Genomic DNA, 60,948 nt, shown 5'->3' on the forward strand with positions numbered 1-60,948 from the left:
TTTCTTCCCCGGTTTTTACAAATTATGGTTGGACATTCAGACCTTCTTTTAGCCGAAAACCTCTGCTCCCTCTTTTGATCATACATTGTCGGGCATTCGCACCTTTTCTTACCCGCTATTTACAAAAAATGGTCGGCCATTCACACCTTCTTGTAGCCGAACACATTCGCTCCCGCTAGTGATTGTGTACAGTCAGGTATTTTAACCAACTACGGTCGGACATTCACTCCTTCTTATGGCGGAACACCTCCGCTCCCTCTTTTGATGGTGTATGTTCGGGCATTCGAACCTTTTCTTACCCGCTTTTTACAAACTATGCTCGGACATTCAAACCTTCTTGTAGCCTAACACATCCAGTCCTGCTTTTGATGATGTATGGTTGGGCATTCGCACCTTTTTTTTTACCCATTTTTGAGGAATTATGGGTGGACATTCACACCTTCTTGCAGCTGAACACCTCCTCTCCCACCTATGATCATGTGCGGTTGGATATTCGAAAATTTTCTTTCATGTTTTCTAGCAATTATTGATGGACATTCAGACCTTCTTGCAGCTGAACCCCTCTGCTCCCGCTTTTGATGGTGTATAGTCGGGCTTTCGAGCCTTTTCTTCCCCGGTTTTTACAAATTATGGTTGGACATTCAGACCTTCTTTTAGCCGAAAACCTCCGCTCCCTCTTTTGATCATACATTGTCGGGCATTCGCACCTTTTCTTACCCGCTATTTACAAAAAATGGTCGGCCATTCACACCTTCTTGTAGCCGAACACATTCGCTCCCGCTATTGATTGTGTACAGTCGGGTATTTTAACCAACTACGGTCGGACATTCACACCTTCTTATGGCGGAACACCTCCGCTCCCTCTTTTGATGGTGTATGTTCGGGCATTCGAAACTTTTCTTACCCGCTTTTTCCAAACTATGCTCGGACATTCAAACCTTCTTGTAGCCTAACACATCCAGTCCTGCTTTTGATGATGTATGGTTGGGCATTCGCACCTTTTTTTTTACCCATTTTTGAGGAATTATGGGTGGACATTCACACCTTCTTGCAGCTGAACACCTCCGCTCCCGCTTTTGATGGTGTATAGTTGGGCTTCCGAGCCTTTTCTTCCCCGGTTTTTACAAATTATGGTTGGACATTTAGACCTTCTTGCAGCCGAAAACCTCCGTTCCCTCTTTTGATCATACATTGTCGGGCATTCGCACCTTTTCTTACCCGCTTTTTACCAATTATGGTCGGATATTCACACCTTCTTACAGCGAAAAACCTCCGCTCCCTTTTTTGATCATTTATGGTCTGGCAATACTACCTTTTCGTACCCGTTTTTGACTAATTATGGCTGGACATTCACAGCTTCTTGCAGCCGAACACCTCTTCTCCCGCTTTTGATGATGAATGGTCCGGCATTCTTACCTTTTCTAACACATTTTTCAGCAATTATTGTCGGTCATTCACACCTTTCTCATCAGCTTTTTGCAAATTATGATCTGACATTCACACCTACTTGCAGCCGAACAACTCGGCTTCCACTTTTGATGGTGTATATTTTGGCATTCGAACCTTTTCTTACCCGCTTTTTACCAACTATGGTCGGACATTCACACCTTCTTACAGCGGAACACCTCCGCTCCCTCTTTTGATGGTGTATGTTCTGGCATTCGAACCTTTTCTTACCCACTTTTTACAAACTATGCTCGGACATTCACACCTTCTTACAGCGAAACACCTCCGCTCCCTCTTTTGATTGTGTATGTACGGGCATTCGAACCTTTTCTTACCCGCCTTTTACAAACTATGGTCGGACATTCAAACGTTCTTGTGGCCGAACACATCCACTTCTGCTTTTCATGATGTATAGTTGGGCATTCACACCTTTTCTTACCCATTTTTCAGTAATTATTGGTGGACTTTCACACCTTCTTGTAGCCGAACAACTCCGCTTCCGCTATTGATTGTGTACAGTCGGGTTTTTTAACCTTTTCTTACCCGCTTTTTACCAACTATGGTCGGACATTCGCAGCATCTTACAGCGGAACACCTCCGCTCCCACTTTTGATGGTGTATGTTCGGGCATTCGAACTTTTTCTTACCCACTTTTTACAAACTATGGTCGGACATTCAAACCTTCTTGTAGCAGAACACATCCACTTCTTCTTTTGATGATGTATGGTTGGGCATTCGCACCTTTTCTTACCCATTTTTCAGGAATTATGGGTGGACATTCACACCTACTTGCAGTCGAACAGCTCTGCTCCCACTTTTGATTATGTTTGGTTGGATATTCGAACCTTTTCTTAACTGCTTTTTACAAACTTTGGTCGGACGTTCACAACTTCTTACAGCCGAACACCTCCGCTTCCGCTTTTGATGGTATATATTCGGGCATTCGAACCTTTTCTTACCCGCTTTTTACCAACTATGTTAGGACATTCACACCGTCTTTCAGCGGAACACCTCCGCTCCCTCTTTTGATGGTGTATGTTCAGGCATTCGCACCTTTTCTTACCCGCTTTTTTACAAACTATGCTCGGACATTCAAACCTTCTTGTAGCCAAACACATCCACTCTTGCTTTTGTTGATGTATGGTTGGGCATTCGAACCTACTTGTTGCCCGCTTTTCATTAATTATGGGTGGACATTCACACCTTGTCGCAGCCAAACACCTCTGCTCCCTGTTTTGATCATGTATGGTTGGACATTCGCACCTTTTCTCACCCGCTTTTTGCAAACTATGGTCGGCCATTCACAGCTTCCTCTCCACCATACTTGTATGGTGGGATATTCACACCCACTTGCATCCGAAGACCTCCGCCCCCACTTTTGTTGATATTTAGTCGGTCATTCACCCCTTACCCGTTTTCTTGCCGCCAAACACCTCTGATCTCGCTTTTGATTATGTAAGATTGGGCATTCAGACCTTGCTTTTCCTGCTTTTCACCAACTATATATATAACATTCACACCTTCTTGCAGTCGAACACTTCCGCTCCACCTTTTAGGTATCTATCACACCTTTTTTTTTCACCGCATTTTATAGATTATGGTTGGAAATTCTCGACCACTCATCCGAAGATCTCTCCTCCCGCTTTTGTTAATATATTTGAACTTTAGTCAGACATTCACACCTACTTGCAGCCGAACACCACCTCTCTAGCTTTTGATGATGTATGGTCCAGCATTCTTACCGTTTCTAACACATTTTTCAGCAATTATGGTAGGACATTCACACCTTCTTGCAGCTGAACACCTCCTCTCCCACTTATGATCATGTGTGGATTGATTTTCGAAAATTTTCTTTCATGTTTTTTAGCAATTAAAAATGGACATTTAGACCTTCTTGCAGCTGAACACCTCCGCTCCCGATTTTGATCATACATTGTCAGGCATTCGCACCTTGTCTTACCCGCTTTTTACAAAATTTAGTCGAACATTCACACCTTTTTGCAGCCGAACACAGTTTTTTGCAGCCGAATTTGGGCATTCGAACCTTTTCATACCCACTTTTTACCAACTATGGTCGGACATTCACACCGTCTTACAGCGAAACACCTCCGCTCCCTCTTTTGATGGTGTATGTTCGGGCATTCGAACCTTTTCTTACCCGCTTTTTACAAACTATGCTCGGACATTCAAACCTTCTTGTAGCCGAACACATCCACTCCTGCTTTTGATGATGTATGGTTGGGCATTCGAACCTACTTGTTGCCCGCTTTTCATTAATTATGGGTGGACATTCACACCTTGTCGCAGCCAAACACACTCCGCTCCCTGTTTTGATCATGTATGGTTGGACATTCGCACCTTTTCTCACCCGCTTTTTGCAAACTATGGTCGGCCATTCACAGCTTCCTCTCCACCATTCTTGTATGGTGGGATATTCACACCCACTTGCATCCGAAGACCTCCGCCCCCACTTTTGTTGATATTTAGCCGATCATTCGCACCTTACACGCTTTTGGCAAACTATGGCCTTCTTGCAGCCAAAAACCTCTGATCTCGCTTTTGATGATGTAAGGTTGGGCATTCAGACCTTGCTTCACCTGCTTTTCACCAAATATAGTCGGACATTCACACCTTCTTGCAGCCGAACACTTCCGCTCCACCTTTTAGTGTTCTATCACACCTTTTTTTTCACCGTATTTTATACATTATGGTCGGAAATTTTCAACCACTCTCATCCGAAGACCTCTCCTCCCGCTTTCTTCAATATATTTGAACTTTAGTCGGACATTCAAACCTTCTTGCAGCTGAACCACCTCCGCTCCCTGTTTTGATCATATATGGTCTGGCAATACTAACTTTTCTTACCCGTTTGTGAGTAATTATGGCTGGACATTCACACCTACTTGCAGCCAAACACAACCTCTCTCGCTTTTGATGATGTATGGACCGGCATTTTTACCTTTTCTAACACATTTTTCAGCAATTATGGTCCGAGATTCACAGCTACTCACAGCCGAACAACTCCGCTCCCGCATTTGATGATGTATAGTCGGGCATTCTCACCCTTTCTCATCAGCTTTTTGCAAATTATGATATGACATTCACACCTACTTGCAGTCGAAAAGCTCTGCTCCCGCTTTTGATTATGTTTGGTTGGATATTCGAACCTTTTCTTAACTGCTTTTTACATATTTTGGTTGGACGTTCACACCTTCTTGTAGCCGAACACTTCCACTCCTGCTTTTGATGATGTATGGTTGGGCATTCACACCTTTTTTTTGCCCATTTTTCAGGAATTATGGGTGGACATTCACACCTTGCAGCTGAACACCTCCTATCCCACTTATGATCATGTGCGGTTTGATTTTCGAAAAGTTTCTTTCATGTTTTCTAGCAATTATTGATGGACATGTAGACCTTCTTGCAGCTGAACACCTCCGCTCCCGCTTTTGATCATACATTGTCAGGCATTCGCACCTTGTCTTACCCACTTTTTACAAACTTTAGTCGAACAGTCACACCTACTTGCAGCCGAACACAACCTCTCTCGCTTTTGATGATGTATGGACCGGCATTCTTACCTTTTCTAACACATTTTTCAGCAATTATGGTCGGAGATTCACACCTACTCACAGCCGAACAACTCCGCTCCCGCATTTGATGGTGTATAGTCGGGCATTCTCACCCTTTCTCATCAGCTTTTTGCAAATTATGATCTGACATTCACACCTACTTGCAGTCGAACAGCTCTGCTCCCGCTTTTGATTATGTTTGGTTGGATATTCGAACCTTTTCTTAACTGCTTTTTACAAACTTTGGTTGGACGTTCACACCTTCTTGTAGCCGAACACATGCACTCCTGCTTTTGATGATGTATGGTTGGGCATTCGCACCTTTTTTTTACCCATTTTTCAGGTATTATGGGTGGACATTCACACCTTCTTGCAGCTGAACACCTCCTCTCCCACTTATGATCATGTGTGGTTTGATTTTCGAAAATTTTCTTTCATGTTTTCTAGCAATTATTGATGGACATTTAGACCTTCTTGCAGCTGAACACCACCTCTCCCGATTTTGATGATGTATGGACCGGCATTTTTACCTTTTCTAACACATTTTTCAGCAATTATGGTTGGAGATTCACACCTACTCACAGCCGAATAACTCCGCTACCGCATTTGATGGTGTATAGTCGGGCATTCTCACCCTTTCTCATCAGCTTTTTGCAAATTATGATCTGACATTCACACCTACTTCCAGTCGAACAGCTCTGCTCCCGCTTTTGATTATGTTTGGTTAGATATTCGAACCTTTTCTTAACTGCTTTTTACAAACTTTGGTCGGACGTTCACAATATCTTGCAGCCGAACACCTCCGCTTCCGCTTTTGATGGTGTATATTCGGGCATACAAACCTTTTCTTACCCGCTTTTTACAAACCAAGGTCGGACTTTCACACCTTCTTGTAGCCGAACACATCCGCTCCCGCTATTGATTGTGTACAGTCGGGTATTTTAACCTTTTCTTACCCGCTTTTTACAAACTATGGTCGGACATTCACACCTTCGTACAGCGGAACACCTCCGCTCCCTCTTTTGAAGGTGTATGTTCGAGTATTCAAACCTTTTCTTACCCGCTTTTTCCAAACTATGGTCGGCTATTCACAGCTTCCTCTCCACCATACTTGTATGGTTGGATATTCACACCTACTTGCATCCGAAGACCTCTGCCCCAAATTTTGTTGATATTTAGTCGGACATTCGCACCTTACCCGCTTTTGGCAAACTATGGCCTTCTTGCAGCCAAACACCTCTGATCTCGCTTTTGATGATGTAAGGTTGGGCATTCAGACCTTGCTTCACCTGCTTTTCACCAAATATAGTCGGACATTCACACCTTCTTGCAGCCGAACACTTCCGCTCCACCTTTTAGTGTTCTATCACACCTTTTTTTCACCGCATTTTATACATTATGGTCGGAAATTTTCAACCACTCTCATCCGAAGACCTCTCCTCCCGCTTTCTTTAATATATTTGAACTTTAGTCGGACATTCAAACCTTCTTGCAGCTGAACCACCTCCGCTCCCTGTTTTGATCATATATGGTCTAGCAATACTACCTTTTCTTACCCGTTTGTGAGTAATTATGGCTGGACATTCACACCTACTTGCAGCCGAACACAACCTCTCTCGCTTTTGATGATGTATGGACCGGCATTTTTACCTTTTCTAACACATTTTTCAGCAATTATGGTCCGAGATTCACAGCTACTCACAGCCGAACAACTCCGCTCCCGCATTTGATGATGTATATTCGGGCATTCTCACCCTTTCTCATCAGCTTTTTGCAAATTATGATCTGACATTCACACCTACTTGCAGTCGAAAAGCTCTGCTCCCGCTTTTGATTATGTTTGGTTGGATATTCGAACCTTTTCTTAACTGCTTTTTACATATTTTGGTTGGACGTTCACACCTTCTTGTAGCCGAACACTTCCACTCCTGCTTTTGATGATGTATGGTTGGGCATTCACACCTTTTTTTTGCCCATTTTTCAGGAATTATGGGTGGACATTCACACCTTGCAGCTGAACACCTCCTATCCCACTTATGATCATGTGCGGTTTGATTTTCGAAAAGTTTCTTTCATGTTTTCTAGCAATTATTGATGGACATGTAGACCTTCTTGCAGCTGAACACCTCCGCTCCCGCTTTTGATCATACATTGTCAGGCATTCGCACCTTGTCTTACCCACTTTTTACAAACTTTAGTCGAACAGTCACACCTACTTGCAGCCGAACACAACCTCTCTCGCTTTTGATGATGTATGGACCGGCATTCTTACCTTTTCTAACACATTTTTCAGCAATTATGGTCGGAGATTCACACCTACTCACAGCCGAACAACTCCGCTCCCGCATTTGATGGTGTATAGTCGGGCATTCTCACCCTTTCTCATCAGCTTTTTGCAAATTATGATCTGACATTCACACCTACTTGCAGTCGAACAGCTCTGCTCCCGCTTTTGATTATGTTTGGTTGGATATTCGAACCTTTTCTTAACTGCTTTTTACAAACTTTGGTTGGACGTTCACACCTTCTTGTAGCCGAACACATGCACTCCTCCTTTTGATGATGTATGGTTGGGCATTCGCACCTTTTTTTTACCCATTTTTCAGGTATTATGGTCGGACATTCACACCTTCTTGCAGCTGAACACCTCCTCTCCCACTTATGATCATGTGTGGTTTGATTTTCGAAAATTTTCTTTCATGTTTTCTAGCAATTATTGATGGACATTTAGACCTTCTTGCAGCTGAACACCACCTCTCCCGATTTTGATGATGTATGGACTGGCATTTTTACCTTTTCTAACACATTTTTCAGCAATTATGGTTGGAGATTCACACCTACTCACAGCCGAATAACTCCGCTACCGCATTTGATGGTGTATAGTCGGGCATTCTCACCCTTTCTCATCAGCTTTTTGCAAATTATGATCTGACATTCACACCTACTTCCAGTCGAACAGCTCTGCTCCCGCTTTTGATTATGTTTGGTTAGATATTCGAACCTTTTCTTAACTGCTTTTTACAAACTTTGGTCGGACGTTCACAATATCTTGCAGCCGAACACCTCCGCTTCCGCTTTTGATGGTGTATATTCGGGCATACGAACCTTTTCTTACCCGCTTTTTACAAACCAAGGTCGGACTTTCACACCTTCTTGTAGCCGAACACATCCGCTCCCGCTATTGATTGTGTACAGTCGGGTATTTTAACCTTTTCTTACCCGCTTTTTACAAACTATGGTCGGACATTCACACCTTCGTACAGCGGAACACCTCCGCTCCCTCTTTTGAAGGTGTATGTTCGAGTATTCAAACCTTTTCTTACCCGCTTTTTCCAAACTATGGTCGGCTATTCACAGCTTCCTCTCCACCATACTTGTATGGTTGGATATTCACACCTACTTGCATCCGAAGACCTCTGCCCCAAATTTTGTTGATATTTAGTCGGACATTCGCACCTTACCCGCTTTTGGCAAACTATGGCCTTCTTGCAGCCAAACACCTCTGATCTCGCTTTTGATGATGTAAGGTTGGGCATTCAGACCTTGCTTCACCTGCTTTTCACCAAATATAGTCGGACATTCACACCTTCTTGCAGCCGAACACTTCCGCTCCACCTTTTAGTGTTCTATCACACCTTTTTTTCACCGCATTTTATACATTATGGTCGGAAATTTTCAACCACTCTCATCCGAAGACCTCTCCTCCCGCTTTCTTTAATATATTTGAACTTTAGTCGGACATTCAAACCTTCTTGCAGCTGAACCACCTCCGCTCCCTGTTTTGATCATATATGGTCTGGCAATACTACCTTTTCTTACCCGTTTGTGAGTAATTATGGCTGGACATTCACACCTACTTGCAGCCGAACACAACCTCTCTCGCTTTTGATGATGTATGGACCGGCATTTTTACCTTTTCTAACACATTTTTCAGCAATTATGGTCCGAGATTCACAGCTACTCACAGCCGAACAACTCCGCTCCCGCATTTGATGATGTATAGTCGGGCATTCTCACCCTTTCTCATCAGCTTTTTGCAAATTATGATCTGACATTCACACCTACTTGCAGTCGAAAAGCTCTGCTCCCGCTTTTGATTATGTTTGGTTGGATATTCGAACCTTTTCTTAACTGCTTTTTACATATTTTGGTTGGACGTTCACACCTTCTTGTAGCCGAACACTTCCACTCCTGCTTTTGATGATGTATGGTTGGGCATTCACACCTTTTTTTTGCCCATTTTTCAGGAATTATGGGTGGACATTCACACCTTGCAGCTGAACACCTCCTATCCCACTTATGATCATGTGCGGTTTGATTTTCGAAAAGTTTCTTTCATGTTTTCTAGCAATTATTGATGGACATGTAGACCTTCTTGCAGCTGAACACCTCCGCTCCCGCTTTTGATCATACATTGTCAGGCATTCGCACCTTGTCTTACCCACTTTTTACAAACTTTAGTCGAACAGTCACACCTACTTGCAGCCGAACACAACCTCTCTCACTTTGATGATGTATGGACCGGCATTCTTACCTTTTCTAACACATTTTTCAGCAATTATGGTCGGAGATTCACACCTACTCACAGCCGAACAACTCCGCTCCCGCATTTGATGGTGTATAGTCGGGCATTCTCACCCTTTCTCATCAGCTTTTTGCAAATTATGATCTGACATTCACACCTACTTGCAGTCGAACAGCTCTGCTCCCGCTTTTGATTATGTTTGGTTGGATATTCGAACCTTTTCTTAACTGCTTTTTACCAACTATGGTTGGACATTCACACCTTCTTACAGCAGAACACCTCCGCTCCCTGTTTTGATTATGTATGGTTTGACATTCGCACCTTCTCTCACCCGCCTTTTACTATGGTCGGCCATTCACAGCTTCCTCTCCACCATACTTGTATGGTGGGATATTCACACCCACTTGCATCCGAAGACCTCCGCCCCCACTTTTGTTGATATTTAGTCGGTCATTCGCACCTTACCCGCTTTTGGCAAACTATGGCCTTCTTGCAGCCAAACACCTCTGATCTTGCTTTTGATGATGTAAGGTTGGGCATTCAGACCTTGCTTCACCTGCTTTTCACCAAATATAGTCGGACATTCACACCTTCTTGCAGCCGAACACTTCCGCTTTTAGTGTTCTATGAGGCATTCACATATTTTTTTTCATCGTATTTTATAGATTATGGTTGGAAATTCTCACCCACTCTCATCCGAAGACCTCTCCTCCCGCTTTTGTTAATATATAGTCGGGCATTCGAACTTTTTCTTACCCGCTTTTTACAAATTATGGTCGAACATTCACACCTACTTGCAGCTGAATACTTCCGCTCCACCTTTTAGGTATGTTTGGTTGGCATTTGCACCTCTTTTTATACTGATTGCTGAAGATTAAGTTGTTCTTTCTCAAACTACAAATTCTTTTTTAATTGTTGAAACTTGATTTGAAGTGGATAAATAAGGAGGACAAACAGTTTTAAGTCAGGCTGATAGAAGGTATTAATTTTATAGCAAAATCTGTACTTCGTCATATGTCGAGAGATGCTTATTGCTGAAGAAGTTCTTTCTCATTCTACAAAGTACAACGTTGTTTATCGTTGAAACTTATAGGAGAATCCGAATTCGTGCATAACTCATAAAATAGAGCTTATTTTCGGATTCCTGAAGAATGATTCGGGTTCTTTCTCATAATACAAAGTTTGTTGTTTATTGTTGAAACTTCATCAGAAGTGAAGAAATAAATGAATGCCTATCAACAAATTGACCTTCTGTTGACCTTCGGGGAGGTGAGTATCTTCACTAGACTCACCTGTCTGCTCTTCCTCCTCATTTAGCGTAGCTCCACCCTCTGCCTGTGAATTCTCACAGACTTCAACACTGAGTGGTGAGGCCTCTACAGGCCCCTCCCCTTTTTGCTCCTCACTTCCAATCCAAGCTTTTGGCGGGAAGTTTGAATTTATTGGGTCAACCTCTTCACTTTGTTCACCAACTGCCACCTTTGGTCCTTCTCTTTGTTGGCTTGACTGTGGCTTTACCGTCTTTAATTTGTTGGCAAAAGATTTAGGGCAATCTCTGAAGAGGTGATGTAATACTCCACAGAGATTACATTTCCTGCCATTTGGACACTCTCCAAAAGTTTGCCCAATTTCTCTGCTCTTCCCACATAACACCTTGGTACAAGCCTCAACCAGGTGCCCATGCTCACCACACTTGCGGCAGAACTTGGGCTGCCCCTGGTAGTGGATGTAACCTCGGTTTTCAAGGTGGCCAGAGTGTCGCCCACCCGCTGCACTGAGCACTCTTCAGCCCTTTTAAATGGTATAACTTTGCACTCCCGCACGCTCCAGCAAGCACCATTCAAGCAACAACTTTGCACTCCAGCTTCGAACATCGGCACAGTCGCAACAAGTAAGGCGACTCTACTCAGAGAAGTCACTCTGCACAGTAAGAAGATTTCTTTTGCACAGACAGAAAGGGCTTCACCCGCAAAGGTAAAGCCTGCCAAAAATAGAAACAACTCATTAGTGCTGCTCTCCACAGAAATCTTTAGTAAAAGGCGAAAGACTTGTACGTTATGAAGAGAAACCAGAGTACGATTATCCGTCACTGCGGGAGCAGGGCATCAGGCTTGTTGGCATAGCCACCTTCCCCATGGTGAGCTTTGCTTGGTTGAGCCGCTTGCTCCCCCCCCCTTGCTCCTCGGCTGACCAAGTAGGAACAATCGGGCCCTATTCGATGGCTGCCTTGTCTTTTACTCTGTGCAAAAGACAAGGCAGCAACAAAAACACCACGAGAATCCCGTATTGAGGCTTTGTTCTGACCGCTCATTCGGTGTCGCGTTTCTTTCAAGCAATTCTCCCGGTTAGCCCACACTCGGCTCGCTCCCATAGCCGTGTTAAAGTCTACTTCGCATTCACTCTCTTTTCTCAGCAGACTCTTGGGATTTTATCTATAAAATTAATTCCTTCACTCAAACTATGTGAAAACTGCTTTGTCCTTAATATTTACCAAGATTTAAACAAAAAAAACAACGTTGTACTTTGCAGTAAAAGAAAGAGCAAATCTAAAGTTTCAGGAATCCGAGAATAAGCTTACTTTCATGAGTGCTTCACGATTTCGGATTTTGCTATAAAATGAATTCCTTCACTCAAAGTAAATTAAAACTGCTAAACCGCTAATCTGTTATATGTAAGGCAGATGTCAAATTCACCGAAATAGGATCAAAGGGTATTCGGCCAATCGAGCTGTAGCAGCTTCGGTAAAAGAGTATAAGTTGAAGAGTTTGTGAATAAAGGTGTGCGCACACATAGTGTGCTGTACGAAAATAGGCAGGGAGCAATGCCGGCTGGGGTATATGTTCTTGTATGTTGTCTGACTGTTTGATTTGAATGTGTTGTGTAAGTGTCCTGTTGAATGTTACATGTTTGGGCTTTGACACGCTTCACTGTGGTTGTTAACTGTGTGGTGTGTCCTGAAATGTTATATGTTTGGGCTGTGTGACATGCTTAATGCTTGTCAGTAGCTACCCACTTATTCATATATAGCAACTGACAACATAAGAAGTCCGGACATACTTTGATAGTAGTTGTAGAAGTATCCTTATTGATAATAGATCACTAATTCATAGTGATAGAACAGTAGATGAACAGGTGCTTGCACATGTCTCACGAAAATAAAATGTGTGTATCATTGCTGACGGCAGAGCAATACTGCCAAACTTATGAGCTCTTGTGGCAAACTTGATTCAGTGTCTTGACGTGTATACGCTGTTTCGCTGACTTGATTGTCACAAGAAACAAAGTGTGTTTGATAAGATCCGACCATTTTATTACGGGAGGATCAGTATGTATGGATTCTGATGTGACTGATAAACCCAGTCGTATCTTAAGCATAATCTAATACGTGAGACAACGCCCTGGCACACGATAAAAAAAAAAAAAGAGAGAGAGCGGTTTTGTGTCCCCACAGTCCATAATGTAGAAAAGAGAGAAAAAAGCCTTTCTGATTTGGTGTGTGTGCTCATAGTGCAGAGTGTAGAGAAAAGAAAGCCGTTTTGGTGTCACGGGTGTTGTGACTTACACACACACATTTCTAAATTGAGAAAGGAAATTATTTTAGAGGAAGCACTAGAGTTTAGATCCCACATTTGTTGATAGGCATTCATTTATTTCTTCACTTCTGATGAAGTTTCAACAATAAACAACAAACTTTGTATTATGAGAAAGAACCAGACTCATTCTTCAGGAATCCGAAAATAAGCTCTATTTTATGAGTTATGCACGAATTCGGATTCTCCTATAAAACGAATTCATTAACTCAAACCAAGTTAAGACTGCTTTGTCCTTCATATTTATTCATGTCTAATCAAGTTTCAACGATAAACAACGTTGTACTTTGTAGAATGAGAAAGAACTTCTTCAGCAATAAGCATCTCTCGACATATGACGAAATACAGATTTTGCTATAAAATTAATTCCTTCTATCAGCCTGACATAAAACTGTTTGTCCTCCTTATTTATCCACTTCAAATCAAGTTTCAACAATTAAAAAAAATTTGTAGTTTGAGAAAGAACAACTTAATCTTCAGCAATCAGTATAAAAAGAGGTGCAAATGCCAACCAAACATACCTAAAAGGTGGAGCGGAAGTATTCAGCTGCAAGTAGGTGTGAATGTTCGACCATAATTTGTAAAAAGCGGGTAAGAAAAGGTTCGAATGCCCGACTATATATTAACAAAAGCGGGAGGAGAGGTCTTCGGATGAGAGTGGGTGAGAATTTCCAACCATAATCTATAAAATACGGTGAAAAAAAATATGTGAATGCCTCATAGAACACTAAAAGCGGAAGTGTTCGGCTGCAAGAAGGTGTGAATGTCCGACTATATTTGGTGAAAAGCAGGTGAAGCAAGGTCTGAATGCCCAACCTTACATCATCAAAAGCGAGATCAGAGGTGTTTGGCTGGAAGTAGGTTTGAATGTCAGATCATAATTTGCAAAAAGCTGATGAGAAAGGGTGAGAATGCCCGACTATACACCATCAAATGCGGTAGCGGAGTTGTTCGGCTGTGAGTAGGTGTGAATCTCCAACCATAATTGCTGAAAAATGTGTTAGAAAAGGTAAAAATGCCGGTCCATACATAATCAAAATCGGGAGAGGTGGTGTTCAGCTGCAAGAAGGTCTAAATGTCCATCAATAATTGCTAGAAAACATGAAAGAAAATTTTCGAAAATCAAACCACACATGATCATAAGTGGGAGAGGAGGTGTTCAGCTGCAAGAAGGTGTGAATGTCCACCCATAATACCTGAAAAATGGGTAAAAAAAAGGTGCGAATGCCCAACCATACATCATCAAAAGCAGGAGTGCATGTGTTCGGCTGCAAGAAGGTGTGAACGTCCAACCAAAGTTTGTAAAAAGCAGTTAAGAAAAGGTTCGAATATCCAACCATACATAATCAAAAGCGGGAGCAGAGCTGTTCGACTGCAAGTAGGTGTGAATGTCAGATCATAATTTGCAAAAAGCTGATGAGAAAGGGTGAGAATGCCCGACTATACACCATCAAATGCGGTAGCGGAGTTGTTCGGCTGTGAGTAGGTGTGAATCTCCAACCATAATTGCTGAAAAATGTGTTAGAAAAGGTAAAAATGCCGGTCCATACATAATCAAAATCGGGAGAGGTGGTTTTCAGTTGCAAGAAGGTCTAAATGTCCATCAATAATTGCTAGAAAACATGAAAGAAAATTTTCGAAAATCAAACCACACATGATCATAAGTGGGAGCGGAGTTGTTCGGCTGTGAGTAGGTGTGAATGTCCGACCATAATTGCTGAAAAATGTGTTAGAAAAGGTAAGAATGCCGGTCCATACATCATCAAAAGCGAGAGAGGTTGTGTTCGGCTGCAAGTAGGTGTGAATGTCCAGCCATAATTACTCACAAACGGGTAAGAAAAGGTAGTATTGCCAGACCATATATGATCAAAACAGGGAGCGGAGGTGGTTCAGCTGCAAGAAGGTTTGAATGTCCGACTAAAGTTCAAATATATTAACAAAAGCGGGAGGAGAGGTCTTCGGATGAGAGTGGTTGAAAATTTCCAACCATAATGTATAAAATGCGGTGAAAAAAAGGTGTGATAGAACACTAAAAGGTGGAGCGGAAGTGTTCGGCTGCAAGAAGGTGTGAATGTCCGACTATATTTGGTGAAAAGCAGGTGAAGCAAGGTCTGAATGCCCAACCTTACATCATCAAAAGCGAGAAAAGAGGTGTTTGGCTGCAAGAAGGCCATAGTTTGCCAAAAGCGGGTAAGGTGCGAATGTCCGACTAAATATCAACAAAATTTGGGGCGGAGGTCTTCGGATGCAAGTGGGTGTGAATGTCCGACTATATTTGGTGAAAAGCAGGTGAAGCAAGGTCTGAATGCCCAACCTTACATCATCAAAAGCGAGATCAGAGGTTTTCGGCTGCAAGAAGGCCATAGTTTGCCAAAAGCGGGTAAGGTGCGAATGACCGACTAAATATCAACAAAAGTGGGGGCGGAGGTCTTCGGATGCAAGTGGGTGTGAATATCCCACCATACAAGTATGGTGGAGAGGAAGCTGTGAATGGCCGACCATAGTAAAAGGCGGGTGAGAGAAGGTGCGAATCTCAAACCATACATAATCAAAACAGGGAGCGGAGGTGTTCTGCTGTAAGAAGGTGTGAATGTCCAACCATAGTTGGTAAAAAGTGGGTACGAAAAGGTTAAAATACCCGACTGTACACAATCAATAGCGGGAGCGGAGTTGTTCGGCTACTAAAAGGTGTGAAAGTCCGACCATGGTTTGTAAAAAGCGGGTAAGAAAAGGTGCGAATGCCCGACAATGTATGATCAAAAGAGGGAGTGGAGGTTTTCGGCTGCAAGAAGGTCTGAATATCCAACCATAATTTGTAAAAACCGGGGAAGAAAAGGCTCGAAAGCCCGACTATACACCATCAAAAGTGGGAGCGGAGGTGTTCAGCTGCAAGACGGTCTGAATGTCCATCAATAATTGCTAGAAAATGTGAAAGAAAATTTTCGAATATCAAACTGCACATGATCATAAGCGGGAGAGGAGGTGTTCAGCTGCAAGAAGGTGTGAATGTCCGACCATAGATGGTAAAAAGCGGGTAAGAAAAGGTTAAATTACCCGACTGTACACAATCAAAAGAGGGAGCGGAGTTGTTCAGCTAAGAGAAGGTGTGAAAGTCCGACCTTGGTTTGTAAAAAGCGGGTAAGAAAAGGTTCGTATGCCCGAATATACACCATCAAAAGCGGAAGCGGAGGTGTTCGGCTGCAAGATATTGTGAACGTCCGACCAAAGTTTGTAAAAAGCAGTTAAGAAAAGGTTCGAATATCTAACCATACATAATCAAAAGCGGGAGCAGAGCTGTTCGACTGCAAGTAGGTGTGAATGTCAGATCATAATTTGCAAAAAGCTGATGAGAAAGGGTGAGAATGCCCGACTATACACCATCAAATGCGGTAGCGGAGTTTTTCGGCTGTGAGTAGGTGTGAATCTCCAACCATAATTGCTGAAAAATGTGTTAGAAAAGGTAAAAATGCCGGTCCATACATCATCAAAATCGGGAGAGGTGGTGTTCAGCTGCAAGAAGGTCGAAATGTCCATCAATAATTGCTAGAAAACATGAAAGAAAATTTTCGAAAATCAAACCACACATGATCATAAGTGGGAGAGGAGGTGTTCAGCTGCAAGACGGTGTGAATGTCCACCCATAATACCTGAAAAATGGGTAAAAAAAAGCTGCGAATGCCCAACCATACATCATCAAAAGCAGGAGTGCATGTGTTCGGCTACAAGAAGGTGTGAACGTCCAACCAAAGTTTGTAAAAAGCAGTTAAGAAAAGGTTCGAATATCATACCAAACATAATCAAAAGCAGGAGCAGAGCTGTTCGACTGCAAGTAGGTGTGAATGTCAGATCATAATTTGCAAAAAGCTGATGAGAAAGGGTGAGAATGCCCGACTATACACCATCAAATGCGGGAGCGGAGTTGTTCGGCTGTGAGTAGGTGTGAATCTCCGACCATAATTGCTGAAAAATGTGTTAGAAAAGGTAAGAATGCCGGTCCATACATCATCAAAAGCGAGAGAGGTTGTGTTCGGCTGCAAGTAGGTGTGACTGTTCGACTAAAGTTTGTAAAAAGTGGGTAAGACAAGGTGCGAATGCCTGACAATGTATGATCAAAAGCGGGAGCGGAGGTGTTCAGCTGCAAGAAGGTCTACATGTCCATCAATAATTGCTAGAAAACATGAAAGAAACTTTTCAAAAATCAAACCGCACATGATCATAAGTGGGATAGGAGGTGTTCAGCTGCAAGGTGTGAATGTCCACCCATAATTCCTGAAAAATGGGCAAAAAAAAGGTGTGAATGCCCAACCATACATCATCAAAAGCAGGAGTGGAAGTGTTTGGCTACAAGAAGGTGTGAACGTCCAACCAAAATATGTAAAAAGAAGTTAAGAAAAGGTTCGAATATCCAACCAAACATAATCAAAAGCGGGAGCAGAGCTGTTCGACTGCAAGTAGGTGTGAATGTCAGATCATAATTTGCAAAAAGCTGATGAGAAAGGGTGAGAATGCCCGACTATACACCATCAAATGCGGTAGCGGAGTTGTTCGGCTGTGAGTAGGTGTGAATCTCCAACCATAATTGCTGAAAAATGTGTTAGAAAAGGTAAGAATGCCGGTCCATACATCATCAAAAGCGAGAGAGGTTGTGTTCGGCTGCAAGTAGGTGTGAATGTCCAGCCATAATTACTCACAAACGGGTAAGAAAAGGTAGTATTGCCAGACCATATATGATCAAAACAGGGAGCGGAGGTGGTTCAGCTGCAAGAAGGTTTGAATGTCCGACTAAAGTTCAAATATATTAAAGAAAGCGGGAGGAGAGGTCTTCGGATGAGAGTGGTTGAAAATTTCCGACCATAATGTATAAAATGCGGTGAAAAAAAGGTGTGATAGAACACTAAAAGGTGGAGCGGAAGTGTTCGGCTGCAAGAAGGTGTGAATGTCCGTCTATATTTGGTGAAAAGCAGGTGAAGCAAGGTCTGAATGCCAAACCTTACATCATCAAATGCGAGATCAGAGGTGTTTGGCTGCAAGAAGGCCATAGTTTGCCAAAAGCGGGTAAGGTGCGAAATTTGGGGCAGAGGTCTTCGGATGCAAGTGGGTGTGAATATCCAACCATACAAGTATGGTGGAGAGGAAGCTGTGAATAGCCGACCATAGTTGGTAAAAAGCGGGTAAGAAAAGGTTAAAATACCCGACTGTACACAATCAATAGCGGGAGCGGATGTGTTCGGCTACAAGAAGGTGTGAAAGTCCGACCATGGTTTGTAAAAAGCGGGTAAGAAAAGGTGCGAATGTCCGACAATGTATGATCAAAAGAGAGAGCGGAGGTTTTCGGATACAAGAAGGTTTGAATGTCCCACCATAGTTTGTAAAAAGCGGGTAAGAAAAGGTTTGAATGCCCGACTATACACCATCAAAAGCGGGAGCAGAGGTGTTCCGCTGTAAGACGGTGTGAATGTCCGACCATAGTTGGCAAAAAGCGGGTAAGAAAAGGTTAAAATACCCGACTGTACACAATCAATAGCAGGAGCGGAGTTGTTCGGCTACAAGAAGGTGTGAAAGTCCGACCATGGTTTGTAAAAAGCGGGAAGAAAAGGCTCGAAAGCCCGACTATACACCATCAAAAAGAAGGTTTGAATGTCCATCAATAATTGCTTTAAAACAAGAAAGTAAATTTTCGAATATCAAACCGTACATGATCATAAGCGGGAGAGGAGGTGTTCCGCTGTAAGACGGTGTGAATGTCCGACCATAGTTGGTAAAAAGCGGGTAAGAAAAGGTTAAAATACCCGACTGTACACAATCAATAGCGGGAGCGGAGTTGTTCGGCTACTAAAAGGTGTGAAAGTCCGACCCTGGTTTGTAAAAAGCGGGTAAGAAAAGGTTCGAATGCCCGAACATACACCATCAAAAGAGGGAGCGGAGGTGTTCCGCTGTAAGACGGTGTGAATGTCCGATCATAGTTGGTAAAAAGCGGGTAAGAAAAGGTTAAAATACCCGACTGTACACAATCAAAAGAGGGAGCGGAGTTGTTCAGCTAAGAGAAGGTGTGAACGTCCGACCAAAGTTTGTAAAAAGCAGTTAAGAAAAGGTTCGAATATCTAACCAAACATAATCAAAAGCGGGAGCAGAGCTGTTCGACTGCAAGTAGGTGTGAATGTCAGAGAATAATTTGCAAAAAGCTGATGAGAAAGGGTGAGAAATCCCGACTATACACCATCAAATGCGGTAGCGGAGTTGTTCGGCTGTGAGTAGGTGTGATTCTCCAACCATAATTGCTGAAAAATGTGTTAGAAAAGGTAAGAATGCCGGTCCATACATCATCAAAAGCGGGAGAGGTGGTGTTCGGCTGCAAGTAGGTGTGAATGTCCATTAATAATTGCTTTAAAACATGAAAGAAATTTTCGAATATCAAACCTTACATGATCATTAGCGGGAGAGGAGGTGTTCAGCTGCAAGAAGATGTGAATATCCACCTATAATTACTGAAAAATGGGTAGGAAAAGATGCGAATGTCCAACCATAAATCATCAAAAGCAGGAGTGGAGTTGTTCAGCTACAAGAAGGTATGAAAGTCCAACCATGGTTTGTAAAAAGCGGGTAAGAGAAGGTTCGAATACCCGAATATATACCATCAAAAGCGGAAGCGGGGGTGTTCAGCTGCAAGAAGGTGTGAACGTCCGACCAAAGTTTGTAAAAAGCAGTTAAGAAAAGGTTTGAATATCCAACCGAACATAATCAAAAGCGGGAGCAGAGCTGTTCGACTGCAAGTAGGTGTAAATGTCAGATCATAATTGCTGAAAAATGTGATAGAAAAGACTAGAATAACGGACAATACATCATCAAAAGCGGGAGAGGTGGTTTTTCGGCTGCAAGTAGGTGTGAATGTCCAGCCATAATTACTCACAAACGGGGGAAGAAAAGGTAGTATTTCCAGACCACACATGATCAAAACAGGGAATGGAGGTGGTTCAGCTGCAAGGTGTGAATGTCTGACTAAAGTTTGTAAAAACCGTGTAAGACAAGGGGCGAATGCCCGACAATGTATGATCAAAAGAGGGAACGGAGGTTTTCGGCTGCAAGGTCTGAATGTCCAACCATAATTTGTAAAAATCGGGGAAGAAAAGGCTCGAAAGCCCGACTATACACCATCAAAAGCGGGAGCAGAGGTGTTCAGGTGCAAGAAGGTCTGAATGTCCGACCAATAATTACTGAAAAATGGGTAAGAAAAGGTGCGAATGCCAAATCATACATCATCAAAAGCAGGAGCGGATGTGTTCGGCTACAAGAAGGTTTGAATATCCACCCATAGTAAGTAATAGGTGGGTAAGAAAAGGCTCGAATGCCCGACTATACACCATCAAAAGCGGAAGCGGAGGTGTTCTGCTGGAAGACGGTGTGAACGTCCGACCAAAGTTTGTAAAAAGCATTAAGAAAATGTTCGAATATCCAACCAAACATAATCAAAAGCGGGAGCAGAGCTGCTCGACTTCAAGTAGGTGTGAATATCAGATCATAATTTGCAAAAAGCTGATGAGAAAGGGTGAGAATGCCCGACTATACACTATCAAATGTGGGAGCGGAGGTGTTCGTCTGTGAGTAGGTGTGAATGTCCGACCATAATTGCTGAAAAATGTGTTAGAAAAGGTAAGAAGGCCGGACCATATATCATCAAAAGCGGGAGAGGTTGTGTTCGGCTGCAAGAAGGTGTGAATGTCCAGCCAAATATTACTCACAAACGGGTAAGAAAAGGTACTATTGCCAGACCATATATGATCAAAACAGGGAGCGGAGGTGGTTCAGCTGCAAGAAGGTTTGAATGTCCGACTAAAGTTTGTAAAAAGCGGGTAAGACAAGGTGTGAATGCCCGACAATGTATGATCAAAAGAGGAGCGGAGGTTTTCGGCTGCAAGAAGGTCTGAATGTCCACCCATAATTACTGAAAAATGGGTAAGAAAAGGTGCGAAAGCCCAACCGCACATGATCATAAGTGGATGAGAAGGTGTTCGACTGCAAGTAGGTGTGAATGTAATCAATGTCTAGATAGATTTCAACAAAAAACAACGTTGTACTTTGCATTAAAAGAAAGTGCAAATCAAAAGTTTTAGGAATCCGAGAATAAGCTTATTTTCATGAGTTCTGCACGATTTCGGATTTTATGTATAAAATGAATTTCTTCACGTTCAAAATAACACTGCTTTGTCCTTCATATGTACCCATTTCTACATATATTTCAAGCATAAACTTCCTCATATTACCCTGAATGAGAAAGAGCCACACTTGTGATTAAGCCATACCTCCCTTTTGAGGAGTTCTGCATGATTTGGGATTTTATCTATAAAATTAATTCCTTCACTCAAACTATGTTAAAACCGCTTTTACCTTCATATATATCAATGTCTCGATAGATTTAAACAAAAAAAACAACGTTGTACTTTGCAATAAAAGAAAGAGCAAATCAAAAGTTTTAGGAATCCGAGAATAAGCTTATTTTCATGAGTTCTGCACGATTTCGGATTTTATGTATAAAATGAATTCATTCACTCAAACCAAGTTAAAACTGCTTTTTCCTTCATATTTATCAATGTCTAGATCGACTTCAACAAAGAACAACATTGTATTTTGCAGTAGAAGAAAGAGCAAAACTGAAGGATCAGGAATCCGAGAATAAGCTTCTTTTCATACGTTCTGCATGATTTGGGATTTTATGTATAAAATGAATTCCTTCACTCAAACTAAGTTAACACTGCTTTGTTCTTCATATGTACCCATTTCTACATATATTTCAAGCATAAACTTCCTCATACTACCCTGAATGAGAAAGAACCACACTTGTGATTAAGTCATACGCCCCTTTTGAGGAATTCTGCATGATTTGGGATTTTATCTATAAAATCAATTCCTTCACTCAAACTATGTTAAAACGGCTTTTACCTTCATATTTATCAATGTCTCGATAGATTTAAACAAAAAAAAACAACGTTGTACTTTGCAGTAAAAGAAAGAGCCAATGAAAAGTTTTAGGAATCCGAGAATAAGCTTATTTATATGAGTTCTGCACGATTTCGGATTTTATGTATAAAATGAATTAATTCACTCAAACCAAGTTAAAACTGCTTTTTCCTTCATATTTATCAATGTCTAGATCGACTTCAACAAAGAACAACATTGTATTTTGCAGTAGAAGAAAGAGCAACACTGAAAGATCAGGAATCCGAGAATAAGCTTATTTTCTTATGGGCAAGTGGGAACTGCTTTGTCCTTCATATTTATCAATGTGTAGATGGATTTCAACTTCTTCTACTGCAAAGTCCAATGTTTTTCTTTGTTGAAGTCGATCTAGACATTGATGAATATGGAAGGACAAAGCAGTTTTAACTTGGTTTGAGCAAAGCAATTCATTTTATAGCAAAATCCGAAATCGTGCAGAACTCATGAAAGCAGGCTTATACTCGGATTCCTGAAACTTTAGATTTGCTCTTTCTTTTACTGCAAAGTACAACGTTGTTTTTTTGTTTAAATATTTCTAGACATGGTAAATATGAAGGACAAATCAGTTTTAACATAGTTTGAGTGAAGTAATGCATTTTATAAGCAAAATCCCAAATCATGCAGAACTCACGAAATGCTTTTTCTCGCTTTTCACTGCTTTTTAAAAACTTTGGTCGGACTTTCACACCTTCTTGCAGCCGAACACCACCTCTCCCGCTTTTGATGATGTATGGTCCAGTATTCTTACCTTTTCTAACACATTTTTCAGCAATTATGGTCGGACATTCACATCTACTCACAGCTGGACACCTCCGCTCCCGCTTTTGATCATACAATGTCGGGACATCGCTCCTTGTCTTACCAGCTTTTAACAAACTTTAGTCGAACATTCACACCTTCTTGCAGCTGAACACCTCCGCTCCCGCTTTTGATGATGTATAGTCGGGCTTTCGAGCCTTTTCTTACCCGGTTTTTACAAATTATGGTTGGACATTCAGACCTTGCAGCCGAACACCTCCGCTCTCTCTTTTGATCATACATTGTTGGGCATTCGCACCTTGTCTTACCCGCTTTTTACAAACTATAGTCAGACATTAACACCTTGCAGCTGAACCTCCGCTCCCTGTTTTGATCATGTATGGTCTGGCAATACTACCTTTTCTTCCCCCGTTTGTGAGTAATTATGGCTGGACATTCACACCTACTTGCAGTCGAACAGCTCTGCTCCCGCTTTTGATTATGTTTGGTTGGATATTCGAACCTTTTCTTAACTGCTTTTTACAAACCATGGTCGGACTTTCACACCTTCTTGTAGCCGAACAACTCCGCTCCCGCTATTGATTGTGTACAGTCGGGTATTTTAACCTTTTCTTACCCGCTTTTTACCAACTATGGTCGGACATTCACACCGTCTTACAGCGGAACACCTCCGCTCCCGCTTTTTATGGTGTATAGTCGGGCATTCGAACCTTTTCTTACCCGCTATTTACAAACTATGGTAGGACATTCAAACCTTCGTGTATCCGAAAACCTCCGCTCTCTCTTTTGATCATACATTGTCGGACATTCGCACCTTTTCTTACCCGCTTTTTACAAAACATGGTCGGACTGTCACACCTTCTTGTAGCCGAACACATCCGCTCCCGCTATTGATTGTGTACAGTCGGGTATTTTAACCTTTTCTTACCCGCTTTTTACCAAGTATGGTCGGACATTCACACCTTCGTACAGCGGAACACCTCCGCTCCCTCTTTTGATGGTGTATGTTCGGGCATTCAAACCTTTTCTTACCCGCTTTTTCCAAACTATGGTCAGCTATTCACAGCTTCCTCTCCACCATACTTGTATGGTGGGATATTCACACCCACTTGCATCCGAAAACCTCCGCCCCAAATTTTGTTGATATTTAGTCGGACATTCGCACCTTACCCGCTTTTGGCAAACTATGGCCTTCTTGCAGCCTAACAACTCTGATCTTGCTTTTGATGATGTAAGGTTGGGCATTCAGACCTTGCTTCACCTGCTTTTCACCAAATATAGTCGGACATTCACACCTTCTTGCAGCCGAACACTTCCGCTCCACCTTTTAGTGTTCTATCACACCTTTTTTTTCACCGCATTTTATACATTATGGTTGGAAATTTTCAACCACTTTCATCCGAAGACCTCTCCTCCCGCTTTTGTTAATATATTTGAACTTTAGTTTGACATTCAAACCTTCTTGCAGCTGAACCACCTCCGCTCCCTGTTTTGATCATATATGGTCTGGCAATACTACCTTTTCTTACCCGTTTGTGAGTAATTATGGCTGGACATTCACACCTACTTGCAGCCGAACACAACCTCTCTCGCTTTTGATGATGTATGGACCGGCATTTTTACCTTTTCTAACACATTTTTCAGCAATTATGGTTGGAGATTCACACCTACTCACAGCCGAACAACTCCGCTCCCGCATTTGATGATGTATAGTCGGGCATTCTCACCCTTTCTCATCAGCTTTTTGCAAATTATGATCTGACATTCACACCTACTTGCAGTCGAACAGCTCTGCTCCCGCTTTTGATTATGTTTGGTTGGATATTCGAACCTTTTCTTAACTTCTTTTTACATATTTTGGTTGGACGTTCACACCTTCTTGTAGCCAAACACTTCCACTCCTGCTTTTGATGATGTATGCTTGGGCATTCACACCTTTTTTTTGCCCATTTTTCAGGAATTATGGGTGGACATTCACACCTTGCAGCTGAACACCTCCTATCCCACTTATGATCATGTGCGGTTTGATTTTCGAAAAGTTTCTTTCATGTTTTCTAGCAATTATTAATGGACATGTAGACCTTCTTGCAGCTGAACACCTCCGCTCCCGCTTTTGATCATACATTGTCAGGCATTCGCACCTTGTCTTACCCACTTTTTACAAACTTTAGTCGAACAGTCACACCTTTTTGCAGCCGAACACCACCTCTACCGCTTTTGATGATGTATGGTCCAGCATTCTTACCTTTTCTAACACATTCTTCAGCAATTATGGTCGGATATTCACACCTACTCAGAGCCGAACACCTCCGCTCCCGCATTTGATGGTCTATAGTCGGGCATTCTACAGCGGAAAAGACTCATTCTTATGTTTGGTTAGATATTCAAACCTTTTCTTAACTGCTTTTTACAAACTTTGGTCGGACGTTCACAGTATCTTGCAGCCGAACACCTCCGCTTCCGCTTTTGATGGTGTATATTCGGTTATACGAACCTTTTCTTACCCGCTTTTTACAAACCAAGGTCGGACTTTCACACCTTCTCTTAGCTGAACAACTCCGCTCCCTCTTTTGATTGTGTACAGTCGGGTAATTTAACCTTTTCTTACCCGCTTTTTACCATCTATGGTCGGACATTCACACCGTCTTACAGCGGAACAACTCCGCTCCCTCTTTTGATGATGTATGGTTAGGCATTCGCACCTTTTCTTACCCATTTTTCAGTAATTATGGGTAGACATTCACACCTTCTTGCAGCTGAAATCCTCCTCTCCTGCTTATGATCATGTGCAGTTTGATATTTGAAAATTTTCTTTCATGTTTTCTAGCAATTATTGATGGACATTCAGACCGTCTTGAAGCTGAACACCTCCGCTCCCACTTTTGATGGTGTATAGTCGGGCTTTCGAGCCTTTTCTTCCCCGGTTTTTACAAATTATGGTTGGACATTCAGACCTTCTTGCAGCCGAAAACCTCCACTCCCTCTTTTGATCATACATTGTCGGGCATTCGCACCTTTTCTTACCCGCTTTTTACAAACCATGGTCGGACTTTCACACCTTCTTGTAGCCGAACAACTCTGCTCCCGCTATTGATTGTGTACAGTCGGGTATTTTAACCTTTTCTTACCCGCTTTTTACCAACTATTGTTGGACATTCACACCGTCTTACAGCGGAACACCTCCGCTCCCTCTTTTGATGGTGTATGTTCGGGCACTCAAACCTTTTCTTACCCGCTTTTTACAAACTATGGTCAGACATTCAAACCTTCTTGTAGCCGAACACATCCACTCCTGCTTTTGATGATGGGTATTCAAACCTACTTGTTGCCCGCTTTTCATTAATTATGGGTGGACATACACACCTTGTCGCAGCCAAACACCTCCGCTCCCTGTTTTGATCATGTATGATTGGACATTGGCACCTTTTCTCACCCGCTTTTTACTATGGTCGGCCATTCACAGCTTCCTCTCCACCATACTTGTATGGTGGGATATTCACACCCACTTGCATCCGAAGACATCCGCCCCCACTTTTGTTGATATTTAGTCGGTCATTCGCAGCTTACCCGCTTTTGGCAAACTATGGCCTTCTTGCAGCCAAACACCTCTGATCTCGTTTTTGATGATGTAAGGTTGGGCATTCAGACCTTGCTTCACCTGCTTTTCACCAAATATAGTCGAACAGTCACACCTTCTTGCAGCCGAACACTTCTGCTCCACCTTTTAGTGTTCTATGGGGTATTCACACCTTTTTTTTCACCGCATTTTATTGATTATGGTTGGAAATTCTCACCCACTCTTATCCGAAGACCTCTCCTCCTGCTTTTGTTAATATATAGTCGAGCATTCAAACCTTTTCTTACCCGCTTTTTACAAATTATGGTCGAACATTCACACCTACTTGCAGCCGAACACCTCCGCTCCCGCTTTTGATGGTGTATAGTCGGGCTTTCGAGCCTTTTCTTCCCCGGTTTTTACAAATTATGGTTGTACATTCAGACCTTGCAGCCGAAAACCTCCGCTCCCTCATTTGATCATACATTGTCAGGCATTCGCACCTTGTCTTACCCGCTTTTTATAAACTTTAGTCAGACATTCACACCTTGCAGCTGAACCACCTCCGCTCCCTGTTTTGATAATGTATGGTCTGGCAATACTACCTTTTCTTACCGGTTTGTGAGTAATTATGGCTGGACATTCACACCTACTTGCAGCCGAACACCACTTTTCCCGCTTTTGATGATGTATGGTCCGGCATTCTTGTCTTTTCTAACACATTTTTCAGCAATTATGGTTTGACATTCACACCTACTCACAGCCGAACACTTCCGCTCCCGCATTTGATGGTGTATAGTCGGGCATTCTCACCCTTTCTCATCAGCTTTTTGCAAATTATGATCTGACATTCACACCTACTTGCAGTCGAACAGCTCTGCTCCCGCTTTTGATTATGTTTGGTTGGATATTCGAAACTTTTCTTCACTGCTTTTTACAAACTTTGGTCGGACGTTCACACCTTCTCTCAGCCGAACACCTCCGCTTCCGCTTTTGATGGTATATATTCGGGCATTCGAACCTTTTCTTACCCGCTTTTTACAAACCATGGTCGGACTTTCACACCTTCTTGTAGCCGAACAACTCCGCTCCCGCTATTGATTGTGTACAGTCGGGTATTTTAACCTTTTCTTACCCGCTTTTTACCAACTATTGTTGGACATTCACACCGTCTTACAGCGGAACACCTCCGCTCCCTCTTTTGATGGTGTATGTTCGGGCATTCGAACCTTTTCTTACCGGCATTTTTACGAACTATGGTCGGACATTCAAACCTTCTTTTAGCCGAACACATCCACTCCTGCTTTTGATGATGTATGGTTGAGCATTCGCACCTTTTCTTACCCATTTTTTACAAACTATGGTCGGACATTCACACCTTCTTGCAGCTGAACACCTCCTCTCCCGCTTATGATGATGTGTGGTTTGATATTCGAAAATTTTCTTTCATGTTTTCTAGCAATTATTGATGGACATTCAGACCTTCTTGCAGCTGAACACCTCCGCTCCCGCTTTTGATGATGTATAGTCGGGCTTTCGAGCCTTTTCTTCCCCGGTTTTTACAAAATTATTGTTGGACATTCAGACCTTCTTGCAGCCGAAAACCTCCGCTCCCTCTTTTGATCATACATTGTCGGGCATTCGCACCTTCTCTTACCCGCTTTTTACAAACCAGGGTCGGACTTTCACACCTTTTAGTAGCCGAACAACTCCGCTCCCGCTATTTATTGTGTACAGTCGGGTATTTTCACCTTTTCTTACCCGCTTTTTACCAACTATGGTCAGACATTCACACCTTCTTACAGTGGAACACCTCCGCTCCCTCTTTTGATGGTGTATGTTCGGGCATTCGAACCTTTTCTTACCCGCTTTTTACAAACTATGGTCGGACATTAAAACCTTCTTGTAGCCGAACACCTCCGCTCCCTCTTTTGATGGTGTATGTTCGGGCATTCGAACCTTTTCTTACCCGCTTTTTACAAACTATGGTCGGACATTAAAACCTTCTTGTAGCCGAACACATCCACTCCTGCTTTTGATGATGTATGGTTGGGCATTCGTACCTTTTCTTACCCATTTTGCAGTAATTATAGGTGGACATTCACACCTTTTTGCATTTTAACACCTCCTCTCCCGCTTATGATCATGTGCGGTTTGATATTCGAAAATTCTCTTCCATGTTTTCTAGCAATTATTGATGGACATTCAGACCTTCTTGCAGCTGAACACCTCCGCTCTAGCTGTTGATGGTGTATAGTCGGGCTTTCGAGCCTTTTCTTCCCCGATTTTTACAAATTATGGATGGACATTCAGACCTTCTTTCAGCCGAAAACCTCCACTCCCTCTTTTGATCATACATTGTCGGGCATTCGCACCTTGTCTTACCCGCTTTTTACAATTCATGGTCGGACTTTCACACCTTTTAGTAGCGGAACAACTCTGCTCCCGCTATTGATTGTGTACAATAGGGTATTTTAACCTTTTCTTACCTGCTTTTTGCCAATTATGGTTGGACATTCACACCTTCTTACAGCGGAACACCTCCGCTCCCTCCTTTGATGGTGTATGTTCGGGCATTCAAACCTTTTCTTACCCGCTTTTTACAAACTATGGTCAGACATTCAAACCTTCTTGTAGCCGAACACATCCACTCCTGCTTTTGATGATGGGTATTCAAACCTACTTGTTGCCCGCTTTTCATTAATTATGGGTGGACATACACACCTTGTCGCAGCCAAACACCTCCGCTCCCTGTTAGGATCATGTATGGTTGGGCATTCGTACCTTTTCTTACCCATTTTGCAGTAATTATGGGTGGACATTCACACCTTCTTGCATTTGAACACCTCCTCTCCCGCTTACGATCATGTGCGGTTTGATATACGAAAATTCTCTTCCATGTTTTCTAGCAATTATTGATGGACATTCAGACCTTCTTGCAGCTGAACACCTCCGCTCCAGCTGTTGATGGTGTATAGTCGGGCTTTCGAGCCTTTTCTTCACAGATTTTTACAAAATATGGATGGACATTCAGACCATGTTTCAGCCGAAAACCTCCACTCCCTCTTTTGATCATACATTGTCGGGCATTCGCACCTTTTCTTACCTGCTTTTTACAAACCATGGTCGGACTTTCACACCTTTTAGTAGCGGAACAACTCTGCTCCCGCTATTGATTGTGTACAATCGGGTATTTTAACCTTTTCTTACCTGCTTTTTGCCAACTATGGTCGGACATTCACACCTTCTTACAGCGGAACACCTCCGCTCCCTCCTTTGATGGTGTATGTTCGGGCATTCGAACCTTTTCTTACCCGCTTTTTACAAACTATGGTCAGACATTCACACCTTCTTGCAGCCGAACACTTCCGCTCTACCTTTTAGTGTTCTATGGGGTATTCACACCTTTTTTTTCACCGCATTTTATAGATTATGGTTGTAAATTCTCACCCACTCTTATCCGAAGACCTCTCCTCCTGCTTTGGTTAATATATAGTCGGGCATTCGAACCTTTTCTTACCCGCTTTTTACAAATTATGGTCGAACATTCACACCTACTTGCAGCCGAAAACCTCCGCTCCCGCTTTTGATGGTGTATAGTCGGGCTTTCGAGCCTTTTCTTCCCCGGTTTTTACAAATTATGGTTGGACATTCAGACCTTGCAGTCGAAAACCTCCGCTCCCTCTTTTGATCATACATTGTCAGGCATTCGCACCTACTTGCAGCCAAATACTTCCGCTCCACCTTTTAGTGATGTATGGTTGGCATTTGCACCTTTTCTTACCCTTTCTTACCCTACTGATTGCTTAAGATTAAGTTGTTTTTTCTCAAACTACAACATTTTTTTAATTGTTGAAACTTGATTTGAAGTGTATAAATAAGGAGGACAAACAGTTTTAAGTCAGGCTGATAGAAGGAATTAATTTTATAGCAAAATCTGTATTTCGTCATATGTCGAGAGATGCTTATTGCTGAAGAAGTACAAAGTACAACGTTGTTTATCGTTGAAACTTGATTAGACATGAATAAATATGAAGGACAAAACAGTCTTAACTTGGTTAGAGTTAAGGAATTCGTTTTATAGGAGAATCCGAATTCGTGCATAACTCGTAAAATAGAGCTTATTTTCGGATTCCTGAAGAATGAGTCTGGTTCTTTCTCATAATACAAAGTTTGTTGTTTATTGTTGAAACTTCATCAGAAGTGAAGAAATAAATGAATGCCTATCAACAAATGTGGGATCTAAACTCTAGTGCTTCCTCTAAAATAATTTCCTTTCTCAATTCAGAAATGTGTGTGTGTAAGTCACAACACCCGTGACACCAAAACGGCTTTCTTTTCTCTCTTTTCTCTACACTCTGCACTGTGAGCACACACACCAAATCAGAAAGGCTTTTTTCTCTCTTTTCTACATTTTGGACTGTGGGGACACAAAACCGCTCTCTCTTTTTTTTTTTGATTGTGTGCCAGGGCGTTGTCTCACGTATTAGATTATGCTTACGATACGAATGGGTTTATCAGTCACATCAGAATCCATACATACTGATCCTCCCGTAATAAAATGGTCGGATCTTATCAAACACACTTTGTTTCTTGTGACAATCAAGTCAGCGAAACAGCGTATACACGTCAAGACACTGAATCAAGTTTGCCACAAGAACTCATAAGTTTGGCAGTATTGCTCTGCCGTCAGCAATCATACACCCATTTTATTTTCATGAGACATGTGCAGGCACCTGTTCATCTACTGTTCTATCACTATGAATTAGTTTATCTATTATTAATAAGGATACTTCTACAACTACTATCAAAGTATGTCCAGACTTCTTATGTTGTCAGTTGCTATATATGAATAAGTGGGTAGCTACTGACAAGCATTAAGCATGTCACACAGCCCAAACATATAACATTTCAGGACACACCACACAGTTAACAACCACAGTGAAGTGTCAAAGCCCAAACATGTAACATTCAACAGGACACTTACACAACACATTCAAATCAAACAGTCAGACAACATACAAGAACATATACCCCAGCCGGCATTGCTCCCTGCCTATTTTCCTACAGCTCACTATGTGTGCGCACACCTTTATCCACAAACTCTTCAACTTATACTCTTTTACCAAAGCTGCTACAGCTCGATTGGCCGAATACCCTTAGATCCTATTTCTGTGAATTTGACATCTGCCTTACATGTAACAGATTAGCGGTTTAGCAGTTTTAATTTAGTTTGAGTGAAGGAATTCATTTTATAGCAAAATCCGAAATCGTGAAGAACTCATGAAAGTAAGCTTATTCTCGGATTCCTGAAACTTTAGGTTTGCTCTTTCTTTTACTGCAAAGTACAACGTTGTTTTTTTTGTTTAAATCTTTCTAGACATGGTAAATATGAAGGACAAAGCAGTTTTAACATAGTTTGAGTGAAGGAATTCATTTTATAGATAAAATCCCAAGAGTCTGCTGAGAAAAGAGAGTGAATGCGAAGTAGACTTTAACACGGCTCTGGGAGCGAGCCGAGTGTGGGCTAACCGGGAGAATTGCTTGAAAGAAACGCGACACTGAATGAGCGGTCAGAACAAAGCCTCAATACGGTGTTCCCGTGGTGTTTTTGTTGCTGCCTTGTCTTTTGCACAGGGGCAAGCGTTTCAACCAAGCAACGCTCACCATGGGGAAGGTGGCTATGGCAACTAGCCTGATGCCCTGCTCCCGCAGTGACGGATAATCGTACTCTGGTTTCTCTTCATAACATACAAGTCTTTCGCCTTTTACTAAAGACTTTCGTGGAGAGCAGCACTAATGAGTTGTTTCTATTTTTGGCAGGCTTTACCTTTGCGGGTGAAGCCCTTTCTGTCTGTGCAAAAGAAATCTTGTTACTGTGCAGAGTGACTTCTCTGAGTAGAGTCGTCTTACTTGTTGCGATTGTGCCGATGTTCGAAGCTGGAGTGCAAAGTTGTTGCTTGAATGGTGCTTGCTGGAGCATGCGGGAGTGCAAAGTTATACCATTTAAAAGGGCTGAAGAGTGCTCAGTGCAGCGGGTGGGCGGAGGTGCAACGTGACACTCTGGCCACCTATGGCCATAAAAAGAACACTGCTACAAGTGCGCATTGTGCCAGCAAGGGCCCTCGGACCTGAAACAGTGGACAGTTATCGCTTCTCGGCCTTTTGGCTAAGATCAAGTGTAGTATCTGTTCTTATCAGTTTAATATGTCCTCTATACGAGGACTACATATTAAATGGATTTTTAAGAATAGGAGTTGAAAAAGAAGCTTGCTCCGTTCACTCCAAGCATCGACCCGGTACTGCAGTGCCGCTGGGAACGGTGCGCTCTTCTCTGCTCTTGTGAAAAAGCAAACAGCGGTGCAGGATGGAAGTTTCAGGGAGCCCAAGATGAAACTTTCTTTTAATCTGCTGAGAAAAGAGAGTGAATGCGAAGTAGACTTTAACACAGCTCTGGGAGCGAGCCGAGTGTGGGCTAACCGGGAGAATTGCTTGAAAGAAACGCGACACCGAATGAGTGGTCAGAACAAAGCCTCAATACGGTGTTCCCGTGGTGTTTGTGGCTGCCTTGTCTTTTGCACAGAGTAAAAGACAAGGCAGCCATCGAATAGGGCCCGATTGTTCCTACTTGGTCAGCCGAGGAGCAAGGGGGGGGAGCAAGCGTCTCAACCAAGCAAATCTCACCAAGTAGGAACAATCGGGCCCTATTCGATGGCTGCAACACCTGAAAGAGATATTGATGCGAGACCCGATCAAAAGCTTTTTCAAAGTCTAAATTTAAGATGACAAGCCGGGTGTTTCTGTCTCTAGCGTAATCAATGATGTCTCGAATCAGTACGAGGCTGTCGGTGAGTTGTCTCTCTGAGATGGCACAAGCCTGGTCTGGGTGAATTACCTCCTCTAAAACAGAGGACATCCGTGTCGTTAAAACCTTGCTAAAAAGTTTACAGTCAAAGTTTAAAAGTGTGATGGGCCTCCAATTCTTTAGGTCAGTCTTATCATTTTTATCAGAAGTGAAGAAATAAATGAATGCCTATCAACAAATGTGGGATCTAAACTCTAGTGCTTCCTCTAAAATAATTTCCTTTCACAATTTAGAAATGTGTGTGTGTAAGTCACAACACCTGTGACACCAAAACGGCTTTCTTTTCTCTACACTCTGCACTATGAGCACACACACCAAATCAGAAAGGCTTTTTTCTCTCTTTTCTACATTATGGACTGTGGGGACACAAAACCGCTCTCTCTTTTTTTTTTATCGTGTGCCAGGGCGTTGTCTCACGTATTAGATTGTGCTTAAGATACGAATGGGTTTATCAGTCACATCAGAATCCATACATACTGATCCTCCCGTAATAAAATGGTCGGATCTTATCAAACACACTTTGTTTCTTGTGACAATCAAGTCAGCGAAACAGCGTATACACGTCAAGACACTGAATCAAGTTTGCCACAAGAACTCATAAGTTTGGCAGTATTGCTCTGCCATCAGCAATGATACACCCATTTTATTTTCGTGAGACATGTGCAGGCACCTGTTCATCTACTGTTCTATCACTATGAATTAGTTTATCTATTATCAATAAGGATACTTCTACAACTACTCTATCAAAGTATGTCCGGACTTCTTACGTTGTCAGTTGCTATATATGAATAAGTGGGTAGCTACTGACAAGCATTAAGCATGTCACACAGCCCAAACATATAACATTTCAGGACACACCACACAGTTAACAACCACAGTGAAGCGTGTCAAAGCCCAAACATTTAACATTCAACAGGACACTTACACAACACATTCAAATCAAACAGTCAGACAACATACAAGAACATATACGCCAGCCGGCATTGCTCCCTGCCTATTTTCCTACAGCTCACTATGTGTGCGCACACCTTTATTCACAAACTCTTCAACTTATACTCTTTTACCGAAGCTGCTACAGCTCGATTGGCCGAATACCGAATAATCCTAATTCGGTGAATTTGACATCTGCCTTACATGTAACAGATTAGCGGTTTAGCAGTTTTAATTTAGTTTGAGTGAAGGAATTCATTTTATAGCAAAATCCGAAATCGTGAAGAACTCATGAAAGTAAGCTTATTCTCGGATTCCTGAAACTTTAGATTTGCTATTTCTTTTACTGCAAAGTACAACGTTGGTTTTTTTGTTTAAATCTTTCAAGACATGGTAAATATGAAGGACAAAGCAGTTTTAACATAGTTTGAGTGAATTTATTCATTTTATTGATAAAATCCCAAGAGTCTGCTGAGAAAAGAGAGTGAATGCGAAGTAGACTTTAACACGGCTCTGGGAGCGAGCCGAGTGCGGGCTAACCGGGAGAATTGCTTGAAAGAAACGCGACACCGAATGAGCGGTCAGAACAAAGCCTCAATACGGGATTCTCGTGGTGTTTTTGTTGCTGCCTTGTCTTTTGCACAGAGTAAAAGACAAGGCAGCCATCGAATAGGGCCCGATTGTTCCTACTTGGTCAGCCGAGGAGCAAGGGGGGGAGCAAGCGTCTCAACCAAGCAAAGCTCACCATGGGGAAGGTGGCTATGGCAACTAGCCTGATGCCCTGCTCCCGCAGTGACGGATAATCGTACTCTGGTTTCTCTTCATAACATACAAGTCTTTCGCCTTTTATTAAAGACTTCCGTGGAGAGCAGCACTAATGAGTTGTTTCTATTATTGGCAGGCTTTACCTTTGCGGGTGAAGCCCTTTCTGTCTGTGCAAAAGAAATCTTGCTACTTTGCAGAGTGACTTCTCTGAGTAGAGTCGCCTTACTTGTTGTGACTGTGCCGATGTTCGAAGCTGGAGTGCAAAGTTGTTGCTTGAATGGTGCTTGCTGGAGCATGCGGGAGTGCAAAGTTATACCATTTAAAAGGGCTGAAGAGTGATCAGTGCAGCGGGTGGGCGGAGGTGCAACGTGACACTCTGGCCACCTATGGCCATAAAAAGAACACTGCTACAAGTGCGCATTGTGCCAGCAAGGGCCCTCGGACCTGAAACAGTGGACAGTTATCGCTTCTCGGCCTTTTGGCTAATATCAAGTGTAGTATCTGTTCTTATCAGTTTAATATGTCCTCTATACGAGGACAACATATTAAATGGATTTTTAAGAATAGGAGTTGAAAAAGAAGCTTGCTCCGTTCACTCCAAGCCTCGACCCGGTACTGCAGTGCCGCTGGGAACGGTGCGCTCTCCTCTGCTCTTGTGAAAAAGCAAACAGCGGTGCAGGATGGAAGTTTCAGGGAGCCCAAGATGAAACTTTCTTTTAATCTGCTGAGAAAAGAGAGTGAATGCGAAGTGGACTTTAACACGGCTCTGGGAGCGAGCCGAGTGCGGGCTAACCGGGAGAATTGCTTGAAAGAAACGCGACACCGAATGAGTGGTCAGAACAAAGCCTCAATACGGTGTTCCCGTGGTGTTTGTGGCTGCCTTGTCTTTTGCACAGAGTAAAAGACAAGGCAGCCATCGAATAGATTGTTTCTACTTGGTCAGCCGAGGAGCAGGGGGGGGGGGGCAAGCGTCTCAACCAAGCAAAGCTCACCAAGTAGGAACAATCGGGCCCTTTTCGATGGCTGCAACACCTGAAAGAGATATTGATGCGAGACCCGATCAAATGCTTTTTCAAAGTCTAAATTTAAGATGACAAGCCGGGTGTTTCTGTCTCTAGCGTAATCAATGATGTCTCGAATCAGTACGAGGCTGTCGGTGAGTTGTCTCCCTGAGATGGCACAAGCTTGGTCTGGGTGAATTACCTCCTCTAAAACAGAGGACATCCGTGTCGCTAAAACCTTGCTAAAAAGTTTACAGTCAAAGTTTAAAAGTGTGATTGGCCTCCAATTCTTTAGGTCAGTCTTATCATTTTTTTTATAAAGTAGAGTCACTATTCCCACTCTAAAACTGTCAGGCAGTCGGTCGAGTTTTTCAAAATCTTTAAAAACATCTAAAATGTCTGATGATAAAATGTCCCAATAGGTCAGATAGAATTCTGCAGGAAGCCCGTCTAAACCTGGAGCTCGACTTCTCTTAAAACCTGTTAGGCATTTTTTTAACTCTAAAGCAGTAAAATTCTGTGTCAAGTGTGCATTCTCTTTTACAGTTTTGTCAACGAATTTTAAGATTTCTGCCGATGTTTCCAAGTGCACTGGTTTCTCTTTGTACATGTTACTATAAAAGGTATGTACAGTTTCAATCATCTCTTGTGTGGATTTTGTTAAAAACCCATCTTCTCTTTTTAGATTTTGATTACACTCCTTTTTATTTATAACTTTCTTTCTTTTTCACCTTCCTCAATTTCCTGCTCCCTGCTTCTTACAAAAATTCCTTTACTCTTTATTTCTGCTAAAACTGACATTTCCTTTTTGACATCTTTGATTTCTTCTTTAAAGTCTATGCCACACTGATTTAGTTTAAAGTAGCGCTGTAAGCGTTTATGTAGTCCCATCATACATCTATTCTCTTTCCTTTTTTTACGTTTACCTTGCTGTTTAAAAAAAGTCTGGGTCGTTTCCTTCACCATTTCCCACCATTGTGCATGTGTTTCGTAGAGGTCTTGAAGGGTCTGCCACTCTTTATAACATTCCCTGTACTGACTGACTATGATTTCATCCTCCAACAGGGAACAGTTGAGTTTCCACAGACCACTTCCTACCGTCACACCAGAAGGGGGTGAAAGGGTGCAGGAGAGCATAAGGTGGTCTGAAAAGAAAACAGGGGTTAATCTAACATCAGTGGGTGGGCAATCTCTAGTAAAGAAATAATCAATGCGAGAGGCTCTGGTGCCATCATGACTAAACCAGGTGAAGCCCTCCTCTCTGGGATGCATGGTTTTAAAACAGTCAGTAAGCTTAAAATCCCTGCATATGCCCTGAAGTAAAATCAAAGTCTTATCCACTTTAAAATCTACCCCTGCTCTTTTTCTATCTTTCCTGCTCAAGATACAGTTAAAATCCCCTCCTACAACTAAAGGTACTTGCCCTAGCATGTAAAGCTGTATATCTTCTAAAAGGTCATACCTTTCATTTTTTCCATTGAAACCATAAATATTTAAGAGGTTAAAGTCTTGCCCCATAAAATTCAAGTGTGCTAAAAGTGCCCGTCCGTCTCTCACCACTGTGCTACCTTTCACCAGAACATGCGGATTTTTAATTAGAATGGCCACACCATCATTTTTATTTTGATTTGAGCCACTCCATATCGATAAATGGGGCCACATTTCCTCCCATTGTCTATGGTTTTTTAAAAAAGGTAGTCCACATTCTTGTATTAAAAACACATCTGATTTTATGGAGTCTAAGAAGGATAAAATACTCTGGGCTCTTGTCTTTGATTTCACACTTCTCACATTTAGTGTTGAGAAGGTGAGAACCATTAAAAGCATAAAGGAAAGTAGGTATGTCATTTTCGTTTTTCTAAGTTATCAAAACAAATTACACACAGGTTATTTATTGGGAAACTAGCTCTTCCTTCATTTCTTTAGGTGAAAAGTGAGTAGGGTGATCTATATTTCCTTTTCGGACTCTCGGTGTTGGCCTCTGACGCAATGTTGCATTTAACTTTGAGTCCCTGGGGGTTGATTGCAGAGCTGAAGTTAAAAAGGAGACCTCATTTGGTGAGTCGGAGGGGAAGACTCTAGGTTCTTCCACTGAAGAACTGTCTGAAAGGGACCTAACCCTTCCCCTCTTCTCTGATACCACTGGGGAATCAGAGGCTCAGATGCCGTCCTCTTCGGCTGTTGACCTTCGGGGAGGTGAGTATCTTCACTAGACTCACCTGTCTGCTCTTCCTCCTCATTTAGCGTAGCTCCACCCTCTGCCTGTGAATTCTCACAGACTTCAACACTGAGTGGTGAGGCCTCTACAGGCCCCTCCCCTTTTTGCTCCTCACTTCCAATCCAAGCTTTTGGCGGGAAGTTTGAATTTATTGGGTCAACCTCTTCACTTTGTTCACCAACTGCCACCTTTGGTCCTTCTCTTTGTTGGCTTGACTGTGGCTTTACCGTCTTTAATTTATTGGCAAAAGATTTAGGGCAATCTCTGAAGAGGTGATTTAATTCTCCACAGAGATTACATTTCCTGCCATTTGGACACTCTCCAAAAGTTTGCCCAATTTCTCTGCTCTTCCCACATAACACCTTGGTACAAGCCTCAACCAGGTGCCCATGCTCACCACACTTGCGGCAGTACTTGGGCTGCCCCTGGTAGTGGATGTAACCTCGGTTTTCAAGGTGGCCAGAGTGTCGCCCACCCGCTGCACTGAGCACTCTTCAGCCCTTTTAAATGGTATAACTTTGCACTCCCGCACGCTCCAGCAAGCACCATTCAAGCAACAACTTTGCACTCCAGCTTCGAACATCGGCACAGTCGCAACAAGTAAGGCGATTCTACTCAGAGAAGTCACTCTGCACAGTAAGAATATTTCTTTTGCACAGACAGAAAGGGCTTCACCCGCAAAGGTAAAGCCTGCCAAAAATAGAAACAACTCATTAGTGCTGCTGTCCACAGAAGTCTTTAGTAAAAGGCGAAAGACTTGTACGTTATGAAGAGAAACCAGAGTACGATTATCCGTCACTGCGGGAGCAGGGCATCAGGCTAGTTGGCATAGCCACCTTCCCCATGGTGAGCTTTGCTTGGTTGAGACGCTTGCCCCCCCCCCCTTGCTCCTCGGCTGACCAAGTAGGAACAATCGGGCCCTATTCGATGGCTGCCTTGTCTTTTACTCTGTGCAAAAGACAAGGCAGCAACAAAAACACCACGAGAATCCCGTATTGAGGCTTTGTTCTGATCGCTCATTCGGTGTCGCGTTTCTTTCAAGCAATTCTCCCGGTTAGCCCACACTCGGCTCGCTCCCATAGCCGTGTTAAAGTCTACTTCGCATTCACTCTCTTTTCTCAGCAGACTCTTGGGATTTTATCTATAAAATGAATTCCTTCACTCAAACTATTTGAAAACTGCTTTGTCCTTAATATTTACCATGTCTAGAAAGATTTAAACAAAAAAAACAACTCAAACTAAATTAAAACTGCTAAACCGCTAATCTGTTATATGTAAGGCAGATGTCAAATTCACCGAAATAGGATCTAAGGGTATTCGGCCAATCGAGCTGTAGCAGCTTCGGTAAAAGAGTATAAGTTGAAGAGTTTGTGAATAAAGGTGTGCGCACACATAGTGTGCTGTACGAAAATAGGCAGGGAGCAATGCCGGCTGGGGTATATGTTCTTGTATGTTGTCTGACTGTTTGATTTGAATGTGTTGTGTAAGTGTCCTGTTGAATGTTACATGTTTGGGCTTTGACACGCTTCACTGTGGTTGTTAACTGTGTGGTGTGTCCTGAAATGTTATATGTTTGGGCTGTGTGACATGCTTAATGCTTGTCAGTAGCTACCCACTTATTCATATATAGCAACTGACAACATAAGAAGTCCGGACATACTTTGATAGTAGTTGTAGAAGTATCCTTATTGATAATAGATCACTAATTCATAGTGATAGAACAGTAGATGAACAGGTGCTTGCACATGTCTCACGAAAATAAAATGGGTGTATGATTGCTGACGGCAGAGCAATACTGCCAAACTTATGAGTTCTTGTGGCAAACTTGATTCAGTGTCTTGACGTGTATACGCTGTTTCGCTGACTTGATTGTCACAAGAAACAAAGTGTGTTTGATAAGATCCGACCATTTTATTACGGGAGGATCAGTATGTATGGATTCGGATGTGACTGATAAACCCATTCATATCTTAAGCATAATCTAATACGTGAGACAACGCCCTGGCACACGATAAAAAAAAAAAAAGAGAGAGAGCGGTTTTGTGTCCCCACAGTCCATAATGTAGAAAAGAGAGAAAAAAGCCTTTCTGATTTGGTGTGTGTGCTCATAGTGCAGAGTGTAGAGAAAAGAAAGCCGTTTTGGTGTCACGGGTGTTGTGACTTACACACACACATTTCTAAATTGAGAAAGGAAATTATTTTAGAGGAAGCACTAGAGTTTAGATCCCACATTTGTTGATAGGCATTCATTTATTTCTTCACTTCTGATGAAGTTTCAACAATAAACAACAAACTTTGTATTATGAGAAAGAACCAGACTCATTCTTCAGGAATCCGAAAATAAGCTCTATTTTATGGGTTATGCACGAATTCGGATTCTCCTATAAAACAAATTCATTAACTCAAACCAAGTTAAGACTGCTTTGTCCTTCATATTTATTCATGTCTAATCAAGTTTCAACGATAAACAACGTTGTACTTTGTAGAATGAGAAAGAACTTCTTCAGCAATAAGCATCTCTCGACATATGACGAAATACAGATTTTGCTATAAAATTAATTCCTTCTATCAGCCTGACTTAAAACTTTTTGTCCTCCTTATTTATACACTTCAAATCAAGTTTCAACAATTAAAAAAAATTTGTAGTTTGAGAAAGAACAACTTAATCTTCAGCAATCAGTATAAAAAGAGGTGCAAATGCCAACCATACATAACTAAAAGGTGGAGCGGAAGTATTCAGCTGCAAGTAGGTGTGAATGTTCGACCATAATTTGTAAAAAGCGGGTAAGAAAAGGTTTGAATGCCCGACTATATATTAACAAAAGCGGGAGGAGAGGTCTTCGGATGAGAGTGGGTGAGAATTTCCAACCATAATCTATAAAATACGGTGAAAAAAAATATGTGAATGCCTCATAGAACACTAAAAGCGAAAGTGTTCGGCTGCAAGAAGGTGTGAATGTCCGACTATATTTGGTGAAAAGCAGGTGAAGCAAGGTCTGAATGCCCAACCTTAAATCATCAAAAGCGAGATCAGAGGTGTTGGGCTGCAAGAAGGCCATAGTTTGCCAAAAGCGGGTAAGGTGCGAATGACCAACTAAATATCAACAAAAGTGGGGGCGGAGGTCTTCGGATGCAGGTGGGTGTGAATATCCCACCATACAAGTATGGTGGAGAGGAAGCTGTGAATGGCCGACCATAGTAAAAGGCGGGTGAGAGAAGGTGCGAATGTCAAACCATACATAATCAAAACAGGGAGCGGAGGTGTTCTGCTGTAAGAAGGTGTGAATGTCCAACCATAGTTGGTAAAAAGCGGGTAAGAAAAGGTTAAAATACCCGACTGTACACAATCAATAGCGGGAGCGGAGTTGTTCGGCTACTAAAAGGTGTGAAAGTCCGACCATGGTTTGTAAAAAGCGGGTAAGAAAAGGTGCGAATGCCCGACAATGTATGATCAAAAGAGGGAGTGGAGGTTTTCGGCTGCAAGAAGGTCTGAATGTCCAACCATAATTTGTAAAAACCGGGGAAGAAAAGGCTCGAAAGCCCGACTATACACCATCAAAAGTGGGAGCGGAGGTGTTCAGCTGCAAGACGGTCTGAATGTCCATCAATAATTGCTAGAAAACATGAAAGAAAATTTTCGAATATCAAACTGCACATGATCATAAGCGGGAGAGGAGGTGTTCAGCTGCAAGAAGGTGTGAATGTCTACCCATAATTACTGAAAAATGGGTAAGAAAAGGTGCGAATGCCTAACCATACATCATTAAAAGAGGGAGTGGAGGTGTTCCGCTGTAAGACGGTGTGAATGTCCGACCATAGATGGTAAAAAGCGGGTAAGAAAAGGTTAAATTACCCGACTGTACACAATCAAAAGAGGGAGCGGAGTTGTTCAGCTAAGAGAAGGTGTGAAAGTCCGACCTTGGTTTGTAAAAAGCGGGTAAGAAAAGGTTCGTATGCCCGAATATACACCATCAAAAGCGGAAGCGGAGGTGTTCGGCTGCAAGATATTGTGAACGTCCGACCAAAGTTTGTAAAAAGCAGTTAAGATAAGGTTCGAATATCTAACCAAACATAATCAAAAGCGGGAGCAGAGCTGTTCAACTGGAAGTAGGTGTGAATGTCAGATCATAATTTGCAAAAAGCTGATGAGAAAGGGTGAGAATGCCCGACTATACACCATCAAATGCGGTAGCGGAGTTATTCGGCTGTGAGTAGGTGTGAATCTCCAACCATAATTGCTGAAAAATGTGTTAGAAAAGGTAAAAATGCCGGTCCATACATCATCAAAATCGGGAGAGGTGGTGTTCAGCTGCAAGAAGGTCTAAATGTCCATCAATAATTGCTAGAAAACATGAAAGAAAATTTTCGAAAATCAAACCACACATGATCATAAGTGGGAGAGGAGGTGTTCAGCTTCAAGAAGGTGTGAATGTCCACCCATAATACCTGAAAAATGGGTAGAAAAAAGGTGCGAATGCCCAACTATACACCATCAAAAGCGGAAGCGGAGGTGTTCGGCTGCAAGACGGTGTGAACGTCCGACCAAAGTTTGTAAAAAGCATTAAGAAAATGTTCGAATATCCAACCATACATAATCAAAAGCGGGAGCAGAGCTGTTCGACTGCAAGTAGGTGTGAATATCAGATCATAATTTGCAAAAAGCTGATGAGAAAGGGTGAGAATGCCCGACTATACACTATCAAATGTGGGAGCGGAGGTGTTCGTCTGTGAGTAGGTGTGAATGTCCGACCATAATTGCTGAAAAATGTGTTAGAAAAGGTAAGAATGCCGGACCATATATCATCAAAAGCGGGAGAGGTTGTGTTCGGCTGCAAGAAGGTGTGAATGTCCAGCCATAATTACTCACAAACGGGTAAGAAAAGGTACTATTGCCAGACCATATATGATCAAAACAGGGAGCGGAGGTGGTTCAGCTGCAAGAAGGTTTGAATGTCCGACTAAAGTTTGTAAAAAGCGCGTAAGACAAGGTGTGAATGCCCGACAATGTATGATCAAAAGAGGAGTGGAGGTCTTCGGCTGCAAGAAGGTCTGAATGTAAGATCATAATTTGTAAAAAGCGGGTAAGAAAAGGTAAGAATGCCCAACCATAAATTATCAAAAGCGCAGCAGAGTTTCGGCTGGTATTTATCAATGTCTAGATAGATTTCAACAAAAAACAACGTTGTACTTTGCAGTAAAAGAAAGTGCAAATCAAAAGTTTTAGGAATCCGAGAATAAGCTTATTTTCATGAGTTCTGCACGATTTCGGGTTTTATGTATAAAATGAATTTCTTTACGCAAACTAAGTTAACACTGCTTTGTCCTTCATATGTACCCATTTCTACATATATTTCAAGCATAAACTTCCTCATATTACCCTGAATGAGAAAGAGCCACACTTGTGATTAAGCCATACCTCCCTTTTGAGGAGTTCTGCATGATTTGGGATTTTATCTATAAAATTAATTCCTTCACTCAAACTATGTTAAAACGGCTTTTACCTTCATATTTATCAATGTCTCGATAGATTTAAACAAAAAAACAACGTTGTACTTTGCAATAAAAGAAAGAGCAAATCAAAAGTTTTAGGAATCCGAGAATAAGCTTATTTTCATGAGTTCTGCACGATTTCGGATTTTATGTATAAAATGAATTCATTCACTCAAACCAAGTTAAAACTGCTTTTTCCTTCATATTTATCAATGTCTAGATCGACTTCAACAAAGAACAACATTGTATTTTGCAGTAGAAGAAAGAGCAAAACTGAAGGATCAGGAATCCGAGAATAAGCTTCTTTTCATACGTTCTGCATGATTTGGGATTTTATGTATAAAATGAATTCCTTCACTCAAACTAAGTTAACACTGCTTTGTCCTTCATATGTACCCATTTCTACATATATCTCAAGCATAAACTTCCTCATACTACCCTGAATGAGAAAGAGCCACACTTGTGATTAAGCCATACGCCCCTTTTGAGGAGTTCTGCATGATTTGGGATTTTATCTATAAAATCAATTCCTTCACTCAAACTATGTTAAAACGGCTTTTACCTTCATATTTATCAATGTCTCGATAGATTTAAACAAAAAAACAACGTTGTACTTTGCAGTAAAAGAAAGAGCCAATCAAAAGTTTTAGGAATCCGAGAATAAGCTTATTTTCATGAGTTCTGCACGATTTCGGATTTTATGTATAAAATGAATTCATTCACTCAAACCAAGTTAAAACTGCTTTTTCCTTCATATTTATCAATGTCTATATCGACTTCAACAAAGAACAACATTGTATTTTGCAGTAGAAGAAAGAGCAACACTGAAGGATCAGGAATTCGAGAATAAGCTTATTTTCTTATGGGCAAGTGGGAACTGCTTTGTCCTTCATATTTATCAATGTGTAGATGGATTTCAACTTCTTCTACTGCAAAGTCCAATGTTTTTCTTTGTTGAAGTCGATCTAGACATTGATGAATATGGAAGGACAAAGCAGTTTTAACTTGGTTTGAGCAAAGCAATTCATTTTATAGCAAAATCCGAAATCGTGCAGAACTCATGAAAGCAGGCTTATACTCGGATTCCTGAAACTTTAGATTTGCTCTTTCTTTTACTGCAAAGTACAACGTTATTTTCTTGTTTAAATATTTCTAGACATGGTAAATATGAAGGACAAATCAGTTTTAACATAGTTTGAGTGAAGTAATGCATTTTATAAGCAAAATCCCAAATCATGCAGAACTCACGAAATGCTTTTTCTCGCTTTTCACTGCTTTTTACAAACTTTGGTCGGACGTTCACACCTTCTTGCATCCGAACACCTCCGCTTCCGCTTTTGATGATGTATATTCGGGCATTCGAACCTTTTTTTACCCGCTTTTTACAAACCATTGTCGGACTTTCACACATTCTTGCAGCCGAACACCATCTCTCCCACTTTTGATGATGTATGGTCTAGTATTCTTACCTTTTCTAACACATTTTTCAGCAATTATGGTCGGACATTCACACCTACTCACAGCTGGACACCTCCGCTCCCGCTTTTGATGATGTATAGTCGGGCTTTCGAGCCTTTTCTTACCCGGTTTTTACAAATTATGGTTGGACATTCAGACCTTGCAGCCGAACACCTCCGCTCTCTCTTTTGATCATACATTGTTGGGCATTCGCACCTTGTCTTACCCGCTTTTTACAAACTATAGTCAGACATTCACACCTTGCAGCTGAACCTCCGCTCCCTGTTTTGATCATGTATGGTCTGGCAATACTACCTTTTCTTCCCCCGTTTGTGAGTAATTATGGCTGGACATTCACACCTACTTGCAGTCGAACAGCTCTGCTCCCGCTTTTGATTATGTTTGGTTGGATATTCGAACCTTTTCTTAACTGCTTTTTACAAACCATGGTCGGACTTTCACACCTTCTTGTAGCCGAACAACTCCGCTCCCGCTATTGATTGTGTACAGTCGGGTATTTTAACCTTTTCTTACCCGCTTTTTACCAACTATGGTCGGACATTCACACCTTCGTACAGCGGAACACCTCCGCTCCCGCTTTTTATGGTGTATAGTCGGGCATTCAAACCTTTTCTTACCCGCTATTTACAAACTATGGTAGGACATTCAAACCTTCGTGTATCCGAAAACCTCCGCTCTGTCTTTTGATCATACATTGTCGGACATTCGCACCTTTTCTTACCCGCTTTTTACAAACCATGGTCAGACTGTCACACCTTCTTGTAGCCGAACACATCCGCTCCCGCTATTGATTGTGTACAGTCGGGTATTTTAACCTTTTCTTACCCGCTTTTTACCAAGTATGGTCGGACATTCACACCTTCGTACAGCGGAACACCTCCGCTCCCTCTTTTGATGGTGTATGTTCGGGCATTCAAACCTTTTCTTACCCGCTTTTTCCAAACTATGGTCGGCTATTCACAGCTTCCTCTCCACCATACTTGTATGGTGGGATATTCACACCCACTTGCATCCGAAAACCTCCGCCCCAAATTTTGTTGATATTTAGTCGGACATTCGCACCTTACCCGCTTTTGGCAAACTATGGCCTTCTTGCAGCCAAACAACTCTGATCTTGCTTTTGATGATGTAAGGTTGGGCATTCAGACCTTGCTTCACCTGCTTTTCACCAAATATAGTCGGAAATTCACACCTTCTTGCAGCCGAACACTTCCGCTCCACCTTTTAGTGTTCTATCACACCTTTTTTTTCACCGCATTTTATACATTATGGTTGGAAATTTTCAACCACTTTCATCCGAAGACCTCTCCTCCCGCTTTTGTTAATATATTTGAACTTTAGTTTGACATTCAAACCTTCTTGCAGCTGAACCACCTCCGCTCCCTGTTTTGATCATATATGGTCTGGCAATACTACCTTTTCTTACCCGTTTGTGAGTAATTATGGCTGGACATTCACACCTACTTGCAGCCGAACACAACCTCTCTCGCTTTTGATGATGTATGGACCGGCATTTTTACCTTTTCTAACACATTTTTCAGCAATTATGGTCGGAGATTCACACCTACTCACAGCCGAACAACTCCGCTCCCGCATTTGATGATGTATAGTCGGGCATTCTCACCCTTTCTCATCAGCTTTTTGCAAATTATGATCTGACATTCACACCTACTTGCAGTCGAACAGCTCTGCTCCCGCTTTTGATTATGTTTGGCTGGATATTCGAACCTTTTCTTAACTTCTTTTTACATATTTTGGTTGGACGTTCACACCTTCTTGTAGCTGAACACTTCCACTCCTGCTTTTGATGATGTATGGTTGGGCATTCACACCTTTTTTTTGCCCATTTTTCAGGAATTATGGGTGGACATTCACACCTTGCAGCTGAACACCTCCTATCCCACTTATGATCATGTGCGGTTTGATTTTCGAAAAGTTTCTTTCATGTTTTCTAGCAATTATTGATGGACATGTAGACCTTCTTGCAATGAACACCTCCGCTCCCGCTTTTGATCATACATTGTCAGGCATTCGCACCTTGTCTTACCCACTTTTTACAAACTTTAGTCGAACAGTCACACCTTCTTGCAGCCGAACACTTCTGCTCCACCTTTTAGTGTTCTATGGGGTATTCACACCTTTTTTTTCACCGCATTTTATTGATTATGGTTGGAAATTCTCACCCACTCTTATCCGAAGACCTCTCCTCCTGCTTTTGTTAATATATAGTCGGGCATTCAAACCTTTTCTTACCCGCTTTTTACAAATTATGGTCGAACATTCACACCTACTTGCAGCCGAACACCTCCGCTCCCGCTTTTGATGGTGTATAGTCGGACTTTCGAGCCTTTTCTTCCCCGGTTTTTACAAATTATGGTTGTACATTCAGACCTTGCAGCCGAAAACCTCCGCTCCCTCATTTGATCATACATTGTCAGGCATTCGCACCTTGTCTTACCCGCTTTTTATAAACTTTAGTCAGACATTCACACCTTGCAGCTGAACCACCTCCGCTCCCTGTTTTGATAATGTATGGTCTGGCAATACTACCTTTTCTTACCCGTTTGTGAGTAATTATGGCTGGACATTCACACCTACTTGCAGCCGAACACCACTTTTCCCGCTTTTGATGATGTATGGTCCGGCATTCTAGTCTTTTCTAACACATTTTTCAGCAATTATGGTTTGACATTCACACCTACTCACAGCTGAACACTTCCGCTCCCGCATTTGATGGTGTATAGTCGGGCATTCTCACCCTTTCTCATCAGCTTTTTGCAAATTATGATCTGACATTCACACCTACTTGCAGTCGAACAGCTCTGCTCCCGCTTTTGATTATGTTTGGTTGGATATTCGAAACTTTTCTTCACTGCTTTTTACAAACTTTGGTCGGACGTTCACACCATCTTGCAGCCGAACACCTCCGCTTCCGCTTTTGATGGTATATATTCGGGCATTCGAACCTTTTGTTACCCGCTTTTTACAAACCATGGTCGGACTTTCACACCTTCTTGTAGCCGAACAACTCCGCTCCCGCTATTGATTGTGTACAGTCGGGTATTTTAACCTTTTCTTACCCGCTTTTTACCAACTATTGTTGGACATTCACACCGTCTTACAGCGGAACACCTCCGCTCCCTCTTTTGATGGTGTATGTTCGGGCATTCGAACCTTTTCTTACCCATTTTTTACAAACTATGGTCGGACATTCACACCTTCTTGCAGCTGAACACCTCCTCTCCCGCTTATGATGATGTGTGGTTTGATATTCGAAAATTTTCTTTCATGTTTTCTAGCAATTATTGATGGACATTCAGACCTTCTTGCAGCTGAACACCTCCGCTCCCGCTTTTGATGATGTATAGTCGGGCTTTCGAGCCTTTTCTTCCCCGGTTTTTACAAACCATGGTCGGACTTTCACACCTTTTAGTAGCGGAACAACTCTGCTCCCGCTATTGATTGTGTACAATCGGGTATTTTAACCTTTTCTTACCTGCTTTTTGCCAACTATGGTCGGACATTCACACCTTCTTACAGCGGAACACCTCCGCTCCCTCCTTTGATGGTGTATGTTCGGGCATTCGAACCTTTTCTTACCCGCTTTTTACAAATTATGGTCGAACATTCACACCTACTTGCAGCCGAACACCTCCGCTCCCGCTTTTGATGGTGTATAGTCGGGCATTCAAACCTTTTCTTCCCCGGTTTTTACAAATTATGGTTGGACATTCAGACCTTGCAGCCGAAAACCTCCGCTCCCTCTTTTGATCATACATTGTCAGGCATTCGCACCTACTTGCAGCCGAATACTTCCGCTCCACCTTTTAGTGATGTATGGTTGGCATTTGCACCTTTTCTTACCCTTTCTTACCCTACTGATTGCTTAAGATTAAGTTGTTTTTTTCTCAAACTACAACATTTTTTTATTTGTTGAAACTTGATTTGAAGTGGATAAATAAGGAGGACAAACAGTTTTAAGTCAGGCTGATAGAAGGAATTAATTTTATAGCAAAATCTGTATTTCGTCATATGTCGAGAGATGCTTATTGCTGAAGAAGTACAAAGTACAACGTTGTTTATCGTTGAAACTTGATTAGACATGAATAAATATGAAGGACAAAGCAGTCTTAACTTGGTTAGAGTTAAGGAATTCGTTTTATAGGAGAATCCGAATTCGTGCATAACTCGTAAAATAGAGCTTATTTTCGGATTCCTGAAGAATGAGTCTGGTTCTTTCTCATAATACAAAGTTTGTTGTTTATTGTTGAAACTTCATCAGAAGTGAAGAAATAAATGAATGCCTATCAACAAATGTGGGATCTAAACTCTAGTGCTTCCTCTAAAATAATTTCCTTTCTCAATTCAGAAATGTGTGTGTGTAAGTCACAACACCCGTGACACCAAAACGGCTTTCTTTTCTCTCTTTTCTCTACACTCTGCTCTGGGAGCGAGCCGAGTGTGGGCTAACCGGGAGAATTGCTTGAAAGAAACGCGACACCGAATGAGTGGTCAGAACAAAGCCTCAATACGGTGTTCCCGTGGTGTTTGTGGCTGCCTTGTCTTTTGCACAGAGTAAAAGACAAGGCAGCCATCGAATAGGGCCCGATTGTTCCTACTTGGTCAGCCGAGGAGCAAGGGGGGGGAGCAAGCGTCTCAACCAAGCAAATCTCACCAAGTAGGAACAATCGGGCCCTATTCGATGGCTGCAACACCTGAAAGAGATATTGATGCGAGACCCGATCAAAAGCTTTTTCAAAGTCTAAATTTAAGATGACAAGCCGGGTGTTTCTGTCTCTAGCGTAATCAATGATGTCTCGAATCAGTACGAGGCTGTCGGTGAGTTGTCTCTCTGAGATGGCACAAGCCTGGTCTGGGTGAATTGCCTCCTCTAAAACAGAGGACATCCGTGTCGTTAAAACCTTGCTAAAAAGTTTACAGTCAAAGTTTAAAAGTGTGATGGGCCTCCAATTCTTTAGGTCAGTCTTATCATTTTTATCAGAAGTGAAGAAATAAATGAATGCCTATCAATGCCTATCACATGTAGTGAAGCGCTTTGAGTGGTCAGCTAGACTAGAAAAGCGCTATACAAGTACAAGTCCATTTACCATTTACCAACAAATGTGGGATCTAAACTCTAGTGCTTCCTCTAAAATAATTTCCTTTCTCAATTTAGAAATGTTTGTGTGTAAGTCACAACACCCGTGACACCAAAACGGCTTTCTTTTCTCTACACTCTGCACTATGAGCACACACACCAAATCAGAAAGGGGCAAGCGTCTCAACCAAGCAAAGCTCACCATGGGGAAGGTGGCTATGCCAACTAGCCTGATGCCCTGCTCCCGCAGTGACGGATACTCGTACTCTGGTTTCTCTTCATAACGTACAAGTCTTTCGCCTTTTACTAAAGACTTCTGTGGAGAGCAGCACTAATGAGTTGTTTCTATTTTTGGCAGGCTTTACCTTTGCGGGTGAAGCCCTTTCTGTCTGTGCAAAAGAAATCTTGTTACTGTGCAGAGTGACTTCTCTGAGTAGAGTCGCCTTACTTGTTGCGACTGTGCCGATGTTCGAAGCTGGAGTGCAAAGTTGTTGCTTGAATGGTGCTTGCTGGAGCGTGCGGGAGTGCAAAGTTATACCATTTAAAAGGGCTGAAGAGTGCTCAGTGCAGCAGGTGGGCGGAGGTGCAAAGTGACACTCTGGTCACCTATGGCCATAAAAAGAACAGGGGTGTTAGCGGACAAGTGCGCATTGTGCCAGGAAGGGCCCTCGGACGTGAACCAGTGGACAGTTGTCGCTTCTCGGCCTTTTGGCTAAGATCAAGTGTAGTATCTGTTCTTATCAGTTTAATATCTGATATGTCCTCTATACGAGGACTACATATTAAATGGATTTTTAGCAATAGGAGTTGAAAAAGTAGCTTGCTCCGTTCACTCCAAGCATTGACCCCGTACTGCAGTGCCGCTGGGAACGGTGCGCTCTCCTCTACTCTTGTGAAAAAGCAAACAGCGGTGCAGGATGCAAGTTTCAGGGAGCCCAAGATGAAACTTTCTTTTAGTCTGCTGAGAAAAGAGAGTGAATGCGAAGTAGACTTTAACACGGCTCTGGGAGCGAGCCGAGTGCGGGCTAACCGGGAGAATTGCTTGAAAGAAACGGCATACCAAATGAGCGGTCAGAACAAAGCCTCAATACGGTGTTCCCGTTGTGTTTTTGTTGCTGCCACTGTTTGCTTTTTCACAAGAGCGCACCTGTTGAGGGGGGGCCTGGGGGGGCCTGGGTGATGGTGGGTCTCAGGCCCGGGCTGCTGCGACTGGTGTGACCGGGTGGTTTGTTTGTTTGTTTTTTGTTGTTGTTTGTTTGTTTTTTGTAGAGGTCCTCCGGAGTGGGGTTGGGTTGAGTGGGGTGGGGCGGGATGGGTACCTTCTGGGGGTACAGTAGCTCCCAGAATATGGCCGCTGCAGGCCCCGAGCCTGGTGGACATCAGGCCCTCCTGTCCTGTGTTGGCTCCCTGGTAGCGGGGATGCCTATTGCAGCCAGTCCCTGGCTGCCCCCAGTGTATATCCCCATACCCCTCTCCCTTCTGGCTCCTGTACACAGCACACACTCACACATGAAGGTTTTTGGGGGCGTGTGTGTTCGGTGGGGTGTAGTGGACTCTGCAGTAGTTGCACTCTGCAGTTCCCACCCCTGTTTTAATTACACCTTAGACATTACTACTTATCAAACACACTCACACACACACATTAGGTCTTGGGGGGTGGTTACACTGTATGGCATCTGGTGGGCGGGGCTCTTTGGGTATGTAGGCTGCCCAGAGGGCCACGCTCCCAGTTCTACAAGTTTGGCTGCCCCTCAATTTTAATTGCTCACTATTAGAAAATATTGAAGAGCCAGAAGGGTGAGGGGAGGGGTCTTCTTCGCACACCCCTGCTTCCTGGTTGCTGCTCGGGGCGGGAGGGGCCAGGAGGATTAATTAATTGTTCTGCTGGTTTGGGGTCTGTGGTGGCTGGGGGGCTGCTGGCCCCCTTGGTGTGCCCGCTGCACTACACCCCAGCGGAGTCGAGGGAGGGAGGACGTGTGGATGTATGGGACATGAAAGTGTGTGTGGTAATGATTGGGCCTGGATCTTGGACTTGCTGTCGCCTGGCCTGCCTGTGCTTCTCCTGATGGGGGGGGGGGCGGCGTGGCCTCTCTCCGCTGCTCGCGACTTCACCCACCTGTGGGCACGTCTTGACTCCCAGGGCACTTGGCCAGGGGTGCTGGGGCAGGCGCTGACCCACTGTGTGGCTGTCTGGGGCGCTTGGCCCTCCTGGGTATTGGGTGGGGCCTCTGCCGGGGGGTTTGGGGGCGCTCGGGCTCCTGGGGCCCGGATCCAGTGCACGGCCCATGTCTGGGCGGCTGGGGCCGGGCGACGTCGGTGGGCTGTTGCCCCTGGCTCCCGGAGGGCCTCTGCCCTATGCTTATGGGGGCTCTTTCCGGGGGCTTCCTCTGCAGTCTTCTGGGTGGATGCGTGGTTGCCCCTGCGGTGGGCTTCCTGGGTTCTGTGCTCTGTGGGGGCTGCTGGTGGCCTGGGTATTGTGGCCCTCTCTGCCTGCTTCTGATTGCTTGGGGGGGCTGTGGATTGTGGCCCTGTACGCTTATACACTCATAACTAAGCACGGTTATCATGTAGGTCCTGTGCCATGGGTGTTGCATGTTCTCACACACACACAACCACATTCATTAGTCCAGTAGCATGGTCGCTAAGCAGTTGATGTATTATCATGTCGTCTCAGGTCATCTATATCCCCAGCTGTGTTGTATGCGATGTATGTTCTGTTTTTCTCTTCTTTCCTCTTCTTCTTTCCTTGTCCCCCGGTCCGGTTCAGTTCTATTACATGTCATATATTGTAAACAGAAATAAATAAATGGGCATCAAGGGGAGCTTTACATTTATAAAACTTCCCTTGGCAAAGCAAATCTGTTTGGCATCAAAGGTATTCAGACTACAATTCTGCTGCCATAATGCTGAACACGATAAGGGGAAAAAAAAAAAAAGTAAAGAAGACAGTTCTGCCGAAAGCCAGGGACTAGACCTGTTCTAAGTTCTGTACTTTTTAAAAGGGAGCCAACACAGGACAGGAGGGCCTGATGTCCACCAGGCTCGGGGCCTGCAGCGACCATATTCTGGGAGCTACTGTACCCCCAGAAGGTACCCATCCCGCCCCACCCCACTCAACCCAACCCCACTCCGGAGGACCTCTACAAAAAACAAACAAACAACAACAAAAAACAAACAAACAAACCACCCGGTCACACCAGTCGCAGCAGCCCGGGCCTGAGACCCACCATCACCCAGGCCCCCCCAGGCCCCCCCTCAACAGGTGCGCTCTTGTTAAAAAGCAAACAGCGGCAGCAACAAAAACACAACAGGAACACCGTATTGAGGCTTTGTTCTGACCACTCATTTGGTATGGCGTTTCTTTCAAGCAATTCTCCCGGTTAGCCCGCACTCGGCTCGCTCCCAGAGCCGTGTTAAAGTCTACTTCGCATTCACTCTCTTTTCTCAGCAGACTAAAAGAAAGTTTCATCTTGGGCTCCCTGAAACTTCCATCCTGCACCGCTGTTTGCTTTTTCACAAGAGCAGAGGAGAGCGCACCGTTCCCAGCGGCACTGCAGTACTGGGTCGATGCTTGTGAACGGAGCAAGCTTCTTTTTCAACTCCTATTCTTAAAAATCCATTTAATATGTAGTCCTCGTATAGAGGACATATTAAACTGATAAGAACAGATACTACACTTGATCTTAGCCAAAAGGCCGAGAAGCGATAACTGTCCACTGTTTCAGGTCCGAGGGCCCTTGCTGGCACAATGCGCACTTGTAGCAGTGTTCTTTTTATGGCCATAGGTGGCCAGAGTGTCACGTTGCACCTCCGCCCACCCACTGCACTGAGCACTCTTCAGCCCTTTTAAATGGTATAACTTTGCACTCCCGCACGCTCCAGCAAGCACCATTCAAGCAACAACTTTGCACTCCAGCTTCGAACATTGGCACAGTCGCAACAAGTAAGGCGACTCTACTCAGAGAAGTCACTCTGCACAGTAACAAGATTTCTTTTGCACAGACAGAAAGGGCTTCACCCGCAAAGGTAAAGCCTGCCAAAAATAGAAACAACTCATTAGTGCTGCTCTCCACAGAAGTCTTTAGTAAAAGGCGAAAGACTTGTACGTTATGAAGAGAAACCAGAGTACGATTATCCGTCACTGCGGGAGCAGGGCATCAGGCTAGTTGGCATAGCCACCTTCCCCATGGTGAGCTTTGCTTGGTTGAGACGCTTGCTCCCCCCCCCCTTGCACCTCGGCTGACCAAGTAGGAACAATCGGGCCCTATTCGATGGCTGCCTTGCTTTTTACTCTGTGCAAAAGACAAGGCAGCAACAAAAACACCACGGGAAAACCGTATTGAGGCTTTGTTCTGACCGCTCATTCGGTGTCGCGTTTCTTTCAAGCAATTCTCCCGGTTAGCCCGCACTCGGCTCGCTCCCAGAGCCGTGTTAAAGTCTACTTCGCATTCACTCTCTTTTCTCAGCAGACTCTTGGGATTTTATCAATAAAATGAATTCCTTCACTCAAACTATGTTAAAACTGCTTTGTCCTTCATATTTACCATGTCTTGAAAGATTTAAACAAAAAAACCAACGTTGTACTTTGCAGTAAAAGAAATAGCAAATCTAAAGTTTCAGGAATCCGAGAATAAGCTTACTTTCATGAGTTCTTCACGATTTCGGATTTTGCTATAAAATGAATTCCTTCACTCAAACTAAATTAAAACTGCTAAACCGCTAATCTGTTACATGTAAGGCAGATGTCAAATTCACCGAAATAGGATCTAAGGGTATTCGGCCAATCGAGCTGTAGCAGCTTCGGTAAAAGAGTATAAGTTGAAGAGTTTGTGAATAAAGGTGTGCGCACACATAGTGAGCTGTAGGAAAATAGGCAGGGAGCAATGCCGGCTGGGGTATATGTTCTTGTTTGTTGTCTGACTGTTTGATTTGAATGTGTTGTGTAAGTGTCCTGTTGAATGTTACATGTTTGGGCTTTGACACGCTTCACTGTGGTTGTTAACTGTGTGGTGTGTCCTGAAATGTTATATGTTTGGGCTGTGTGACATGCTTAATGCTTGTCAGTAGCTACCCACTTATTCATATATAGCAACTGACAACGTAAGAAGTCCGGACATACTTTGATAGAGTAGTTGTAGAAGTATCCTTATTGATAATAGATAAACTAATTCATAGTGATAGAACAGTAGATGAACAGGTGCCTGCACATGTCTCACGAAAATAAAATGGGTGTATCATTGCTGATGGCAGAGCAATACTGCCAAACTTATGAGTTCTTGTGGCAAACTTGATTCAGTGTCTTGACGTGTATACGCAGTTTCGCTGACTTGATTGTCACAAGAAACAAAGTGTGTTTGATAAGATCCGACCATTTTATTACGGGAGGATCAGTATGTATGAATTCTGATGTGACTGATAAACCCATTCGTATCTTAAGCACAATCTAATACGTGAGACAACGCCCTGACACACGATAAAAAAAAAAAGAGAGAGCGGTTTTGTGTCCCCACAGTCCATAATGTAGAAAAGAGAGAAAAAAGCCTTTCTGATTTGGTATGTGTGCTCATAGTGCAGAGTGTAGAGAAAAGAAAGCCGTTTTGGTGTCACGGGTGTTGTGACTTACACACACACATTTCTAAATTGTGAAAGGAAATTATTTTAGAGGAAGCACTAGAGTTTAGATCCCACATTTGTTGATAGGCATTCATTTATTTCTTCACTTCTGATAAAAATGATAAGACTGACCTAAAGAATTGGAGGCCCATCACACTTTTAAACTTTGACTGTAAACTTTTTAGCAAGGTTTTTACGACACGGATGTCCTCTGTTTTAGAGGAGGTAATTCACCCAGACCAGGCTTGTGCCATCTCAGAGAGACAACTCACCGACAGCCTCGTACTGATTCGAGACATCATTGATTACGCTAGAGACAGAAACACCCGGCTTGTCATCTTAAATTTAGACTTTGAAAAAGCTTTTGATCGGGTCTCGCATCAATATCTCTTTCAGGTGTTGCAGCCATCGAATAGGGCCCGATTGTTCCTACTTGGTGAGATTTGCTTGGTTGAGACGCTTGCTCCCCCCCCTTGCTCCTCGGCTGACCAAGTAGGAACAATCGGGCCCTATTCGATGGCTGCCTTGTCTTTTACTCTGTGCAAAAGACAAGGCAGCCACAAACACCACGGGAACACCGTATTGAGGCTTTGTTCTGACCACTCATTCGGTGTCGCGTTTCTTTAAAGCAATTCTTCCGGTTAGCCCACACTCGGCTCGCTCCCAGAGCTGTGTTAAAGTCTACTTCGCATTCACTCTCTTTTCTCAGCAGATTAAAAGAAAGTTTCATCTTGGGCTCCCTGAAACTTCCATCCTGCACCGCTGTTTGCTTTTTCACAAGAGCAGAGAAGAGCGCACCGTTCCCAGCGGCACTGCAGTACTGGGTCGATGCTTGGAGTGAACGGAGCAAGCTCCTTTTTCAACTCCTATTGATAAAAATCCATTTAATATGTAGTCCTTGCATAGACATATCACATATTAAACTGATAAGTACATATACTACACTTGATCTTAGCCAAAAGGCTAGAACCAGAATCATTCTTCAGGAATCCGAAAATAAGCTCTATTTTATGAGTTATGCACGAATTCGGATTCTCCTATAAAACGAATTTCTTAACTCAAACCAAGTTAAGACTGCTTTGTCCTTCATATTTATTCATGTCTAATCAAGTTTCAACGATAAACAACGTTGTACTTTGTAGAATGAGAAAGAACTTCTTCAGCAATAAACATCTCTCGACATATGACGAAGTACAGATTTTGCTATAAAATGAATTCCTTCTATCAGCCTGACTTAAAACTGTTTGTCCTCCTTATTTATCCACTTCAAATCAAGTTTCAACAAATAAAAAAATGTTGTAGTTTGAGAAAGTACAACTTAATCTTCAGCAATCAGTATAAAAAGAGGTGCAAATGCCAACCATACATACCTAAAAGGTGGTAATCGAGCTGTAGCAGCTTCGGTAAAAGAGTATAAGTTGAAGAGTTTGTGAATAAATGTGTGCGCACACATAGTGTGCTGTACGAAAATAGGCAGGGAGCAATGCCGGCTGGGGTATATGTTCTTGTATGTTGTCTGACTGTTTGATTTGAATGTGTTGTGTAAGTGTCCTGTTGAATGTTACATGTTTGGGCTTTGACACGCTTCACTGTGGTTGTTAACTGTGTGGTGTGTCCTGAAATGTTATATGTTTGGGCTGTGTGACATGCTTAATGCTTGTCAGTAGCTACCCACTTATTCATATATAGCAACTGACAACATAAGAAGTCCGGACATACTTTGATAGTAGTTGTAGAAGTATCCTTATTGATAATAGATCACTAATTCATAGTGATAGAACAGTAGATGAACAGGTGCTTGCACATGTCTCACGAAAATAAAATGGGTGTATCATTGCTGATGGCAGAGCAATACTGCCAAACTTATGAGTTCTTGTGGAAAACTTGATTCAGTGTCTTGACGTGTATACGCTGTTTCGCTGACTTGATTGTCACAAGAAACAAAGTGTGTTTGATAAGATCCGACCATTTTATTACGGGAGGATCAGTATGTATGGATTCTGATGTGACTGATAAACCCATTCGTATCTTAAGCATAATCTAATACATGAGACAACGCCCTGGCACACGATAAAAAAAAAAAAGAGAGAGAGCGGTTTTGTGTCCCCACAGTCCATAATGTAGAAAAGAGAGAAAAAAGCCTTTCTGATTTGGTGTGTGTGCTCATAGTGCAGAGTGTAGAGAAAAGAAAGCCGTTTTGGTGTCACGGGTGTTGTGACTTACACACACACATTTCTAAATTGAGAAAGGAAATTATTTTAGAGGAAGCACTAGAGTTTAGATCCCACATTTGTTGATAGGCATTCATTTATTTCTTCACTTCTGATGAAGTTTCAACAATAAACAACAAACTTTGTATTATGAGAAAGAACCAGAATCATTCTTCAGGAATCCGAAAATAAGCTCTATTTTATGAGTTATGCACGAATTCGGATTCTCCTATAAAACGAATTCCTTAACTCAAACCAAGTTAAGACTGCTTTGTCCTTCATATTTATTCATGTCTAATCAAGTTTCAACGATAAACAACGTTGTACTTTGTAGAATGAGAAAGAACTTCTTCAGCAATAAGCATCTCTCGACATATGACGAAGTACAGATTTTGCTATAAAATGAATTCCTTCTATCAGCCTGACTTAAAACTGTTTGTCCTCCTTATTTATCCACTTCAAATCAAGTTTCAACAAATAAAAAAATGTTGTAGTTTGAGAAAGTACAACTTAATCTTCAGCAATCAGTATAAAAAGAGGTACAAATGCCAACCATACATACCTAAAAGGTGGAGCGGAAGTATTCAGCTGCAAGTAGATGTGAATGTTCGACTATAATTTGTAAAAAGCGGGTAAGAAAAGGTTCGAATGCCCGACTATATATTAACAAAAGCGGGAGGAGAGGTCTTCGGATGAGAGTGGGTGAGAATTTCCAACCATAATCTATAAAATACGGTGAAAAAAAATATGTGAATGCCTCATAGAACACTAAAAGCGGAAGTGTTCGGCTGCAAGAAGGTGTGAATGTCCGACTATATTTGGTGAAAAGTAGGTGAAGCAAGGTCTGAATGCCCAACCTTACATCATCAAAAGCGAGATCAGAGGTGTTTGGCTGCAAGAAGGCCATAGTTTTCCAAAAGCGGGTAAGGTGCGAATGTCCGACTAAATATCAACAAAATTTGGGGCGGAGGTCTTCGGATGCAAGTGGGTGTGAATATTCCACCATACAAGTATGGTGGAGAGGAAGCTGTGAATAGCCGACCATAGTTTGGAAAAAGCGGGTAAGAAAAGGTTTGAATGCCCGAACATACACCATCAAAAGAGGGAGCGGAGGTGTTCCGCTGTACAAAGGTGTGAATGTCCGACCATAGTTGGTAAAAAGCGGGTAAGAAAAGGTTAAAATACCCGACTGTACACAATCAATAGCGGGAGCGGATGTGTTCGGCTACAAGAAGATGTGAAAGTCCGACCATGGTTTGTAAAAAGTGGGTAAGAAAAGGTGCGAATGTCCGACAATGTATGATCAAAAGAGAGAGCGGAGGTTTTCGGATACAAGAAGGTTTGAATGTCCCACCATAGTTTGTAAAAAGCGGGTAAGAAAAGCTTCGAATGCCCGACTATACACCATCAAAAGCGGGAGCAGATGTGTTCCGCTGTAAGACGGTGTGAATGTCCGACCATAGTTGCTAAAAAGCGGGTAAGAAAAGGTTAAAATACCCGACTGTACACAATCAATAGCGGGAGCGGAGTTGTTCGGCTACAAGAAGGTGTGAAAGTCCGACCATGGTTTGTAGAAACCGGGAAGAAAAGGCTCGAAAGCCCGACTATACACCATCAAAAAGAAGGTTTGAATGTCCATCAATAATTGCTTTAAAACAAGAAAGTACATTTTCGAATATCAAACCGCACATGATCATAAGCGGGAGAGGAGGTGTTCGGCTGCAAGAAGGTGTGAATGTCCACCCATAATTCATGAAAAATGGGTAAAAAAAAGGTGCGAATGCCTAACAATAAATTATCAAAAGCAGGTGTGAATGTCAGATCATAATTTGTAAAAAGCTGATGAGAAAGGGTGAGAATGCCCGACTATACACCATCAAATGCGGGAGCGGAGGTGTTCGGCTCTGAGTAGGTGTGAATGTCCGACCATAATTGCTGAAGAATGTGTTAGAAAAGGTAAGAATGCTGGACCATACATCATCAAAAGCGGGAGAGGTGGTGTTCGGCTGCAAAAAGGTGTGACTGTTCGACTAAAGTTTGTAAAAAGTGGGTAAGACAAGGTGCGAATGCCTGACAATGTATGATCAAAAGCGGGAGCGGAGGTGTTCAGCTGCAAGAAGGTCTACATGTCCATCAATAATTGCTAGAAAACATGAAAGAAACTTTTCGAAAATCAAACCGCCCATGATCATAAGTCGGATAGGAGGTGTTCAGCTGCAAGGTGTGAATGTCCAGCCATAATTCCTGAAAAATGGGCAAAAAAAAGGTGTGAATGCCCAACCATACATCATCAAAAGCAGGAGTGGAAGTGTTCGGCTACAAGAAGGTGTGAACGTCCAACCAAAATATGTAAAAAGAAGTTAAGAAAAGGTTCGAATATCCAACCAAACATAATCAAAAGCGGGAGCAGAGCTGTTCGACTGCAAGTAGGTGTGAATGTCAGATCATAATTTGCAAAAAGCTGATGAGAAAGGGTGAGAATGCCCGACTATACACCATCAAATGCGGGAGCGGAGTTGTTCGGCTGTGAGTAGGTGTGAATCTCCGACCATAATTGCTGAAAAATGTGTTAGAAAAGGTAAGAATGCCGGTCCATACATCATCAAAAGCGAGAGAGGTTGTGTTCGGCTGCAAGTAGGTGTGAATGTCCAGCCATAATTACTCACAAACGGGTAAGAAAAGGTAGTATTGCCAGACCATATATGATCAAAACAGGGAGCGGAGGTGGTTCAGCTGCAAGAAGGTTTGAATGTCCGACTAAAGTTCAAATATATTAACAAAAGCGGGAGGAGAGGTCTTCGGATGAGAGTGGTTGAAAATTTCCGACCATAATGTATAAA

General features: G+C 42.7%; 10 non-coding genes and 1 pseudogene across 10 annotated transcripts; 6 read left to right on the top strand and 5 right to left on the bottom strand.

Annotated features, from left to right (window-relative positions):
- Positions 1-11,506: 11,506 nt before the first annotated feature.
- LOC140276383 (U5 spliceosomal RNA) lies at positions 11,507-11,620 on the bottom strand. The gene has a single exon (XR_011908982.1). It is a non-coding gene; the product is annotated as a U5 spliceosomal RNA (small nuclear RNA).
- Positions 11,621-32,166: 20,546 nt separating this feature from the next.
- On the top strand, positions 32,167-32,280 carry LOC140275745 (U5 spliceosomal RNA). Its single transcript, XR_011908463.1, has one exon. It is a non-coding gene; the product is annotated as a U5 spliceosomal RNA (small nuclear RNA).
- Positions 32,281-32,588: 308 nt separating this feature from the next.
- LOC140276054 (U2 spliceosomal RNA) lies at positions 32,589-32,772 on the top strand. Its single transcript, XR_011908743.1, has one exon. It is a non-coding gene; the product is annotated as a U2 spliceosomal RNA (small nuclear RNA).
- A 2,267-nt stretch (positions 32,773-35,039) lies between these two features.
- Positions 35,040-35,153, top strand: LOC140275840 (U5 spliceosomal RNA). The gene has a single exon (XR_011908551.1). It is a non-coding gene; the product is annotated as a U5 spliceosomal RNA (small nuclear RNA).
- Positions 35,154-35,461: 308 nt separating this feature from the next.
- Positions 35,462-35,645, top strand: LOC140276172 (U2 spliceosomal RNA). Its single transcript, XR_011908851.1, has one exon. It is a non-coding gene; the product is annotated as a U2 spliceosomal RNA (small nuclear RNA).
- Positions 35,646-38,890: 3,245 nt separating this feature from the next.
- On the bottom strand, positions 38,891-39,004 carry LOC140275761 (U5 spliceosomal RNA). The gene has a single exon (XR_011908479.1). It is a non-coding gene; the product is annotated as a U5 spliceosomal RNA (small nuclear RNA).
- Positions 39,005-50,547: 11,543 nt separating this feature from the next.
- On the top strand, positions 50,548-50,661 carry LOC140276302 (U5 spliceosomal RNA). The gene has a single exon (XR_011908908.1). It is a non-coding gene; the product is annotated as a U5 spliceosomal RNA (small nuclear RNA).
- A 316-nt stretch (positions 50,662-50,977) lies between these two features.
- LOC140275918 (U2 spliceosomal RNA) lies at positions 50,978-51,168 on the top strand. The gene has a single exon (XR_011908620.1). It is a non-coding gene; the product is annotated as a U2 spliceosomal RNA (small nuclear RNA).
- A 2,643-nt stretch (positions 51,169-53,811) lies between these two features.
- LOC140276178 (U2 spliceosomal RNA) lies at positions 53,812-53,992 on the bottom strand (annotated as a pseudogene).
- A 308-nt stretch (positions 53,993-54,300) lies between these two features.
- Positions 54,301-54,414, bottom strand: LOC140276303 (U5 spliceosomal RNA). Its single transcript, XR_011908909.1, has one exon. It is a non-coding gene; the product is annotated as a U5 spliceosomal RNA (small nuclear RNA).
- A 2,271-nt stretch (positions 54,415-56,685) lies between these two features.
- On the bottom strand, positions 56,686-56,872 carry LOC140276166 (U2 spliceosomal RNA). The gene has a single exon (XR_011908845.1). It is a non-coding gene; the product is annotated as a U2 spliceosomal RNA (small nuclear RNA).
- Positions 56,873-60,948: the final 4,076 nt, after the last annotated feature.

The sequence above is a fragment of the Leuresthes tenuis genome, unplaced genomic scaffold (genome assembly GCF_036924035.1).
Source record: "Leuresthes tenuis unplaced genomic scaffold, fLeuTen1.0.hap1 SCAF_18, whole genome shotgun sequence".
In the NCBI taxonomy this organism is placed as follows: Eukaryota; Metazoa; Chordata; class Actinopteri; order Atheriniformes; family Atherinopsidae; genus Leuresthes; species Leuresthes tenuis.